Genomic DNA, 72,089 nt, shown 5'->3' on the forward strand with positions numbered 1-72,089 from the left:
CAGGGTTGCCTTTGTGAAGACTCTGCACAAGGTGACTCATGGTCATTTTCTGGGAAAGCAGGGATGGATCTGGCCAGAGTCCATCATCCTGCTCACTGTTTAATTAAAGCTTGCTTTAAATTTGACGCAAAAATTGTGATAGTGCTCTTCTTCTCATCCAGTGGGATTAACACCAGATACGGTTTTACAAGAGAGATTACGTGTGACGACGAGCTATGTTCTTCAGCCTGTGCATGTCCATCTGACTACAAAGCTTAAATTGTGCTGTACATTAAGTTCAAAGAACAGCAGGGCTAGGCAAGAGCTAGCAATTGTTGGCCTGCATTAGTTACTTTATGGTGCTGGTCAAAGAATGCCAATTAAAAACACTTAGAGCTGGGCTGGAGAGATGGCTCAGCGGTTAAGAACACTGACTGCTCTTCCGAAGGTCCTGAGTTCAAATTCTGGCAACCACATAGTGGCTCACAACAATCTGTAATAGGATGCCCTCTTCTGGTGTGTCTGAAGACAGCAACAGTGTACTCATACATAAAATAAATAAATCAATCTTTAAACTGGGCGTGGTGGCACACGCCTTTAATCCCAGCACTCGGGAGGCAGAGGCAGGCGGATTTCTGAGTTTGAGGCCAGCCTGGTCTACAAAGTGAGTGCCAAGACAGCCAAGGCTCACAGAGAAACCCTGTCTCAAAAAACCAAAAAAAGAAAAACAAAACAAAACAAAAAACACTTAGAAAGAATGCAGTGAAAACTGGCTGCCATCTGCTGGTGGAACATTTGAGTGACTATAGGTCTGTCTTAACGTCCTTAGGGCTCCAGCATTCCTGATAGAAGGATCTACACTTTTGGCTACTGCTGGCACTCAGCCCCATCCAGATTCATCAATATTTGTTACATTAAGAAATCAGCTAATGAATCTAAGTACAGTGGTGTGCTGCTTTAATTCCAGCTCCTGAGGAAGCTGAGGCAAGAGAGCACTGCTTGAGCCAGCCATAAAAACAAAGTGAGAATTCATTTCAAGGAAAACGAAAATCTTAATAAACAACTAAATTAATGGGAATCAATTGCACTGTAAGCAACCCTGCGTGCGCCCCTCCAGAGTACACATTCTGGGGTTCCTCGCGGCTGTGGGTTTTTTCACCTACTTCCACAGCCTGATTGACAATGGTAAATGCATTTTATAGTAAAACCAGAAGATGGCAATAGAGCAACATAAATTTAAACACCAGCAGCTTTTGTGTAGTTTCATGTAGCCTTTGTCCTTCAATACATGGCTAGAAACTGGCTCTCCAACCTTTTGTCTCCCAATTCCCATAAAGATCTTATTGTACAAATGGGCTGAGGCACAGACTGTCCTTAAAAGAAAACAGACCCCACCCCCCCAAACCAGAACAGGCCAATAACAAAATTCCACACAGCATCAGCTTGCTGTGTGAAGATGAATATAATGAAACCTTTCTCAATTGGGCGAATTTGTGTTTTAAGAATTTTGTGAGAATACCAAAAGGAAGTGTGTGGGGGTAGGGGGTGGGAATGTCCAGAGCAAGCCCAAAAGCAATCTGTGGTCATATTTTTGCCCCCGTTTTCTGATGTGTGAAGTCCCAGTATGGTTAAGTACTGAGGTTTGTGGAAAGCTTCCGGGTCAATGTTATCTTCCATTTATAGTCTGTGTGCGCACAAGCAAACTCTTTTTCTCTGACATTCAATTTCCTCTTCTGTGATAAAAAGGAGTAATAATAATAATGCCCATTATCTCGTGGTGATGTCAGAAGGATTAGATGAAAGGGTACATTTAACTCTCTGACGGTAATAGGAAGCTAAAACAAATTCGGGCTTGCCATCACATTTGCATGAAAGAAGCTTGCTTTGTGCTAGTTTTTAATTGAATACCCATCATTGGATTGTATCCATCCTCCCACCCCCACCCCCGCCTTTAGTTTCCTGTTAAGTATGTAGCTGAAGCAAAATGAAAGAGGCATAAAAATGTCCACGGGCAGGCTACAAGTGCATATCTTCAGTGCGAGTTAAGTAACAATGGCGTTTTGTCTGAACTAAGAGAGTATGGTGTTCTCGCTAGTGTTTCTTCTGGGTCCAAAAGGAACACTTTTATTAGTAACACTACATTCAATCAATCTCTTTTAATCAAATTACCAAACACATGCCTGTCTGTTTTCCCCTCATTGTTGATGTGATTAGAGTTTCATAGAGCAGGCCTATGTAAAGTGGTGTTACTTGGTCTTATCTGTGACGGTGATAGTAGCAAGCACGTCAATAAATCAAGGCTCTGCTCACTCCTCCTGTGGTGTCAATATTCTGCAGGACTGCGACTGTTTTCACTCTGAAGCTTTCCTTTCGAATCTGCACATGGTAAAAGGCTTCACTGAAGTTGGTAGAAGGGCTCCAACCCATTGAGAACTAGTGTTTACGATCGCATAAGTTTGTGAGCCTGTGAGGAGAAGCCCCCAAACTAACAAGCGCTTTCATACAGGTCAAAGCTGAACAGTAGGGCACACAATTATTACCTCTTGCCATCGTCTTTCCTGGCACCCCACTTCCTGTCACGCTGACAGTTTTGCTGTCTTTGGAAGGGAGGCAGAGCCAGTAACTGAAGAAAGTGCGTTCCCTTTAAATAGTCAAGTTCTACCAAGGCAGAGAAGGCAGTGGTTCTCATCTCTGGCTGCACATTAGCAGCACTCGGGGCTTTAAAGAATGTCAAAGCCAAGGTCTCACTCCAGGTCTCGTAAATCAGGATTTCTGAGCTCAGATCCGTAACTCAATTTATAATGTTTCCTAGGTGGATCTGGTGTTCTCAGGGTCGAGCCCGCCAGAGCTCCGTGTATGGAGGTTGGCATTTTAGCCCGGTCTTGGGTGATATTTTTATGACGCCCCTGTCCTGGTTTCTCAAGCTCCCTTCCCATGCTTTATATTCTCCTCGCTATTCTCACGGTGCCTTTCAGCACACCAGCCACCGACTACACAGAATCTAGTTCATCGTAAGGGATTTCCTTGGCTTCGTGTCTCTGTCCTCATTACTTACAGGTCTGGCTTTCTCTCCTTAACTCAAAGATCGAGGGACCTTTTCTTCCCCACATCAAACCTGCTGCTGCTTTCAGGACAGTGGCTTCTCCATTATCCCTCCCCCTCACCCCCTCACCCAAGATAAGCAACTCAGACTCAGCAACTTTTGAGCATCCACCCTGGGCCAGGTGGAAGGCACAAAAAGGAAAATGCGCTAGAATCCGGTCAAGTGAGAAACGAACACCGACCCGATTAGACCGTGGTGTGAACTGAGCAGCAAGGGATGTATGTGATGAACACAGAGAGCGCAAAACAAAGGCTGGTGCCAATTTTTCGGTACTTACCACTTCATCTGCTGAGAAAAATGTCACTCTGCATAGTCTAAATGGCAATCCATTTTCCCCCAATTTTAAAATTAATTGCCCTTTTAGTTTCTTTTCATTCAATGATGTTTCCTGAAGGAGTAACTTACATTTTGTGCCTCCTCAGGTTTCTCTTACTTTTTTTTTTTTAACCTTTCCTCCATTTTGGCATCTGTTCCCACTTTAATGTTATTTAGGTACCATCTTGAAGATCTCACCCAGTGACCTCTCCATCTAGACAATCAGTCTCAGTGAAGACTGTAAGCCCGATTAGCCACTCCAGCTCATCCCAACAGTGACAGAGCAGCGCCATCACTGGAAAATACCTCCAGTGCAAAGTACTTGTGTGTTTGACACAGGCTTTTATTCCACTGCCCTGGCTATTCTTCAGCTCCTGACAATTCTCCTGTCTCAGGATAAGTATAGGTTAAAACATATACATATATATGTTTTATGTATGATCATAGATGAATACATTTTGTGAATGTCCCAGTTCTGTTTGCTGGTTATACTTACTTGCATGCCCCCAACAATTTAATTCATCCCAAATTATTCATTTATTTCACTTATTCTCCTAAATGAAACCATTTATGTCTCTCTCTCTCTCTCTCTCTCTCTCTCTCTCTCTCTGTGTGTGTCTGTGTGTGTGTGTGTAGGGAGGTACACGCATATGGAAAGGAAGAACAGGACATTGGACGTCTTCCTCTTGGTTAACATCTTACTACCTTGAGATAAGATCTCTTCCAAGAGCCAGAAGCTTGCTGTGTGGGCTAGGCTGACTGGTTGGAAGCACTGGCTCATGTAGCATGTTGCCTAGCTCTCTGGGCTCTCTGGAGTGGAGGGCCAGTATTGTAAATGGATTCACCTCCCCTCCAGACCTGATATTCATGTACATTTGACATTTGTGAAACAGACAGCCACTTTCTTATGGAAATCAATGTTCTCAGGGAACACTAAATGTTGATTCAGAAGATGACATGAACTCTAAAAGAAGGGATTGAGAAATTCTGTGTTCGTTTTTATTGTACAGTGCGTTTTCCCTTAAGAAACTCACAGTGGTCTGTTTTGCTACCCATCATCATGATATTAATCAGAGATGAAATATTTATAAGGTAATCAGTATTATCCTTGTGAAGTATAGATTTTATTTTTAACTAGAAGAAAGTTCAATAGAATCCTCTAATCAATGTAGTATAGGCTGTATTGAACTAACTAGACTAGAAACTTGGTGTAAGAGTAAGAATAGTTTTTAGCTATTTATGCTCTCTGAACATAATTATCTGTCTATAGGAACATTCGTTCTTCAGGCAGTCACAATATAATATCCAACCAAAATAGTTGTCTCTCCTAAAAATGAGTCATGATTTCTTTCAAATGAACATGAGGGTTTGGAGTTACATGGATTCACTTTCAAATGCTATCCTCAAAGAATGATGGCTACAATTGAATTAGTTTAATTTTTAGTTTATTTTATATATGCATGCATACGCCTCTGTGAATGTATTCCGTGTGTGAGGGTGTTTTTGGAATCCACAATAGGGAGTTGGATTCACTAGAGCATGAGTTATAAGAGGTTGTGAGCTATCTGACATGGGATCTGAAAATCAGGCTCAGGTCCTCTGTAAGACATTACAATAGACAGCACGACCAAACCTCAGCAACGATATGTTCTTAACCACCGAGTCATTCCTCCAGCACCTCCATGTGTATTTCACAGCACAATTGAATGTGCATAGTTTGAACTTATATAGAATCATCTGAGTAGGAAAAAAAGGAAATTCGGTACAATTTTATTTTTATTGCATATTTTAAAAAGAACACTATAGAAATAGAAAGCAAACTGGGAATTTTGGGGGATGGGTAGGTATGGCATACGTAAGCAATGAGAGTAAATCTCAGGAGTATGAGATAGTTTTAGAGTCGGAGTGTGGCGACAGTTACGTGAAACTATATATGTGAAAAACTGCATGAGACACACATGCACACCCCCGCACATACAGGAATCCATGTGTAATTGGCTAACCTTTGTGAACTTTGTGCCAATGTCAACATCCTGGAGTAGTCTTACACAATATGTCAACATTGGATGAAGCAAGAGGAAAAATTCATGACTTCCCTGTACATTGACTGGTAGCTTATTTTGAATCTACAAAAAGTTTCAAAACGTGTCAGTTATCCCAAGGAATTTGAATAGATATGAAGAATGGATGCACATCTAACACAGTAGCTTTAGCCAGCTTGGTTTTTTTTTCTCAAGAGTAATGGCCTCTGCTCAGTTATTTTACAACAACTAAACATCTCTCTCCTAGAAGAATGTATATCCTTCTATTTGGTAACTATCTATAAGATACTTGAGCAAAAATAGCTAGAGCTGGTTCTGGGAGGAGAAAAACCAAACCCTGAGGTTTTGAAATCTAGGACCAGGACTTCATGCAAGAATGTTCCCTAATGATTGACTACTTCTGTTTAAACTCTTTGTAGGATCCTGGAGTGGAGACATGAATATTCGACAGACCCTGCTCACATCCTTACAGCTGTTAGAAATGGATGACGGAATCCAGATTTAATGTCCATTGCTCTTCCCAGATATGTCATGAGGTTCTGCAATAAACCCATGCACAAACTAATTCCCAAAAGTGGGAGAGAGAGAGAGAGAGAGAGAGAGAGAGAGAGAGAGAGAGAGAGAGACAGAGACAGAGAGACAGAGAGAGACAGAGAGAGACAGAGAGAGACAGAGAGAAAGACACACGCACAGATAGAGAGACAAAGACAGAAATATATCTATGTTTTATGTTTGTTTTCCTTTTTTGAGACAGGGTTTCCATACACAGCAGAATTGAGGATTCTGGCAAGCCTCAATCCTGCAGTAACCCTCCTGACCCTGACTCTCAAACACTGGGATTGCAGGCACATGACAGCAAGTATGTATTTTGATTTATGCATTTTACAAATAATCCTTCCATTTCTGACAGTATCCACATAGACAGACATTTTATCATGTTTCCTAGCTGCTTCTGGATACTGGGTGATGATGGTGGTTTCCTTTAGAGTTTCTGTAATATCTTTATAATAGAATGGACAGAATTTATTTTTTTAAATAAGTTTTAATTTTTTATGTGTATGGATGTTGTAAAACTGCATGTATGTCTGTGTGCCATGTGGGTTCTAGTGTATCAGTCCTTGGGACCAGAGTTACAGTTTGTTGCATGGGTGCTGGGTCTTGAACTCAGGTTCTCTGGAAGAACAACAAGTGCTCTTAGATACTGGAGTCCTGGCCCTGACCCTGGTTCTTGGTTCTTGGAACCATGGTGCAAAAGATGATTCTGATCACAACATACAAATTGGTGAATTGTCCTATGATTTAGCTCTTCTAAAGCTTCACTAAAGGAACACGTGTTCTCTAAGCTGCCTGTAGCATGATTGTACAAACCAGGAACAGATACCTCGCTTGGACAGATGCAGCCCCTAAAGTACATGTCTAAGTGTTGGGGCAAGGGGGTGACACCTCTGTAGGAAGATAAACGCCTCCTCTTTTCCAGGAGATGGATCCTCTGGTTTAGCTAGCCTAACTTTGGCTCACAGCCTTTCCTCCAGTCTTCATCTGTAACGAGCATCCTTATTGCACCTATCTGGGCAAGGTTCAAAAGTCACACTCTAGAACAAATTTCACTCCAACTGTAAAACGTTAGCCATGCAGCAGCCTTGTGGAGGAACTCCAAGCAAGAACGTGTCCAAAGCTATAACCATATCACTCCTAGGCATTTTAGGTTGTGTGTGGCTCATACTTTTAATCTTAGCACTCAGTAGACTAAGTCAGAAGGACAGCCTTAAGTTTGAGAACAGCGTGAGTGAAGTAATAGAGTACTATTCTGTCACAGCAAAATAGCACAACAACAACCCCACCACAGTGCTGACCAATTAAGAAGTTTTAATGAATCTGGAGTGCCAAAGAGAGTGTTTGTCAGACATCACTGAGTATTAGCAATTGCTCACTACAAGCCATGGGTGTCCAAATGATGTTCCGGTATGAATGGATACCAATGGAAAATGACAAGGATGAGACAAATTTGATGATAGCAAAGTCACACCAAATCAAGTTGTATAAATGTCTGCTGAGTAAGGCACCAGCAATGCTTAGTAGGAAAGTGGTAAATGGGCCTTCATGGGACAGCCCTATGCTTGCTCAGATGTACTTGATGCTGGCAGCATCCTATGTAGGAACCAGGGGGTCTTGCCAGGCCACACAACATTGGTGAAATATTTGGCTTTTTGTTATCCTCAGCCTATCTGTTCCCACAGTTTGCAAAATCTGAAATGGCTCAGGTTACCCAAATAAAATAATGAGTTAAATACTGCTTTATGCAACCTATATTGAATAGTTTGTTTGAAGTCCAACTTTAAAAGGACTTTAGAGGAAAAGCATGCTCTGTTGACATTCTTCTAGGAAAGTTATAATTATTTTATAGGCGAGAAAATTCAATAGCCCTTTGCTGCTTTTGGGCAAGCCGCACTCAAATTATCTCACTATAAAATTTTAATATAAGAAAGAAGACACCCCATAAATAACATTAATGGAAAGCAAGCTGGCTGAATAGGTGCAAATTGACAAGGAGGCTGTGGGTGTGGGGGTCGATGCATAGGTAATGTACAAATAATAGATTTGAGAATTTGACTGGTCAAATGCAATGAATAAGAAAATGACTTTGGGGGAGGTGAGAAAGCCACGTCGGGAAACTTCTCTAGATATTTGATTTAATAATTAGACTTGCAGATGGATGATACACTGCAGGAAAAAAGGCAGGGAGAAGGCTGCTCAGCCATCATAATCTTTCAGGAAAGAGAAAAGGCAACAAAATTTTATTCTTCAAATGACTGTATTGGAGTGATCAGGACTTGATGGCACAGGGGCAGAGAAACAGTTTATTTTTTAGGCTTGTAACCTTTCCTGGTATGTTTCTGTTGAGTATCTTTTATCCTAGATAAAGCCCTACCTCGCATCAAATCAATTGTCTAGCTGTTTTATCCAACTTAAACATAACAACAACAAAAAAGAACTCTCTTACTCATTTCAGCTAAAACAAAGATGTGTTTTTAGTGATTGCAATGTGTCATTCTGGGGGCTGATGAGGTGACTCAATTGTAAAGTGGCAGCCACACAAGCATGTGCATGAGAGTTCAGATTTGTGGCCCCATTTAAACCCCAGACATAGCCATACATGTCTGTAACTTCAGCCAAGGGAGAGGTATGGAGACTGGTGGATTCCCCCGAGATCTCTGGCTCACTAGTCTAGTCAAGTGTTAATCTCTAGGTTGAAAGAGAGACCTCGCAGGGCAGTGGTGGTGTACTCCTTTAATCCCAGCACTTGGGGAGGCAGAGACAGGTGGATTTCTGAGTTCGAGGCCAGCCTGGTCTACAGAGTGAGTTCCAGGACAGCCAAGGCTATACAGAGAAACCCTGTCTCGAAAACCAAAAAAAAAAAAAAAAAGAAAGAAAGAAAGAAAGAGAGACCCCCATCTCAAAAAGATAAGATGGAGAGTAATAGGAGAGGACTCTGATTTGTCAACCTCTGGCCTCCACACGCACAAGTACAAACAGCCCCGCCCCCTAACCCCTAACCCCCTCCCCACCCCCACATACCCTCACCCTCCACATACCTACCCCCCACCACACACAAACACCCCCCCCCCCCACACACACACACAGAGAGAGAGAGAGAGAGAGAGAGAGAGAGAGAGAGAGAGAGAGAGAGAGAGAATTTTATTAAGTGTAAGGACACCAAACCAAACACAACCTTGTTTCAATCCATTCTAACTTACTCCTGCATAGCACACATCTAGTAAGAACTGGGCTCAGTCTTTCCAGGACCCCAGAGCTACTTTCTCTGACCTTTGATGGCCAGGTCTTGGGGATGGGGTAGAAAGAGAATTTAAAACAAACAAACAAACAAACAAACAAACAAAAAACCTCGCTTTCATTGTCTGTCATGGGATGTTGGAGTTTGGATTCTCTCGGTCTGTGGAGGGTATCCATTTGATGCTAATGGACCAGAACTTCTGACTTATTTCTGAACCTTATATCTGGCTTTCCAGGTACATGCTACAGAACTCTTCTCTGTTTGGGCCTTTGAGCACCTCCAGATGTGGCCTGGACTCAGATTCATAGATAGTATTCTTTGTATATCCTCTTGAGGCAAAACTTTACTCGCTTGTACTTAGAGGGGGAAGGCACAGTTTCTTTCCATGTAATTGTGTTCTTCCTCATGTGGCCTAAGGAGTACTTGCAGGAATAGCTTTTAAACATCCAGGCTTCTTTGAAAGCACGAAGGAGACATTAGTTTCCTGATCTCAGTTACACTTTCAAGTACTGTGTCACCACTTCAATGTAAATGGACCAGTGTGCATAAGGGCCCAACAACTTCTCCATTCCTCAACACACACTTGTCTAGAAAGCAGAGGATTACTACCGGCGTCTTGGTTTCACCAAGCCCTGCATTAGTGTTCTGAAGCCACACTCTGAAACATGGAATTCTTCTCATGTTGTGGACAAAAAGTAAACATATTGAGTACTTTTTAGATCAAAGTGATCAAATAGTTGGCCAAGTCAACTTAAGAGGAGATTTACTTTGACTCACAGTTGCAGAGGGGTCAGCCCATGGTTGCTTGGCTCTATACACTTGGTGGAAGAAAGTCAAATGAAGGGCATGTTGGTATTCATCTGGCTTGCTTCTTTCTCCTTTTAATTCTGAAGTCAGGAGCCCATGGAACCGTGCTGTTGCTTTTGGTGTGGATCTTTCCCATGAGTTAATCTTCCCTGGAAGTGTCCCTCTAGGCACCACCAATCCTGTACTTGCTTCTAAATCTAATCAAGTAGACAATAGGATCCAATTATGATAGTAAGTAGGATATGTCTGGAAGTCTGCCTCTCTAACAACAGGAAGCCAATGAAGTAGATCAGGCTCATGCTGATAAATCAACTAAAATCCTCACTGTGTTTATTTAATCTCATTCATCTGGTGGCAGAAAAGACTTCTATGTCCCCTCCAAATCTGTTCGTTGGCCTCTTCTGCCTTGTGTAATGGCAGGGAAGTCTCAGGTACAAAGGCTCAAATATCCTATTTCTCTTGCTTTTAGGCTTCTGCTGTAAGATGAAAAATGAAAGAAGATGGGTTTGCCTCCTTACCTTTGAGATGTCGGGTATAAATGGCCTCCTAGGATTGCCAGCCTCTGGACGTTTTACCTCTTACTGGTTTTCTCTCTCTGTATGTATATGTATGGGTCATACATATCGGTATAATTGCTTCATTACTGTCTCTTAAGTGATTCCATTGGTTTTCCCTCTGCAAACTGACACAAGCTAGGAATTACATACATTAGCACTAATCTAGAGGTCTGATGGACATCTATGAAAGCTAACTTTGTGTCACTGGTTGGAGTACAATAATCAGTTATTGAGCTAAATGATATGCCAGATGTTTCTATAAAGATTTAGTAGATGAGAATAACAATTGTGAACACTTGACTTTATTAAGACAGATGTACATCCATAATGTATGTGACTATCATCTAGTTAGTTGAAAGCCTTTTGTACAAAAATGGGTTGCCCTAAGAAAAAGGAATTAGAGACAGTAGTGTAGAGTTTCTGCCTCCCCAAGACAGTGAGAAGAGCACCCCAATGTTGCCAGCTGTGTAGCCTGAGTTCTTTTCAGAGACCTCCACTCAAGTGAGGCTGGATCCTGACTGACACTACATAAAAGATTTTCACCATCAGTTGATAGAGACAAAGTTGGAGGTTAATTAAGGAAATATTTTTAACATGGACTAAAGAGTTTGCTTGTGTGTGTATGAGAAATAGACAGTGAGACTTAAGCAATAGTATATATTGAAGAGTGAGAAGTTTCTCAAGAAGAAGTTCCCATCAATGGCTGTGTCTTAATACTCTCTCTTCACACACACAAACATACATAATCACACACAATACACACACACACACACACACACACACACACACACACACACACACACACACATTCTCACATCCTGACTTCATTTTAATTACATTTGCATTGTGGTTTTGATACCTGCCTTGTGAATGTGGAAAAAATCCTGGAATCCTGAAAAGAAGATCCTGCCCAGCATGATTTAGAAGGACAAAAAGTCACTTTACTCACCTCATAAATATTTTGAAAAAGTTCTTTGAAGGTCCCAAACACAGAACCCAACACCCAGCAGTATGCTAAAACAGGAGTGTGTGTGTATGCTCTTGTGGCTCTTGAGGTTCACTGCTTAAGAGATAAAATCTTATAAAGCCCCAAAGATTAAGTGACACTATTTTGTATACTTATTTTTATCTAAAGAGATATTCTTTAGTACATGAGATTATGGGTGGCTTATGAGGCACTTTGTAGTGCTTACAAGTGATAAAATAAAAGCAGTTCAAACGAGGTCAGGGAAATCTAAATATATATGGGTCACAGAAGGTCAAGACTGTTTGCTTGTAAACATGGCTTGTATTCTTGTTTATAAGCTTTTTCTTAGTAAAAGGGCTGTAGATTTTTGTAAGCTCTTTGGAAATTCTTGGCAGGTACTTGTTTTATTTTGAAACAATTTTCAAATTCAATAGGGTCACCCTGAGCTTGTGATGCTCCTGCTTCAGCCTTAGAAGTTCTATGACAATAAGCGACAACAAACTTAGCTTCATGATGAGACTTTGATTAGGTCTTAGGTATCAAGGGCTCCTTTAATTATATTTTTTTTATGTGCTTTTACTTTTTATGTCTTGATCTTGATTCATGCCTCTGTTTTACTTGTATCTGAAACCCCCAAATATACTATGTAGTTGCTTCATTTGCTCTAGAGGACTCTGGCAATATATTGAGCTGCCTCTACAGCACCGGAATGCCATCTGATATGGCTATGGAATAGGAGGAGAGGAGAAGGCAGTTCTATTTACTACTTCACAAAGATATAAGCAATAGAAGGAAACCAATCCTCCAGGACAATTAGTGTGGTTAAGAAGGAAGAGCAGATATTAGACCATGAAAATGAATGTCCTCTGTAGAGATGGCCTCAACTAGAAGTTCCATCTTTAGCTTAGAGAGTGTGTTACTATCTAGTCACAATATAGACTCTGTTACTATCTAGTCACAATATAGACTCTGTTGTCATACAATAGAAGCAGAAGCATGTCCTGCAAACAACTCTAACAAAGGCTAGGCTCTCACCTCCATTCTGTCTTTAAGAAACTTGGATGAGTAATTAAACTCAGGGCTGAAATCAACTAAGTAGAAACAAAATGAACTATACAAAGAATCAATCAAATCAGGAGCTGGTTTTTTGATAAAATCAAGAAGATAGATAAACCCTTAGCCAGACTAACTAGAGGGAACAAGGACAGTATCTTAATTAACAAAATCAGAAATAAAAAGGGAAACATAACAACAGAACCTGAGGAAATCCAAAACATCATCAGATCCTACTACAAAAGGCTATACTCAACAAAACTGGAAAACCTGGATGAAATGGACAATTTTCTAGACAGATACCAGGTACAAAAGTTAAATCAGGATCAGATTAATGATCTAAACTGCCCCATATCCCCTAAAGAAATAGAAGCAGTCATTAATATTCTCCCAACCAAAAAAAGCCCAGGACCAGATGGGTTTAATACAGAGTTCTATCAGACCTTCAAAGAAGGTCTAATTTCAATTCTCCTCAAACTATTTCACAAAATAGAAACAGAAGGTACTCTATCCAATTCATTCTATGAAGCCACAATTACTCTGATACCTAAACCACACAAAGACCCAACAAAGAAAGAGAACTCCAGACCAATTTCCCTTATGAATATTGATGCAAAAATACTCAATAAAATTCTTGCTAACAGAATCCAAGAACACATCAAAAGGATCATCCATCAAGATCAAGTAGGCTTCATCACAGAGATGCAGGGATGGTTTAATATATGGAAATTCATCAATGTAATCCACTATATAAACAAAGTCAAAGACAAATCCACATGATCATCTCTTTAGATGCTGAGAAAGCATTTGACAAAATCCAATACCAGTTCATGATAAAAGTCTTGGAAAGATCAGGAATTCAAGACCCATACCTAAACATAATAAAAGCAATATACAGCAAACCAGTAGCTACCATGAAGGTTAATGGAGAGAAGCTGGAAGCAATACCACTAAAATCAGGGACTAGACAAGCAGCTCACATTTTCTTTACCTATTCAATATAGTACTTGAAGTCCTAGCCAGAGCAATTAGACAACAAAAGGAGATCAAGGGATACAAATTAGAAAGGAAGAAGTCAAAATATCACTCTTTACAGATGATATGATAGTATATATAAGTGACCCTAAAAATTCCACCAGAGAACTCCTAAACCTGATAAACAGCTTCAGTGCAGTAGCTGGATATAAAATTATCTCAAACAAATCAGTGGCCTTTGTGTACAAAAAGGATAAACAGGCTGAGAAAGAAATCAGGGAAACAAAACCCTTCACAATAGTCACAAATAATATAAATTACCTTGGTGTGACTCTAACTAATGAAGTGAAAGTCTGTATGATAAGAACTTCAAGTTTCTGAAGAAATAAATTGAAGAAGATCTCAGAAGATGGAAAGATCTCCCATGCTCATGGATTGGCCGGATTAATATAGTAAAAATGGCTATCCTGCCAAATGCAGTCTACAAATTCAATGCAATCCCCATCAAAATCCCAACAATTCTTCAGAGTTAGAAAAGGAATAACAAAAAACCTAGGATAGCAAAAACTATTCTGAACAATAAAAGAATATCTGGTAGAATCACCCTCCCCAACCTCAAGCTGTACTACAGAGCAATTGTGATAAAAACTGCATGGTACTGGTACAGAGACAGACAGGTAGATCAATGGAATAGAATTGAAGACCCAGAAATGAACCCACACACCCACGGTCACTTGATCTTTAACAAGAGAGCTAAAACCATCCAATGGACAAAAGACAGCCTTTTCAACAAATGGTGCTGGCACAACTTGCAGTTATCATGTAGAAGAATGCAAATAGATCCACTCTTATCTCCTTGTACAAAGCTCAAGTCTAAGTCAAGGAACTCCACATAAAACCAGAGACACTGAAACTTATAGAGGAGAATGTGGGGGAAAGCCTCAAAGATATGGGCACAGGGGAAAAAATCCTGAACAGAACAGCAATGGCTTGTGATGTAAGATAGAGAATCACCAAATGGGACCTCATAAAATCACAAAGCTTCTATAAGGCAAAAGACACTGTCAATAAGACAACAAGGACATCAACAGATTGAGAAAGGATCTTTACCAATCCTAAATCCAATTGGGAACTGTGATGGTTTGTATATCCTTGGACCAGGGAGTGGCACCATCTGAAGGTGTGGCCTTGTTGGAATAGGTGTGACCTGGTTGGAATGGGTGTGTCACTGTGGGTGTGGGTATAAGATCCTCACCCTAGTTGCCTGGAAGTCAGTCTTCCACTAGCAGCCTTTGGATGAAGACATAGAACTCTCAGATCCTCCTGTGCCATGCCTGGATACTGCCATGCTCCCACCTTGATGATAATGGACTGACCCTCTGAACCTGTAAGCCAGCCCCAATTAAATGTTTTGTTTTTTTTATAAGACTTGCCTTGGTCATAGTGTCTGTTCACAGCAGTAAAACCCTAACTAATACAGGAACTAATATCCAATATATACAAATCCTCAAGAAGCTGGACTCCAGAAAATCAAATAACCCTATTAAAAATGGGGTACAGAGCTAAACAAAGAATTCTAAACTGAGCAATACTGAATGGCTGAGAAGCATTTGAAAAAATGTTCAACATCCTTGATCATCAGGGAAATGCAAATCAAAACAATCCTGAGATTCCACCTCATACCAGTCAGAACTGCTAAGATCAAAAATTCAGTTGACAGCAGATGCTGGTGAGAATGTGGAGAAAGAGGGACATGCCTCCATTGTTGGTGGGATTGCAAGCTGGTACAACCACTCTGGAAATCAGTCTGGTGGTTCCTCAGAAAATTAGACATAGTACTACTGGAAGATCCAGGAATTCCTCTCCTGGGCATACACACCCAGAAAAGGTTCCAACTTGTAATAAGGATACATGCTCCACTATGTTCATAGCAGCCTTATTTATAATAGCCAGAAGCTGGAAAGAATCCAGATGTCCCTCAACAGAGCAATGGATACAGAAAATGTGGTAAATTTACACAATGGAGTACCACTCAGCAGTTAAAAACAATGAATTTATGAAATTCTTAGGCAAATGGTTGGATCTGGAGGGTATCATCCTGAGTGAGTTAACCCAATCACAAAAGAACACACATGATATGCACTCACTGATAAGTAGATATAGCCCAGAAACTTAGTATACCCAAGATACAATTTGCAAAACACATGAAACTCAAGAAGAAGGAAGACCAAAGTGTGGATACTTCGTTCCTTCTTAGAATGGGGAACAAAATACCCATAGAAGGAGTTACAGAGACAAAGTTTGCAGTAGAGCCTGAAGGAACAACCATCCAGAGACTGCCCCACTTGGGGGATCCACCCCATAAACAACCACCAAACCTAGTTGCTAGGCAGATGCCAACAAGAGCCTGCAGACAAGAGCCTGATATAGTTGTCTCCTGTGAGGCTCTGCCAGTGCCTGGCAAATACAGAAGTGGATGCTCACATTCATCCATTGGACAGAGCACAAGGTCCCCAATGAAGGAGCCAGAGAAATATCCACAGAGCTGAAGGAAGCTCCGTAGGAGGAACATCAATATTAACTAACGAGTATCCCCAGAGCTCCTTGGAACTATATCACCAATCAAAGAAAACAAATGGTGGAACTTGTGGCTCTAGCTATATATGTAGCAGAGGATGGCCTATTTGGTCATCAATGGGAAGAAAGGCCCTTGGTTCTGTGAAGGCTCTATGCCCCAGTATAGGGGAATGCCTGGACCAGGAGTGGGAGTGGGTGGGTTGGGGAACAGGGGGAGGGGGAGGTGATAGGGGATTTTCAGAGGGGAAACTAGGAAAGGGGATAACATTTGAAATGTAAATAAAGAAAATATCTAACAAAGAAAGAAAGAAAGAAAGAAAGAAAGAAAGAAAGGAAGGGAGAGAGAGAGAGAGAGAGAGAGAGAGAGAGAGAGAGAGAGAGAGAGAGAGAGAGAGAGAGAAAGATGAGTCTCTTAACCCAGTCTTCCATTGTCTGCCAATCTGCAATAGCAGGCAGAGACAGACCTGTAGTCCTAGAACTAGAGATGCTAAGATAGGGATGTCCTGAGTTTGAGACAAGTTGGGCTGCATAGTGAAATCCTGATTAAACGAATGAACAAACAAACAAACAAACACACAAGTCAATGGAGACTAGAGGGAGGGAGTAAGGACTGAAAAGAAAAAGACAACTAGACAACACTGTAACCTGACTCCAGCCAGTGCTGAATTTGAAGCTGGTTTATTTTTCTCCAGTCTGCTTTTATACCTTTCTAGGCACATACAAAGTCCTAAGGCATAAACAAAGTAGTTAAGGAACAGACAAAGCATAAACAAAGGTCCCCTGATTACTGTATTCAGGATCTTAACAAGACCCATCAAGATACTAACAGCACATTCCTCAGCTGTATTCATCTTGAGCCTACTTCCTTGTCCTAGCCCAATGTCAAATTCTTGCCAAATTCCTAGAAGCAGCCCCCAAAGCTCTCCACAACTACTTTTTTTTAAAACTCCATGTAGGCATTTTGGTGTATGTTCATGACTATGATAACCTTTGTGGCACCCATAAGACAGTGTTCCATTACATGAAAACAAGGAGGGGTATGAGAATGGGAGGAAGACACCTGAAGAAGAGGAAGGGCTTAGCAGGACTGGGAGGAGTGAGAGAGGGTTGGGTAGACTGAGCTTACTCACAGTGTATTGTGTACACATATAATATTGTCAAAACTTAAAACCGGAGCTGAACTTGCACACAAACCCCATGAGGAGATGCTTAACACCAGATGCTCGAGGGGCTGGGCTGAACTAGTTTAAGACTAGTATGTGCTGCTTTTGGAAATAGGAAAAGTCAGTTGCCAGCTTGTCTGGTTTTAGAATTTAGTAGATGTTCCCTGTTCCCAAGGGACCCACTTTTACCAATTATGAGCAAATAATTCAGAAATTTCCAAAGACTACACACAGAAAACAAGACTACATTGCCTTATAGCAATGACGTCAACACCACCTGCAGATGGATGCTCCTTGCAGGTTCCCTTTGCCTATCTTCTGTCTCCTCTCTCTTTCCCCTTTCCGCTTTGCATGCCCCCGCCCCCAGTGCATTCCTATCATGTGAACTAATTTTCATACCTCTGTATCAGTATTACACAAAATAAGCAAATAACCAAACAATAATAAATAAACCCAAAAGTAAATTATACCTACCATCCTAGACAAGCAATATGATGACTTTGTCGTTAGATTCTGTATTATATACACATCATGTTAAAGTGTTTTTTTAAAGTGTGTATAATGCTCTACCCCTCATAACTCTACTAAATGTATTAAATATTCTGTTATCTCATTACATAGCACATGTCCAGTATAGCTAAAAGGATGGGAAGATCAGAAGCTAGAATTTAAGTCCTTCACTTATTGGTCTTTCTCTCACTTCCAGGAAAATGCACCGAGCTAGAAAAATCTTCCTGTCAGAGAGGGTCTCCAGTTATAAATTATTTAACAGCCATCCTGCTTTAAAATAACACAATTATATGAGAACCACCAAATGCATTTGGTGTATATAATCAGAACTTGGAAAGTGAGAAGAGTGTCAGTAATTAAACACAATTGGGTTTCTTTCCTCGGAGGAAGTGAACTTTTGTACTAATTTTTGAAACATATTAATCTCACTCTGTCCTTTACTTCAAAGGTTTGAGTCATTGCATACATAGAGAAAAGGAGGCAGAGAATGAGGAGGGAGAGATCAGGTAGGGATGTGGAGAGAGGAGGGACAGGGCAGCTGAATGCCCTCTGTTCATTCTTCAAGTTTCCTTCACATGTCAAAGCCATGGGGTTACCAGAGATCAACTAGGGTGGACTGTTCTCATCGCTTTTCTAGACACCCACTAGCACAAGATGATGACTGTTAAATGATTCTCTCCAGAATGACACATACATGCCCACACGCGATGCACACACAATGGCTGAACCAAAACTTGAGACAAAAGAATATTAAATTATCATTGATCATCCAGCTAACAGCTAAGACTTCGCTAGATAACGTCAAAGCAGGCTTACTCAGCCCATGCACAAAGCCATTGTTGAAAGGGCCATATTATCTCTGTTTTTATAGGAAAGGAAGCCGAATTCAGCAAAATTAATTGTCTTGCCTATAATCTTGTATTTAAATCTTTCTATCTCGCTAGCTCTAATTCTTTTTACCACCACACATTATGCAAAGAGGAAAACAAATTCGATTAACTTCCCTGAGTGCTTTGTAAAACAAATGAACGATCATTAATGTATAGCTATATATTCCATCTCATTACAGAAAGGATGGAGAGGTTTATCAAGGCAAATAGGGAATTCAAACAGTGTAGGTTAAGAGAATTCAAGGAAGCTCCATCCGGGGAAAGGATGCATGGAGGTTTCATTTCAACTCATGTCACTCAGAGTGTGATAAAGGGACAGGTAAGAGCTGAAGTTAGAGTTCATGTGGTCATTATTACCTCACGGGGAATCTTCTCACTACTATTATGTTTCAACAATACCTCACAATTTTGACCTTTTTCAACTAGTACAATAAAAAAAATTTTTTTTTTGAGGTTTAGGCAACTTCCCTTTTCCTCTGATTTTAGCAAACTTAGTACATGATATGCTAACTCATCCATCTAAGGCCATGTGAATTTCAAGGGATATTAAGCCTGTTTCTGACCTGGTTATACATTTTCTGCTGAAATACTATTTGGTAGAAAATGCTGGACGTCAGGAAACCTTATGATCCATTTTATCATCTTTTTTTCTTTTATTTGATCCAGGAAGTTGATTTTCATGGGTGGTAAATAAAGTTTATATCTAGAAAGATGAAATCATGAAGCCTGTCAGTATGCTTATTACAATTTATACCACCAAACAGGTTTGCTGTGACTACCAATAAAAGTACTTTCAGTAGGGAAGTTGGGAATAAAAGTAGAAAGATTAAAAAGGATATAGAGAAATAAAAATGTATATAATGTGTGTGGGACAGTTTGAAGAAAATATTTTAGATGTATTCTCAGCTTCCCGACTGCCAAAGGAAAGACAAATGTGGAGGCTCTACGTAAGCAAAGACTTCCATCTTGCTTTACTACTGTCATGGATAGTGTGCCCGTCATATAACAGCCTCCAAAATAGGCAAAGAAACCCGGGACTTCCTACTATTTTAAATAATGAAAGAAATGGAGGAATACCCCCAATGAAGGAAAACCCACCCTCCTTGCAAAATCCTACGCGGCAGTCTTGAAGCTCTGTGAGGAGACTGTGGTGCTCCCCAGTGTCTGGCTCGCTGCCCAAGCTAGTCTTGGATTCCCAGACTACAGGAAACAACACATGCATTTTGTAGCACAAACTTCCATTGTGTTTTATTTGCTAAAATGAATGCAGTTTGAAATTGAATTATTGATCCGAATCTAAGCAGTGTCTGAGAGTCACTAAGTTTATTAGATTAAATAGTGATAGATTTTGTTTCCTCTGTGGAAGTCTGAGAATTCAAGACTAGCTTGGACAGCAAGCAGGACATTGTCTCAGAGAAAACAATTGAGTGTGATGGTATACAGAGCTAAGCTTGAGAAACCAGAGGTAGGAGGACTGTAAATTCAAGGTCAGCCTGGGATACATATTGATATTCTGTCTTCCTGGTCTCTCTCTCTCTCTCTCTCTCTCTCTCTCTCTCTCTCTCTCTCTCTCTCTTTTAAATTTAGCACCAACCATATGTCAGGTATTACTCTGCATTCCAGGGATATAGAAATGGGGTGATATAAACAAATAACACAAATATAATAATAGTTACAGGGTTGTAGACATGTTGTAGATATAGGGACTTAAGTAAGAAAGGCCAAGAGGGGAAGTGGATGACAATAAGATATAAAATGATCCCCTGAAGAGGAACTTCTATAATGTTTTCAAAGAACTATGATTATAATAACTATAGTCTCATTTATTTAATACTTACAATTGGTCTTAGTTTTGGTGTCTATTGATGCGATAAAACACCATGTCCAAAAATCACCTTGGAGAGGAAAGGGTTTATTAGGCTTGTATTTCCATATTGCTCTTCACCATTCAAGGAAGTCAGGACAGAAACTCAAACAATGCAGGATTTTTCAGGAGCTGATGCAGAGGCTATGAAGGGATACTGCTTACTGACTTGCTCTTCATGGCTTCCTCAGCCTGACTCCTTATAGAATCCAGCACCACCAGCTCAGGGATGTCACCACCCACAATGGCCCAGGCCCTCCCACTTGGATCACTAACTAAGAAAATGTCTTACAGTAGGATCTTATGGAAGTATTTTCTCAGTTGAGGCTCCCTCTTCCTAGGTAACTCTAGTTTGTATATGAAGTCAATACAAGACCAGCCACACACAATTCAAGCGCTCCACTTATGATGTCTCATTTGGTTCCCACCACAGGGTTTTGAGAGTATCTACCTATGGCACCATCAAGGTTATCATCTGGAATATGAGAGAGCACATTGGATCTCAAGTGTGCCCCTACACACCTTTCAGCATGGTTGGAAGGAAGAATAAGTAAAAAGAAATACCAGGAATCGCCAGGATCTACCTTTTGAATCCGATCTGTTAGCTCCTGGTGGATTCTGGGAGGGTGTGGTCAGTCACTGAACTTAGTTGTGTATCTGCAGTTAGCTCTGAAGCCCAAATTCATGTGTATTTCCCTGGTTAAATTCAGCAGATCTCAAAACAAAATGAACAGAAATGAATTGAGAAAAAGATTTGTAGAAAGGAAGGGCTGTTAGAGAGGAGTGATAAAAGGTAGGAGAGGATGAGCATGGATAGTATTAATCAATTAGAGGTATGGAGTTATTTAAAAGCTAATTAAATTGAAAAAATTCCTGTAGCTCATGGAACAACATTGTGGCAATAGGTATTTGGCTTAGCTTTGGTCAATTAAAACATAAAATATCCTTTAAAAAGAAATATCAGGAAATAAGAAAGACTTTAAAATTTTCCAAAGGATGTATGTACTTCAACATAAATCCCCTAAGCAAGGAGAATTACTAAGTGTTTAAACCCGAGTGACATGGCTGTCTTGATGTATAGAATGGTAAAATTAGAAATATTAGGTGTATGAGTTGTGACTTGGACATTGTTTCTGAAATCTGAGAACCAATGATGGCAGACCACATGAAGGTGAAAATGGAGAGAGATGCTTACAGGTGGGGCCATTGGGCTTCAGTGGAATTGGTGTGGAAAGGGAGAGGCACATAATGAGTAGGAGTCTCAAGCTGGTCTGGGCTAGAGGATAGATACAGGGTCAGGAATGAAACAAAACAGAAGAACTTATTTGCTGATGTCATAATTGCTTTCCTTGGGGACAGATGGAAAGTGGCCTGCACAGTGATGTGCAGAAGCCATTTTGGATAGGTTGAAGATGGCTTGGTTTTGTGTTACAGAGAAATATCTGTTTGGGTAAAGGCAGATCTGGGTGTCACTGGCCCTAAGCTGAGTTTGTGAAGTCCAATAATGAGAGTCTGTACATGGAGAAGCAAAGAAGCAGAGGACAAAATCCATGGGCCATACTAGGAGAAATGACAGATACAGCAAACAAAGATGGAGCAACTCAGGAACAGAGTCAGAGTGTTCCCCCGAGAGGCCAGGGAAATGACAAAGGGCCAGGCTGGTGAATGTCTAAAGTGCTTGAGAACTGGGAGTTTACCTTTCAATTGAGTCATGCATCCTTTTCAAGAAAGCCATTGCATAATCTGTCTAGAAAAAAGACTAATAATCAAAGTTTCTCATTTGCTGAATAATTGGGTGTAGATAGAGCAGAATACTCTCCTGAGAGACATAATCGTGAGAAGTGAAGAAAACTGGACAACAGTGAAATTATTCATCTTTAAGGATCCTACTCAATTTAACCAAAATTATGTTCATCATTATATATTAATATTTGCTATCCATAAAAGAATAGGTAATAAGAAGTCCTTGGAAGTTAAAATCTAGGATAATGCATGCTTTGCTAGGTTAGAATGGACTCCTGTGGGAGACTAGAAGATAGCAAGACAGATCATCGTCTGTGAAAGGACTTCAGAACACAGCTGTGGTGGGAAAGCTGAGCTGGCATTGGCCAGATAAAGAAGCCATAAAATGGAGAAGGTTCTTTGAAGGGAAAGAGAACCACGTACACATTTCCAGAAGGAAGCAACTTCAGAGTGTAAGTGGATCTGTAGGGAATTCAGTTTGGTCCACATAGTGGAGGGGTGGAGGGTTAGAGCAATGAGGGATGAGGCTCAGTGCATATCCAGTGATGTTCAGAGAATTTTCCAAGCAGTTTGGAGTGTGTTGGTCTCCTCTTGGAAGTGACAGAACCTTTGAAGTGCTCAGAACTAGAAAGTGATGCCATTTAGAAAGTGGCTCTGGTTGACTGTTGTGGATGTCTTAGAAGGAGAGCAATAGAATGAGGGGGAAAAAAAAAAAGAAGAAGCTATCAGTACACTGAACCAAGCATTAAGAGCTCATAGCTGAGGCAACAAAAACATTGACAGTGAAATGTCAAAAGTTGGAGTTACTTTTTAAAAATTGCTAGAGAGATATATGAGTTAATGGTTGATGAATTGGGAGACCTAGGCCAGAGGTTAGATTAAAATGAGTATATAGTACACACACACACACACACACACACACACACACACACACACACACACACACACCTCTCCAAAGCAGTTTGGAGAAAGTATGTGCTCTGATTTTGATACTTAATTTTGTGATGACTTTGAGATGTAAGTGGCACAGACCAGGAAGCTGTTACTTATGCTATCTTGAAGCACGTGGGAGGAGTTGTGCAAAATCTAAGGATTTGGGAGGCAGGCATACATAGATAATAACTTAATTCACTACAAGAGTTGGGGTCACCAAGGGAGAATGCATGCGGTAAAAGAGGGCAGAGGACAGGCTCTTGAACATAAGATTACATCATAAGATTTAAGAGATGAATAGAGAAAGCAGATCGACCAAAGAGATTTAGAGACAGAAGGAAGATTTAGGAGAAAAAGGAAAAGTATAGTATCGCAGATGTAGAAGGCAAGAGATTAAGCATTTCAAAGTCAGTGGGTAGATAGCACTTCATGATACAGAGAGGATAGCACTACATGATACAGAGTGGATAGCACTACAAGATACAGAGGTGTAAAATGGGGACTAAATAGGACCTAATTTTCTCGATTGCTTTGGCCAAGGTGTTGTAGGTTTTATCTTCATAATTTTTTTCAGTATGAATAAATAAATCTCTTGATGTTTGACTTTAGTGTTTACACAGGTTATATAAAATATACTTAACCCAGTATCATGGCACCTTCTTATCATCAGCTCAGAGGCTAGCACTACAGAAAGCAAGAAGAGTGCATATGAGTTTGCCACATGCCTAGTAACTGACACTCTAATTAATTTTGTATCATATGGCAATCCTTTTAAAGTCCATTTAACAGAAGATGAACCTGCAAAGGTCATGTAAAGCCCGCATGGTTGCACAGCTAAGAAGAGCAACAGGAGTATCGGACCTGAGCCTGACTCCCAAGCACTTGCTCACTAGGAAATGCTTTGATTGTGCAGACAAAAGTCTAATAGGTGAGAGGCAGAAAAACCAACAGAAGTTAGTGTAGATTTCCCATTTGGAATTTTCCCCCCTGAATTGTAGTTTAACGTTGAAAAATGTTTTAGATTTATTTATTTAATGTGTATGTGTGTTTTGCCTGTATGTGTGTATGTATGTATATATGTGTACCACATTTGTGCTCAGTGTCTATGGATGCCAGAAGAGGGAGTTGATTCCCTGGAACTATAGTTACGGGTTATAGTGAGCAGTCATCTGGATTCTGGGAATTGAACGCTGGTCCTCTGAAAGTACAATGGGTACCCTTAACCGGAATGAACTCTCGAGCCCTTGAATTAGAGTTCAAACTGAGCCTCACCAGTTACCAGCACATTACCCATTTCAGTTGTAATGTTGATAGATTTATTTTCAAAGGTTAAAAAAAAGCAAATAAAAACCCTTCAAATATATTTTTATTTATGATATCTTATACACATGTATATATACACACAAGTGTAATGTAGTGTGTGAGGCCTGTTTCTGTGCTTGCATGCATGTGTGTGCATATGTGGAGGCCAGAAGTCAACCTCAGATGTTGTTCTACAGGCATTGTCTATCTAGCTTTTTGAGTCAGGGTCTGTCACTAGCCTGGAGCTCACCAGATAGGCTCATCTTGTCTGCACACCTCCCCAAGTCTCTAACTAAATGTGTTCATGGCCAGTTTCTTTTGTGTGTGTTCTGGGGATCATTTCACTGACAGAACTATCTCCCCCAGGCCCACATATGTATTCTCTATTGCACTACCACACATAAGCAATTACCCACTTTTCTACTAATTGTAATGTATGTACTTCCATCCTATATAAAAATATCAAGAGATGAGTTGATTTTCTCTGTAACAGATTGGAGAAAGACAAAAGGAAAGGAGTTACTGTTGTTATTATAAGGAAAATTACTTTGTAATTACTGAACATAGAATTGCAATTATTATTTTTTGTTTGTTGAAATGAAGTAGGACTCCATTCCCGAGCAATGTTAAGACTGGTTCCTAAAAATGTTATATTCAGAAAACCCACCTTACAGATGAGACCACAGGGGGAATCACATAGTATGAATTTATATACTTGGTTGTGGACCAAACTAAGAAGCTATCAAGTGACATGTACCTTCTGTCTCCTGAAAAATATGACATCGTAAGAAGGCCAAAGTGGAATTTTTTGACTTGGCAATCTGTCCCTATATCCTAGAGACTTCCTTCTCTTCAGTTCTTGTCTTCAGACCACCGTGGACTGCAGGAGTCCCCTGCGTGAGTAACACCCACTATTTAGACAAAGTAACACTGGAAGGTATCGGCCACCTCTTGATCTCATGGTTATGTTCACCACTGCAGCTCTTCCTATAGGAGGATGGACCTGCAAAGACTCCTGTCCTTGGAAAGCTTGGGGACACTTAGGCAAGGGCAATCTGGCTCCTAGGTACCTCGAGTGGCCTAATATAGAGTACATGCTGAATTCCTGAATATACTTCTTGGATCTGAGGGATGCTGGTGGGAAGTGAGGCTGGAGTGGGCATTCTAAACTGAAGTCTAAGGCATGGGCCACATTTTGCCTGACCTATGAGGTGACTTTGGCTAATTACACTGTTAGGAGATAAAGTCCAAGAGAAAAATTAGGTAAGACTTTTCCTTATCAAATACTAATGATATGTAAGAACACCTATCTTGTATGAAGCTTCTGGAAGGCTTTGCCACACTGTCTTGTAAGCCATCACGTACCCCACACCATGACTTTCTTAGCTTGGGACTTACTTACTTATTGCTTACCAAACTGCAAATTGAAATCATTGCGTAAAGTATTTATTCTCCATCGCCCCAAGTTTAGTTCCCTTGGCAACTGTAGACTGTTTAGGTTTTTAATCTGGACTTGAGGTAGGTACTTACTGATCTTTGTTTGGGTATTATAGACATTGCCGGACGATATCTATAGATTCATGTTCTTATTTAAACTTAGGAAGACAGTCTTTCTTCATTCTACTAAATTTAAAGCTGTATTCGTCATGACTGAAAAAGCTGTTTACCACTGCTGAGGAAGACTAGCATCTGATGACAGGTTAGAGCGAGGGGTATTATTGGCTTTTTCCATTTGATGTTTCTTGAGAAATATTACCCAAAAGCTTTAAGATACAATTTAATTTTCCAGTTAAACAATAATTATTTATTTCTAAGGAGGAATAAATTTTTATGTGCTTATGCTTCAAATGTAATTTTGAGACCAAAAAAAAAAAAAAAAGAAAGATCAACATATAATGTGTTTTGTGACCAAGGTAACTTGAAGATGGTTTAAAAACAAACTTGAAAATATTTGCTTATGCAGCACAGGCTTTTTAAAAGTTATTTTTAAAAGCTGAGGAATTAGGCACCTGTTGTTTCGCCAGCTGGTGGGGATTTTTAAAAGTGACTACCACTCTTCTGCCTGCAGCTCCATTTTTGCACCTGCTGTTACTTGAGTTATGGACGCTTCACACATGGTAATTTAAGAAGGTTAGGTCCCATGACAGTGTGCTGAAGTTATCCCATGGGGCGGGTTAAAGCACCATTGTAAAATCTTGAGAGGAAAGCATTCTACATAAGGCTCAAAACTAACAATTTTACCACATAGACATAATGCTTTTCTAGCTTGAAAAAAAATGTAAAGAAATGTACACCACAGATCAAAAAAAAAAAAAAAGAGTCCTTTTTAATTAAACTATATGTAGCAATCATTTTCTGTACACCGACCTTTATGTGTTTGGAAATACTTTTTTTGAGAGAGAGAAGGAGGAAGAGAGAGAGGGAGAGAGAGAGAGAGAGAGAGAGAGAGAGAGAGAGAGAGAGAGAGAGAGAGAGTTTCTTTGTGTAATGACTATCCTGGAACTCTTTCTGTAGACCAGGGTAGCCTCAAACTCAGAGATACATCTGCCTCTGCCTTTCAAGTGCTCTGGGGTTAAAGGCATGCACTACCACACCGAAGCTTGAAAACATGATTTAAGTTTTAACAATTGTCAATTTTATATGTGAAGCTTTCACATTTAAAAAAAAAACAGTTCAATTCTCTCATGTAATAACTAAAAATAAGTGTGTATCGAGACCCTTGCTGTTCAGTATGATAGTCATGAGGAACGTGTAGCCATTAAATAAAATCTTACATTAAAATGAAATACACTTAGAAATTCAATTCACTAGGGACATTCTCAGTGGCATGGGTCTGTGTTCCCCATAAAGGGAAGCGCAGGCGCAGATTCCCATTCTTCTAGAAACTTCTCCGTGGTGGTATGCCCTCAGAGGCATTTCTGGTTCTTGGTTTTAGGTAAACTTGGCTTTAAAAGCTCATGAGGTCATAGTTCACTTTCCTCAAACATGTGATTGCCATGGCCCAGCTTAGCCACAAAAGTCCAGATCAGTGACAAGAGTGCAAGTAACTTTTGAAAGACAGGAGGAGCTTGTTGACATAAGCTGCCAACAGACCTTCCCAGGAGGTACACGTAGGCAGGAACTTCTGAGAGGGTTTATAAAATCCTCCTTGTTACTGTTATCTCTTCAGGGAGGTAGGGACAAGCACACAGCACTGACATTACTTCCTTTCAGAGTCTTCTGTGGAAAGGTGTATGTGATACATCGAGGATATAAAGTTTATTTTGTGAACTTTTACACTTAGTTTTTGTGAGGAGCTAAGCGGAGATGTGGACACCTGTGCATGGAAAGTGGAAGAGGTCAGAGAGGAGACGCACAACAATCTACCGAATCCTGAGCTCCTGAGCAATAATTCCTTCAACATGCAGAGCCTGCCTGCCTGCCTGCCTGCCTTCCTTCCTTCCTTCCTTCCTTCCTTCCTTCCTTCCTTCCTTCCTTCCTCCCCCCCCCTTTCTTTCTTAAGCGACAGCTATGAGGTCACAGTGGCTCTTATTTTTGAAGTCATCAGAGACAAATGTCAAATGCATCTTCATGTCTCTAATAATCCTGAATTTTTCTTCAACGAAATAGAATGATCTATAAATAATAATTTACATAAATTTGAAGGACCCAATTTTACCTTTACCTTACCATAGTTTATTAAAATGCCCTGACTCCTATCTGAATTTCCATGGTTCTCTGTTTAACTTTTTCATTAATATATAATTCTTTATTATTCCATCTGTTATTGCTTTATAGATGGAAATGACATTATTTTTTTCTTTTTGTGTTTATTATTTATTCATTTGATTGTCTTGATTTGTGTGCATATGTAGGGAGAAGGGAGTGGCATGCATATTGTGATCAGAGGACAAGTGTGGAAATCTCTTCTTTTCTTTCACCATGTACATCCCGGGGATAGAATGAAGGTCTCCAGGCTTGGTAGCACATGCCTTTATCCACAAAGCATTCTTATCAGGCTCTGCAGTGGTATACATACTCATCAATTTTTTAAAAGTATTTTCCATAAGAATTAAATTCTCCTTTTTTTTTTTGTTTTTGTTTTTTTTTTTTTTTTTTGTTTTTTTCGAGACAGGGTTTTTCTGTGTAGCCCTGGCTGTCCTGGAACTCACTCTGTAGACCAGGCTGGCCTCGAACTCAGATATCTGCCTGCCTCTGCCTCCCGAGTGCTGGGATTAAAGGTGTGCGCCACCACGCCCGGCAGAATTAAATTCTTAAAAACTATTTTCATAAAACAAAAAAGTAAGACACGACACAATTTGAGTATTTCAGACTGACCAAATTTATTGATGTCGTATTTTAAGAATGTTGTGGACCCAAGTAGATGATAACGGTGGTGTGTGGACTTGAGATTATCAACTGTAGACATGTTTGTCATGAAAACTCAAGGCTTATAAAAATTCAGGGAATCCTTCCATCTAGAATGGTCTAGATTGTTTGATCTTCTGCGTGGTGGTAAGCTGGTATTGACAGTTAGCCATAGGTGTTCTTGAACTGGCCAGTCTTCCCCAACATTGCGTGCTGCGGGGTGGGGGTGAGGGAATGGAAACAAGTTAGATGTTAATAGCATATCTTTGGAAAGAACACTCTAGACAAAACAATGAGCCAACATTCTCAAGGCAAATGACATTCTTGCTTTAAAAGCCCAATTGCTGTCACTTGAATTTGAACTGTTACAACATAGTTTGTTAGAAAAGTAATTGTTAAAAGCTAATGTTGTTATTTAAAGAACTTAGGACAATATTTTCAGTAGCGTTATATGAAAACTAAATTAACTAGTCTCTTGTTAGTTAAAATTCTACTGTTTAATTATGGTAGAGTTTAAAAAAATAGGAGGACATATTCTGGTTAATATAAATAACTTGCGGTTAGGAGCCAACACTGTATCTAAAGCATAGGCTATGAAGTTGTTGGTTTTTTTTTTTAAACAAAATATCACCCAAGCCTTACATATCAAAGAGAGGATAGATGTCTACCTTGAAAACTCCGTTTAGACAGACATGATGTGTTTGACAAAAGCTGTTGGACAATATACACAGGTAAGAGTTAGAAAAAGTCAAATTGAATAAAAAGTTGAGATTTAAATTTATTTTCCTGATGACTGCCTATTTGTTCCAACAATATTATTAGAGCTAATTGTATATAATATATTTATAACAACAACCAAATAGGAGTTGTTTATGGGTAAAAGGTGCAATTTAATTAATGTTTCTAGTGGAGACTGTCTGGCATGACTGAATGCCTCTATTCTTTCCTCTTTTCATCCCTTCTCCTTTCCTGTCCTCTTTTTATAGTGCTTTATATAAACTTGGAACATTGTAAGTACATATTTTCATTAAAGCTGACAACATAGATTTATTGAAACGTAGCTGGTCTTTTTTAGTGTAGAAGCTAAAGTTTATTGGAAATATTTACATTTTCAAATAATATTAAGCAGCTTTATTTTAAATATTTAAGTTGTGTATATATTGCTTTCATGTGCTTTGTCTGAACCTGCTATAAACTGGTAGGGGGCGGTAAACACTGGCTACCATAAGATGGTATTCTCCCACCACCTCTCTGTCTCTCACCCTCACCCACCCCTGTGGTTATGTGTCCATCAGTGTTTTCTTTTCTCCCTCTTTCCTTCTGGCCCCCTTCCCTCCCCTGGGCTTCCCCTCTTTCAGCTTCCTAGATTACAAATGTATGCTACCACATCTGCTATGAAGTGATTCTTTATGTAAATAAGACTACTAGCCGGATGAGAACTAAGTTAGTTCCAGTCTTGCTGTGAACAGTTTGATCATCAATAAGTAACTAAATCTCTTGGACCTCCAGTTTCTTCTGATTTTTGTACTTGACTCTAATTTAAGCCCTACCTGTCTTTCAGGGATATTGTGGATAAACTAAGAGAAAACATAAGGAAACACAGGTTAAACTGTAAGAGACCACATGGGATTTCCAAAATTAATTCTGCATATCTGCCTGGGTCCTCAGGCAGCATCTCAGAATGAGGCAATTTATTTATAATAAGTCATATATGTCAATAGAGAAGAGTAAAATAAAGTTGAAAATGAAACTCTCCTTAATGAGGTGAGGCTGGCTGTACCTTCATAGTTGATGCAGCCATTGGAGTCCTCCTGGCCTGCCAGCAATGCTTCTACCTCTTCCTCCTTCATCTTCTCTCCTGGGGAAGCAAAACACTCGAGGTTTAGCAATAAGATAGAAACAGAATATTTTCAAATTCCCACCATAAGCGATCAGCCATGGGCTTCTTGAAACATTATTACTTCACCCCAAAACAAACTCACTGTCACAGAGGCCAACAGACATAGTCACTGACTCTTATTTTTTCCATTTTTTCCTCTGTAGCCTTTCCCCTGACTATTCTGATTATGACATGATTTTTCTGTCATAACCTTTCCTGGACGATCTCTCCTACTGAGCCCATTGAAATGAAACCCTTACCCAGAGTGGCGAGGACATGGCGGAGTTCAGCACCCATGACGGTGCCATTGCCCTCCTTGTCGAAGACACGCAGACCCTCAACGAAATCTTCATAACCTCCCTGGTCCTTGTTGTTGGAGATAGCTTGCATCATGGGCAGAAACTGTTCAAACTCGATTTTCTTAGCATTCATCTCTGGAAGAGAATTGTGGTTTGCAGAGTTAGTAACCCCTGTAAAATACCACCTCTGAGTTATAAACCAAATATTCATTTAAAACCTTCCCCTAACTTAAATTTCAGTGGATAAACTACTAATCTGACAAAACACAGGATAACAGACAAGAGCCTGAGTTCTGCAGTTCCAGTAGCAAGCTTTATCCTTAGCTTAGCATTCACAACTTTGTTAGCCACTTTCTTTCTGTTCATGATGAGTTTTTAAAGATAAGCTGACTCGTCCCGAGTGGCCTTCAACTTGCCCTGGAACTGAGACTGACTGAATTTCTGAGCCTTCAGTGTCTACTTTGAAAGTGGTGAGATTAAAAGTGGGTACCCCCAAATGTGGCTCAGCTCCTTTTTTCTCTTTAAATTATTTTATTGTACACATATGTGTATGGTCCTGAATGTATGAATGTGGACCACAGGTTCACTGGTACCTGCCGAGGGTGAGTTGGACGTTAGCTCCCTTGGAACTGCAGTTACTGGTTGGATGCCATCTGATGTGCATGCTAGGGACATGACCTGAGTCCTCTGCAGTAAGTACGTTTGACTTGCTGAGCTTTCTCTCCAGCTCCTCAGCTTGGCTCAATTTTACTCCTTCTTTGTACACTGTATTCTCAATTTCAAGATAGAAACACTTTAAAGTATCACTGTGAGATTTAATAAACCTAGTGCTCGAAAATCTTGTTAAAATGGTTTGGACAAAGCTATCAGTTAATAAATTTTATTAGTACTATGATTTACTATATTCCATAAGCACCAGTGAAGCAATATATAACTTCCCATAATCATACAAATACAGTAAAACCCTTACTGAATCTTAATTACATATGCCCCCTATGCCTGAGCTTTTGCTGAGCCTCTGACTCCTTGAGTAAATTTGAAGTAATTTTTAAAAAGAAGCCCATGAGAAAAGAGTGTGTGTCAAATATTGTGATATTCTCACTCTTTTCTAATTACCAGCCAGAGACTGTATATAGATATCATATTATATATATCATATATATATGTATATGTATATATGATATATATGTGTATGTGTGTATCTGTGTCTGTATACATATATGTATGTATTTGTGCATATATATATGTGTGTGTATATGTGTATATGTATATATACTCACATTTACACATGCATATATGGATGAAATTATATAAATAGGGAAATAAAAACTTCCCTCTTCTTTCACAGAAGGAATCTAGCACACTGGGTTATAGAAAGATTGCATTTGGGTGTTGAGTCAATGAGCACTTACCTAATGACTTTGTCACTGAGGGATGCTTCTAAGTGAGATGACGACCACATGAACATGAGGTTTACACTGCGTCCTCACACCACCACCCTCTCTTACCATCTTTCTGCATGATTACATTGCTCATGTCTTCAGAAAGACAGGCTGACCCATATAGAGGCAAGCTTTTGAAATCTATCTTACTTACTCTCTTTGTTTCTTTGTTTCTTTGTTTCTCTCTCTCTCTCTCTCTCTCTCTCTCCAGTACGTGAAGGAATAATCACCAGTACGTACTTAGTCATCATGAAAAGCACAAGATCATTTGCTCACCCCCTCATTTTTTTCCCTAAATGTAAAGACAAACAGCCCAAATTTCTACTTGAAGAAACTTCCATTTTGTGTCTTGTCTTTTTTGTTTAGAGTCACATTTTCCAGTAGTTATTATACTTTGCCTTGAGCCATTGGGATTAAAAGCAATTTCCTCGTTCCGGCTCATGGCTGGGTTTCCATATGGAGTGAGTGACTTCTGTAATTCCCCTCAATGTGCCTCACTGACTCTTGGTCCAGGATTTACCTGGGGAGACACAATGCAGGGTTCACTTTAAGGTTTTCAAGGTTTTATATAAATAATTGATTGGAAATACAAAATACTGTCAATTCTTAATTAAGATGGCTGAGTTCCTTTCAAATGGTCACTGAAGCAAAGCCAAAGTACATTGGATAAGGAGGTCAGAAGGTGTGTTTCAGAGCACTGTGGCTTTCTTCTCACTGCTGTTCATCAAGGAATTGGTGTTCTCCAGAAGGACACTATTATGATTGTTCACTGCTGTAAACAAAATGTGTTTTTATAGAAAATGTGTTGTATTTTAGCTATATGCAATGTCTTTGTCAAAATGAGGAATTGTCAGACCCAGGGGATCAGGAATTCTGCTGTGAGACTGTGCCTCCTAGAAACGAAAGAGACTCTGCACCTATAACACGGCAACAACATGGCCTCCTAACAGAACCTGACCATGGACAGGATTAGACATGATAGCATGGACGCAGGAAATCTAAGAGGACCTCACTTCTAGACAAAGAACTACAGGCAACTAAGGAATGATGAGAGAAGGAGATCTCATCTTTCCCAGGAATGATTCCCTTACTTGATTACTCAACATCAAGTGGTTAGCCATGATACCACACAAGCAACACTAGGCAGACTCAAAAGGTTGTGTTTATATATTTATACACATAGGTAAAAATAACAATAAAAGAAAAAGAGCCCATGAATTTGAGAGGGAATAAGGGGTAGGCATGGGAAGGGTTGGAAGGAAGGGACAAGGGAGGAGATTGAGGAAAGAAGGAGGTGATGTTATTATATCTGAATTAAAATTAAACCAAGTTTTACAAATATTCTTTTGCCTTTGAAGGTATGAGCTCTGAAAAAGAACGTGTGCTAGTCTATGCCCTGTCTGCTTAGCCCTGGGCTCCGATTTGATGCTGGGGAGGATGCTCTCGTCTTTACTTGCCCTCTCTTCTCCAGTGTAATGTTTTTTATCACACTTCCAGCTTTTTTCTTTTTTGAATGGAAACAAGCAGAGGTTTTCCATCGATGAGGAGAGAACCATCAGGAACAACTGAGCTCTATTGCGTGGGAGTCCCTCCCCGAGTTCCACTGACCTTACAGAAACCTACCTTCATTGCTAGGGTTCCCAAGAACCTTCTTGACCTCTGCATTGGTGGGATTGGTGCCCAGAGCCCGGAGGACGTCTCCCACCTGACTTAAGGTGATCTTGCATTCACCTGTTCTGTCAAACAGGAGAAATGCCTCCTTGAAGTCTGCAAGAAACACAAGGTGTTCAGGCACTGGTGGGCACCGGCTTTTTAGTTCCAGAGACCTTCTAATTAACCCCAGGTCCTTCACAGATTCAGTTCAAACTCTTCTCTGTTTTACAATTTTCAACAACCACTCAAGCTGTCTCCGTCTATCACACAGTCACTGGAAAACCCTTTTGATTTTTCTGTGGGGATTGTTTTAAAGCAGCACTTCTAGTTTTAAGTCAGACTATTATTAATGTGGAATTAGTTTTTAATTATGATCATTGGAGCTCCCGGTTATAATGGTTCATATTTCCTTTGCCTCTGTGGGCAGTAGGAGTCACTTGAAATATTCTGATGCCTTGAGAAAGATTAGGAGTCTCCAAATGGTCCTTCTATTAATTGGCAATGCTAATAAAATGTCAAGAAAGCAAATTTCCAGCTGGGGCTATTGTATGTGAGTTTAATCTAAACTTACTACATTTGGAGAAACATCTTCTTTTGGGGATCAAGCTTTATAGGCTGTCTTCTCAAGTAGTTTCCTCCAGAAATAGCTATTATTATTATTATTATTATTAAAGTTGGAAGTGTGAGATATGACTGTAAGTTTTACAATGCCATTTAACCACCTCAGTATCTGATTCTAGGAGGCTCTTATAATTGATTCAGAGGGAAAATGATTTTTAGGTCAATTGTTCTGATATGTTCATTTAACTCTGATTTAGCCCCAGAATAACCCATATGACCTAAACATGTTTATAATTTAAAAACATATGTTAAAATTAACATTTAATGAAGATGATTATAGATTGCCATGCAGTTGTAAGAAAATAATGCAGACATTACATTTTCTCCTCTGTCTAGTTTTCTCCAGTGTAGCACTCTGCAGAGTCCCAGCATGTTACTGAACTTGGGATATTTACAGACAGACTGGGCTGTTTTACTCATTTCCACAAATATGTGTGTTTCTTAAAAGTATATCTAGAAGTGCCCTTTCTCATTATGACTTATCTGCTGGGTACTTTATGTCCTTTAATTCCATTTTGATCACACTACTTCACCTTCACACAATTATCACTATAATAATTCAGAAATATGTAGCAAGCAGACTGGAATGAGGGCTACAAATGCATATGGGAACCAATAAGGCATTTTAATGGAAATATCTAAACTTAACTAAATGAAAAATTCTAGAAAACCTGAGAGTCAAGGTGGTGATTTACTGGAGTTAACACTAACAACAACGTAACAATTGGTGAATAAAGTCTCAGAACTGGAACCATTCTTTGTAGGCTAGGGGTGGTCTTCAACAAAATGTGCTGTCAGAAAAGATTACTCTGTCTGATATCCTGTCTTACTATCCCGGTGCTTTTTAATCTAAGATCAGGCTGATCATGGATACACAATAAGCTTTAGGCCATGTTATCATTCTTTATTAGATCCTGGGCAATCTCACCAGAATCTGCCCCAATCTGGAAAAAAAAAAAATGCTTGTGCCTTGTGGTTTCATGAGTCACATGCTATTTTTCGTCTTTCCAAAGGTCACGTGGAACTGAAGTCCTCCTGCTTCTGGCTTCAGACGCCAGGCATGGTGCTCCGAGAACTTGCAGTTGCCTAGCTCAGATGCTGGTGTAGGGATGGGATTTTTATGGCTGTAATGGAATCTCTCTGACATTATCTTTTGATAACTTAAAGGCAGAGGCTGGAGAAGTAATTTTTTTAATCCTAGACTTTTAGCCCAAGGCTTAGCTACTCTCTTCAAGGTTCCAGAACACAGACTGGTAAACTCCTTCCCTGGCTGGATATATAAACCACATTTGATTAGGTTCTCACCACACCCTGTTGTTTATGTATTGTTTGTGGTCTTTGCTGAACCTCAAGTACAAAGTGGAGTTGTCTCCACAGACAACAGTGCAAGCAAAACTTAACAGTTTTTCCTATTTAACCTCTAAGAATGCATCATGTGATCTTTTGCCCAGAACCACAGTGATTCTGAAGTATTTGGTGATGAAATTATTCTCCACCTGCCCTCTAATGGTGGTTTTGAACACAAATATAAGTGGTGAGCTTTAAGATTCAGACTTTAGCATTTATAATTTAAAAATTAATGTTTAAGTAGGCACATGTAGCTGGTGGTCGTGCTAACAGACAGCACAAGACCTAAACCTTCAAATTGTTGTAATTATCTTTGCCTTTCCCTCCCTTTCCTTCAATCCAGATAGAACGGTATGAACAATGTTCTTCATCCACTAAGCAAGGAAACAAATTCAAGTGGTCTTGATTTATTCTGAAAGCATAGAATTTCCACTTAGTTTGATTAGTTTACATTTGTTTTTCTGACACAAAGCAAAAAACAAAAACAAAACCAGGTCAATATACCAATGTTTATTCAATTCGGGGGCTTAAACCTGTTTTCAGTATTGGGTGATGGATCTCGTACTCCACACTTTAAGTACATTTGTCTCACCAAGAGTTTTTGAATTGTTCGTTGTTTGGTTCAGCAATAGTTTGGCAGTCATAGAGGCATTATAAATTAGAATGGGAGAGGACTGGGAGGCAGGGCTGATGATGTAGCTACATCATTCATTAAAAGTATTTTTAAACAAATTAGAATCATCATTTCCTTAAGACAAATCTTTCATAGCATACGTTTACATGATCTTGAATTGTAAGTCATCCAATCACCTAAATTATTGGTTCTCAACCTGTAAGTTGAATGACCCTTTCCCAGAGTCATGTATCAGACATCCTGCATATCAGATATTTACACTGCGATTCACAACAGTAACAAAATTACAGTTATGAAATAGCAACAGGAATAATTTTATGGTTGGGATCAGCACACAAAGACCCAATGAAAGGGTTGCAGCCTTAGCAAGGCTGAGAACCATTGATCTAAACTGTCTCCATGAGTCCATCAACCATGCTATAGGGATCAGTAACCTGTACTACAGCAAATAATCTCTTGTCCTAAACTGGAACCCAGATAACATCATATGTAACATGATCCTGAAGGAGACTGATCAATGTGGAAAACTTTAGGTAGAGAACTGTTAGTAATAACTCATAATTATTTGCTATAATACAGTATACATTATTATGACCAAATCACCTGACTTATATAACATCACATAATGAAACTGTTTCTATCTCTCCTTTCTACAAACAAATTTTGCTTAGTTCATCCACATTGTGTGATGACTTCACCCTAAAAGATTTCTCCTTAAACTCCCCAATCCAATAATTGAGCTTGCTCGGGATATTTGGCCCTGTTGATTCTAAATACATACAGGAGAAAAAAAAATTTTTTTTAAATTGAGACTCACTGATAGTACCTGTTCCTGAAAGAACTTTCTAGTTAGTTTGAATTCATATGAATGATGATGCTATTACTAATCCTTTGATCATTGAGGAAGAAAGCACTTTCACCTCCCCAGCCATCTGTCCTGTATCTCTTAGAGAAATGCTGGACCAGGCCCTTTCTCCATCTATGAATTCACTTCCATCCTACAATCCCATTTCCACAGAAATTGGGTGGATTTGACAATTAAGGCAGTTTTTATTATCAGTTTCATTTTTCAAATTGCACACTTCAGTCTTATCGAATCTCTCTCTAGGGTTTTAATTAGTAAATTAGTTTTCTAAAACCTAGATCCTTTTGTGACTATATCATATACGATCTTTCCCTATTGTATCAAATTCATCTTATTTGGAAATCAGTGGCTATAAGGACTTATTAAAGCTCTATTTTTAATTTCCTTAAAGCTTTGATTACTGACTCTAACCAAGGGCTTCAGTTATACAGGGTTATATTTAGAGTGATTGAAAGCAATTTATATTTAGAGTAGCAGCACCAGTGTGGATAATTAGACAGCACTTAGCTCATCCCAAGGGACTTGGTTTTCTCACTTGTCACCTCTGAGTCCGCACATATAAACGGCTACAGCTTTTAAACTTACCCTCCTGTTGCTCCTTAGAGAACTCGATCTGTTAGAAAGAAATTAATCATAAAGAATATTTTAACCAGAAATAAGCGTCCTGATTTATGAGCATGTCCAGCTCATTCCCTGAGTTCTCTTCAGAATGAGCTCCAGAAGTCAGCCCACTTATTCTGAGTACAGGCATGGCATAGACACGAACAGTCTGAGCCACAAAGGAACATGCTGTGGAGTTAGGGAAATTTCAAAGACAGGCAGAGCTCTTCCTAGGGAAGAGCTGCTCAGTCACTTACCGGCAATCTGGTCAGCACTGAAGGACTGTGGTGGCAAGAGAGAGAGAGAAAGAGAGGACTTTCAAATGCATTGACAGAAAGAGTGCTCTTTCCTCTGAGGCCTTTAGGGAACCAGGTAGGTACAATGGCACAGGAAGAGTGTGTGAGGGCAATTCTGAACCTAGGAGCATAAAATCTATTGCAAAAGATAACTTGGAAATCCTTTCTCTATATCTTAACCATGTAAAATATTAAAAAATGCTAAACAGAACACTTCCTAGAAAATGCCATAGCTGTCTATATTTAGCATATGCCAGATAAGGTATATATTTAAAACTGCAAATAAAATTACATATAAAAACCACCCTTTAAAAGTCTTTCTGTCTAATTAACGTATTTGATACTAGTATATGACAATGAAGAATCAGATGCAGTTTTCTTAACTTTAGCTACCGGTTATCACTGAATTCTATTTTAAAGCAACACTATAGTTGTACTTTTATCCCCCTTCTAAATTTAGATGAATCTTGCATGATATAGCAAAAGCTGGTGAAGCACAAACGCCTGTTCTGAGAAAAAAGATGAATTTTTCCATCTGGTGCAACAGTTCCAAGTAATTTCTTCTATCTTCAACCTAGCTCATGGAAACCAATAGTAGGTTCCAAAAACCTTGTGCTAAATAGATTCTGTCCTCCATCCTATTCCTTGTCTGCCTGGCTGCTCCTGTTGCCTAACTGTCTCCTCCTATAAATGACATATCGTTGTTGTCTTGTAGGACCCACCATGATGGAGTTCTAGGCTGCGAAACAGCAGTGGAGCTGGAGGATAAACTGAAGGCAGCTCTGATCCCTGAGTGGAGTCTTAACCTCTCTGTGGCTTCCTTTTATTTCTGGGCAAACTGACCTCATATCTAGCATCAGATTTCACAGGGCAGTTGCCACTCCTCCTGGAGGAGTTCTTTAGCTTTCTTAGGGCAAAGGGAAAGAGAGACATGTACCCTGGGGCTATTTTTAGGAAACCAGCATCTAGACGTGAACAGCCCTGGTGAGACTGAAGCCTGTCAGTACTTTTATGGTCTTTATCTCTGAGATGTTCCCTGCAACTGTCCTTCTTAAGACATTCCATTGCTCGTGGAAAACTTGGGATTCATCTAGGGCTCGGGCTTCTGATATGTAATTATGGACCTTGCAAGTGTCTAGTCAGCAAGACTGGGTATTAATGGAACTTCATGGATGAGACTGGGTTGAGGTTTGAAATAGTAACTGTTATAGAAAGAACACTCTCCAATTCTTGGCCCCTTATGGTAAAGTTCTGAGGTCTTGAAAAGGCATTGAGTGCTCTGGGTGTTTCTTAGGATACAGCCACATGGCAACCTGATCGGGTTCCCAAATCACCATTAAAGAATAGTCTTTATAATCAGTATTAGCAGGAGTATAACCTAAGCTTTAAAAAAAGAGAATGGTTTGGCGTCTCCCTTTCCATCTCCCCCCTTCATCTCTTAGCATTTTGCTTGAAGACATCCTTCCTCTCCCATTTTCTTTACAGAGAATGACTATTTGTATATTTTTATTTCTGAAATTCTTAGCAAGCAAGGAAACTGACACATCCATTTTGTATCTTGTTGTTGTTGTTGTTGCTAAGTTCTTACTAAAACCAAGCTTCCCTGTCCAACACTTTATGGCGCAGTCTACAGACCAAGAATAAAATAACCTAAAGTAAGGCTCATGGAGTGCAAAATAGTACTTCAACATTTTAAAGGTGTTTAAGGGAATTGCAGGCAATGGGCTTTTATAGCAGCTTATCTGAAAATGGGAAAAGCTGGCATGGCTTTGGGGGAAAGATCAGTTTTAGAGTGTTCACTGGAGTTCAGACATGGGGGTTATCATTCTCGACACACTTCCCCTAGCTCAAAGGAATAAAGAAGATGTGAGGTGAATTGTGACTTCTGCATGTGTCCTTAAGGAAGTTACTCATAAAAAGCAGGAAGTGTGTCTTGCTCGGTATTTTCAACTTATGCTCTTACCGTTCTAGAGAAATGAACAGCTAAGAATGCACCACCTCTTAAAAATACATAATTACGTGGACATATGAAAATATTACAATACTAGTTGCTATTTTGTGTGATTATTAGGTGCTAATCACAATATTAAAAGTATATATCACTTTTGCCCCACAGTTTAAAATTGTGAAAAATATCTCCTAGGACCTTGATTCTCTAAATGACAAATGATAATATAATTTTTTTAAGGTAGTAGCACCTAAGTAAATGTGTTTTCATGTTTTTAACATGATTGAAAATATGATATTTTTAAAGGTTATTGGGGAATGATAGTTAACAGAAAGATTAGAAATGCTTTGAGTCATTACAGTGAAATTTTGTAATTGGTATTTGTGGTATTAGATTTGATGAAATTGTATCTATGTATTTGTAACCCTAAATCTGAATTGCCTAATCATTATTGAGAGCTAGCATATATCTTTAGTGAAGCTAGTAACTGTAAATACTCCATTGAGGTTGCCCCATTGTACATAATGATACTCTTCATATTACATCTTTTTTTTTCAGATGGAAAGATGTGGTGGCCTTGCATACATAGGAAACATGATAAATTTGTATAAAAACTTGTGAAAAAACTACAAAGTGAGCACCAAACTCTAATTTACTTGTGAATAAGCTATTTTTCTACTTAGATGAATTAAGGTTTGTTGTTACTATTAAAATAGGAGCCATAAAGTGCTAAGAAACTGTTAAACTACTTCATCCTAGTATTTCTCTAAATCTTTAACATATCAACAATAAAAGCTTTGCTTTTTCTTTACCTATTGAAAATCAAAATATAAGCGTAAACATACCAGTTGACACAAGAAATAATAAACTATAGCTAATCCAGAGAGGAAATTAAACTTTAAATGTTAGATCTATGCTATGTGCTCAAAAATACAGGAGAGAAACCACTCATCTCCCATCCACTGTTAGAACGGCAAACCCCTGTCTTGCTTCTCCTCCTTGTTAAATAGCAATATCGTCAGCTCTTTGAGCAAATGTGTGATCTGATTACACAGCCATTTGGTTAGGGTCTCGGTTAGAGATCATCATTTGGTGTGTCTCAAATCTTTTCTGCCTGGCATGCAACCACTCTTCTCTCCTCTTGTCACATTAGACATTCTTCTCAGCCTTTGTCAGAAACCCTCTTATCCAAAGAATTCTTTCTTCCCTGTACTGGACCTGGCTTTTTTTTCCCACCGCAAGACAGTCAGCCTAACTGCTTGTCCTGCTGGGAAGCCCAGGCCAATGCTGAAAGCCCATAGTTTGTTTCTGATGTGGATCTGGATGTGTTCTAACACTGCATCTCTCCCTAGAGCACCGACTTTGCATTGTACTTGGGTTTGTGTCTGTCACAGCTCTATTGAACTTTTCATTTATTAAAGCCACTAGACTCTTAATACTCTATGCTCCCTGTGCATTTGGGGTGGTCTGGCTGTAGACCCAAGTTCCTCTTTCAAACATAAGTTCTCCTCTAGAGTATAATATTCCATGAGGACAGAAACTTTATCTGTTCTTTTATGAAGTTTACATTCCAGAAAAAAAAATGTATGTTCTTTATCAGTACAGCATCTTCAGCACCTAGAACTGCCCAACACATAGTAGGCATGCTCACTTAAAATTCTTTAATATTTATACCTCTAGCATTTCACTTTAGATTTTATACAAATGCTTATAGTCCAGAATTCTAATTTGTCAATCTTCAGTTTCTTTTTAAAGACGTCTTTATTATCTTAGCCCATGTCTTTGTCTTCCCTGGCTGATAAAAGGCCACATTTCACATTTGTTATAGCTCATCCATTCACATTTGGAGCTGAGTTTAGGTACATAGCAGTCTCAAAGATCCCTGTTACTAAGAAGAATTCTTACTGCAGGGATAGACTTCTCTGCTTTGAGAATTGCCTTTCTCCTAGTGACTGTGAAGTTTGGTTCACTGACTGAAGATAAATTTTCTGGCTCCTAGATGGAATTACTTTATAGGACAAAGTATTACAATGCACTTAAAGAAAATAGAGAACTAATTTATGTTAAATTTTAGTATCTTAGAAGAAGCCATGTCATTAAAGAGCATGTGGGAAGTGGATGGTGTTGAATACTAAGGGAAATGTCCTAGGGAGGAGCCTGCACCACAATGATCAAAGCGCTCCTCATTTCAGGGGGATGCACGCATGCCAGTGACTGGAGCTAAGAAAAGAAGCTGCTGTCACCAGAGCCACTTTCCAGCCAAGAGAACATTGTTGGGTATTCTCTGCCTTCTTCCCTGGCAGAGAGACCAGAGTTAGACACATATCAACCTTTATGGAAATAATTAAACTAATTTATCTTACAGGGTTTTTAGCATCTACCATAAAAGGCCATTAGAAATAATATTTGAAACCACTAGAATGGTGTGCTTCATAATACCTTAAGCCTTAATGTCTCTTAAGGTCAATGGAAAGAACCTTTGAGCTCATCAAAGAAGTATTTAGGATTCTTATTAAAATATTATAGATCATTATAAAATATTATAGAAATGAGGGAAACTAGAGCAATGAGGACATGTTATAAGAGCTATTAGATGGTTGGGTACATTGGTCTGAAATGAGACTGGCCTGATACAGCCATGTTCAGCAGGCATGGACTGGTCATCTGAATTCTGTCACCTAAGCACAAAACTGTGCAATTAAAAATAGCTCAGTTCAGATCTGTAGGAAGTACTAGAGACCTAAGTGAATTTTAATACGAGTTACAAAATGTGATCCAAGTCTGCTCCTTTCCAGTTTTCTCTCCCGTGTCTTCCTAATTAATAATTGAGAAAAAATTTTACAATTTCTTACGCTGGACATTTTCTTTGTACATTTATTTATTTACATGTGATTTCTTAAAAATTAAAATGCATTTCCTCCACTTTTTAATTTTCATAATGTAAATACTTAAAATATTGTAGCTAAGAAATTATGATTTTTCTGGAATAGAAATTATTCTTGGGACAGCCATGATAAATGAATACTAATTATTCTTCTAGAGAGTGATGGTATACATAGACCTTAGAATGGAAATCTTACTCTAGCTATCAGGACAAACCATGTGTCTTTTAGTTTAAATAACTTCTCTAGATTATTTTTCCTCAATACATAATAATACTTTAATGATTTTTTTGGTTGCTTATGGGTTTAATATGGTTTGAATGTTCCATCCTTTAGGTAGTAGGACCTACCACAACTTACTCTATGGGAAAGGACAGGCTATCTGAAAACTCAATTGATATGTCGTACTCATTGCAATAAAGATAGTTTTATCAAAATGTAATTTCACAGCAGCATGTTCAAGTCGACTGGATTTTTATGAGCTGGAGATAATACACTGTTGGGCGCGCACAGTAGCTAAGAAACAGCTCACTCCCAAGGACAGAAGGAAAAGTGTTCCAAGAGAAACCTTTCCTCCTAGCTTCAAGTCACTATTATCAGTTTCTGACTAGAACAATTGGACTTATCACCCACATGATTTAAAATTTAACTAGCATATTCTGAAAGCCACTGATACTTTTATACGGCGGGTTTTGCTGTCGGGATTCTGGTTGGGCGCAAAAACTGAAGTGGTAGCATTGATGAAGAAGTAAAGTAGGTGACATCCTATCTTCATACAAAAGGCCGCTCAGTTGGAAGAGAAGAATGTGCAGTCTCAGCAGACTAAATATAACCCTTCCCACAATTCCCACCCGTCAGGTGGTGCTTAAGGCTGGGCAATTATGGAATGACTTCTACAGACAACTTGCCAGGGGTTTCATTTGCAGAACTGAAATGTCAAGGGCTAAATCCAGCTCTGTCACTTTATGGTCTCCTCGTCTTGCACAGATTTAATTATCTTTAGATGAAAAGCAGTTTTCACATTTTAGTCGGTAAAGTTGTGTCTTTCTTTGCAAACTGTGTGATACTTTGCAAAGACCCTGTTCAGTTACATACACTTCAAAATGTCGCGATGGGGAGAGTTCCAGGCTTTGCCCCTCAACGTTTCTCCATTCCATTTCAGCTGCTGTGTTCTCCCACAGTATAGACAATGTAACAGACAAAAGACATTACTGATGCTGAACCATGGGGAAATATGTTTTTTATTTCTTCCCTAAGATCAATCATGTTCACTTTCTTTCTTTTCTTTTCTCTTCTTTTCCTTTCTTTTCTTTTCTTTTTTTTTTTTATTATAGATTGACAGTACATATTTGTCTCATGCTTTCCCCCCAAAGGATGTTAATGTTAATATTTAACCACATTATATATGTGACATTTCATTTCTGCTTATTACTTCAAAGAATGCTAGTCAAATTAAATAGGGGCCTCTTCTCAGAAGATTAGCTGGATGTTGGCAGATTTAAAGATTAGATTTGGTTTGTCTGAGTGTTTAATAGGACAAAACCACAATTGACTTGAGATTCAACATGCCATTAACACGTGGACGTATTTTTCTATCCATTTCGGTTTATAACTTTTTACAGGAAGTTGGGACAAAGTGAATAAGACTTTGAAGTGCTTACAGTTTCATCCTCTGGCTATAAAAATACAAGGAGTCACTCTCCAACAGCAGGTGTTAGGGAGGGTAAGGGAAACTGTGAAAAACAAGACCGCTCAGAACAGCTAAGGTCAAAGTCTTGCAGAACAGCTCTGCAGTGGCTCTTTTCCTCCCTCTCCTGGCCGTCACGGGACTGTGCCGTGTAATAAAAACAAAAGAATCAGACAAAATACAGCTAAGTCCTGCACGGAAAACACATCCTTGTATGTTCCAACTAAGAAGACTGCAGCTTATTTTTTAGAAACCAGAGGTAGCTGAATGCTTACCACGACTGACTATAGATTTACCCTGCTGGATAAGTCTTACCTTCGCCATGTAACTGGTTCTTTGATGGTGGACCTCGTGTGGGTTCCATTTCCTCCTTGGATCAACGAACTTACTCATTAAATGGAACATTTAAGTCTTTTCCAAGTCTGTGGCCAGTTACTGTTTGGTGATTTATTACTTGGTAGTGTTTCTGTCAATGCATTTCTTTACTATTACTGATTTTTGTAAATTGCCTGCAGTATCACCTCAGGAATGACCGGATTGTGGCACTAATACAATGCAAATTAGAATTTAAGCCACACATTTCAACATGTGACAGAAGTCCCCACCTCACAGCAATCCTGGCTTATCAGCCAACATACATGCACCATGCAAAAATATTTACTTACATATTAAAGTTCTTTTAAAACCCAGACACGTGGCTATCTTACTTATTTCCGCTCACCACTCTGTTTGGTTGCTAACATCCATCCCTTTATTTGCACCCACTGTCATAATGGTGGTTTTAATTCCCGTGTGATCCTGGGAGGCAGTGGTGTTCTAGTCCTAGGAATTTTGTGTGTGTGTGTGCTGGAAATACCATCTCTCTAAAGGCAAAGAGTGCTGAGAACTACCTGAAGCACTAATGCAAATTTTCAAATGTCAGGGCGACTTGGTGAAAAACACTCACAAAAATGTCGATGGGTGTAGGACATCTGGTAAGCGTTTGCTCAGAGACCCTCAAAGGTTTTATGTCAGGAAGAACTGGAGAAACATTCTAAATAAATAGCTAACAAACCAGGGAGTCAGATTGGGGAAGCACATTCAAGCAAACGAATCAAAAATATCCAAGATTGGTCAGAGTTCATGGAGAATTGAGTATGTAGCTATTAAATGTGGTATATGTTACATTGGACCAGGGTCTTAGTTGAGAAAAATATTGAGGAATGAATTTAATTACTGCTGTGTCTTATATATAATTAAACTTAAGCATTACCCACAGTGTAAAGGATAGTTAGATGTCTAATTTTACAGGATACATCAAATAAATCTTATAATCCAATTAAGTTTTGTTCTTTATAGAGTTTTCAGAAAGTTAATGAATATGTATATAGATATGTTCATTTTCTCTGCTTGAAGAAAGTTTATAACTGACATGAGGAAATCCATCTAGAAGCATCAAGAGATTAAAAGCATCATGATAGGAAATGCCATAATATACTTTCTAATTAGCCCTGTTACCTACTGGAATGAAATGAAACATTATAAAGCTCTCACATTGCATTATATTCTTGGGCTTTGCTGAAACATTTCCAAATGTGTACTGATTCCATATGGATGAGGCAAAATCATTGAAGGAATTTACATTCCTTTACATGAATGAGTCTGCTTTGATTCCTCCATTTCTACCTCCTTCTCTCTCTCTCTCTCTCTCTCTCTCTCTCTCTCTCTCTCTCTCTCTGTGTGTGTGTGTGTGTGTTCCTCCTTAAAATCTATTCCAATGAAAAGCTGAGAGTGGAGCATGCTTCATTCGTACAACTTCGAAGTCTTCCTTAGCGTTTCTTGCTCGTACCAGCATCGATTTAACGTGGGTGGGGGTGGGTAAAGCAGTGTCTTGACACAGAGGAACATGCCACTTCTCTGCTGGCTGGAAAAGGTAACTGTCTTCATTTCTGGATTGAAACACTGATATTAAAGGAAGTGTATTTACTTACTTTCCGATACATGATTTCTCTGGGTAGAAAAATTAAAGCCTGCTTTCATTAGTGGTATACTCCTGCGTTTTCCTTCCTTCCTTCCTTCCTTCCTTCCTTCCTTCCTTCCTTCCTTCCTTCCTTCCTTCCTTCCTTCCTTCTTTCTTTCCTTCCTTCCTTCCTTTCAGAAGCTCATCCCAGAACCACAGGGATGACACTGTCATATAAATCACAATAAATACGTGAGAGAATGGCTTTGACACTCACTTACGGTTCTAAAGCCATTGAAGAGTGGAGCACTAGAGAATTGGGAGGTACTGTGGGAGCTGTAATCACACTTGCACGCTGTGCAGTCAGCGTCCACCTATAGAGAAGGCAACTACGGCTGCCGAGGATGAAGATTTGGGTTCTTGTTAAGGAACTAACTATATGCATCTTGTCCTCAAAATAAAAAACAACAACAAAAAACATTTTCAGAAGATCCAACATGCATTTTCCCTAAATGGACATTCATTAATGATGCTACATCTTAGGACCAAGTTTTTTCAAATATAACTTCAGGTTCAGATAAAGATTAAACATGTGTGATATTCTTGTATGTTGGAAGCACGTTTCATTTCATATGCAGCTGGTGTGTTATAAAAAGTATGACCATATTTGATTTCATCACATAAATCCAAGCGTGCTCTGACTCAATGTTATTTTAGAGATTTAAAAAAAAAGTTCCCCGATTATATTCAGATAGTCAGTGGAATGTTTGTGTGTAGGCCAGCATGGTTGCTCTCTGATGCAGCGTTAAGCCTGAAACTTCAGATGCACTACATACAGGAGCCTTGGCTTGGACGGAAGGATCACCTCATGAGCACTTTGACTCTACCTTTCCGTATAAGGCAGGGTTCCCTAGATGAAGATTTTCAACCTGCTACGAGGACCAATCTGAGCCCAGCTGACAAGAAGAAGGTGCACTGATGACCTCAGCACCGCCACGAGGTGACAGGGACATGCATGCATGCGTCATTTTCCCAAGCAGGTCATCTTCTCTGAAACTGAAATCTTGGTTCATAGCAAACTCTCCACACAAAAATCATTCACAGTCTCCTTAGTTCAAAATCAAGATGCAAAAGGCTCATCACAGATCAACAGCTATAAAAATGACAGGTATATATATATATATATATATATATATATATATATAAATTATATATATAATTTGGTTTAAAAGAAACTTAAAATTCTGAAATAAATGCTGTATATAAATAAACAGGATAATAGTTATAGTCACTGAAGCACTTGAGTGCATGATTGTCTGCACTGAGATCTCAATGTATGAAATTTTATTAAGTGAATTTGAAGAGGGAATTAGCTTGAATTGCAAAAAGAATTTTTTTTTTCAGATGAAGTAAAACAGCTGTCAAATAGATGTGTCCAAGACAACTGGGTTATCAGTCAGCTGTCCAAACAAGCACAAGCTAAGCCTTTTTTTTTTTTTTTTTAAATGATGTCGTTTTATAGTCAGGGATCCAATTTCCAAGGAGATTTTATTTAGTATACTCTTTCGACATTTGTAACTGCAAAACCTTTAGATTTGTATGTCCCCCACCCCCTAAATTGTACTTTGGCAAATTAGGGGAAAATGGAAAACAGAATCAGCAAAGATTGAACAGGAAAGGAGCTAACAGAAACCTCCATGTAGTATTCTCTCTTAATATCGTCACTGGGATTGTATGCTCCAGCCCATGTTATTAAGCAGGATTCCCAGCTTTTAAAACACACGGGTTCACTGAGAAATGCCTTTCCTTTCAGTGAAAAGTAAATTCTCCACAAATTCCTTGAGTTCTTTAGCGTTGGTTTCAGTGACCAAAACGATTCACCTGTTTAAGTTACCTTAATAGCAGACAGATCGATTTTTTCTTCCTTAGGTTTAGCTGGGGCAGGGGCCGGGGCCGGGGCTGGGGCAGGCGCAGCAGCGGGCTTCTTCACGTCTTTCTTTGGTGCCATTTTGATTAAAAGGATGGGTTAACAAAAGAAGGATCTTCTCCAGAAGAACCTGTCAGAGTGACACTTGGAAGAGCAGTGTGACTCGCTTGACCCGCAGCCCAGCGTCTGGAGGGTGGACCCAGAGTGTTAAATGGTATAAGGGCATGCATATATATTTCCCTTAGTGCCTAATAGAACCTTGACACACGCGGCTGGATTGGACGGTTTGCCTGTCCAGGGGGGTGGCATTCCGGCTCAGACTATAAATGGAATCTAAAGGGTCAGGGCTTCCTCAAGTTTTTTGACCGCCTCTTGCTTTTTTTTTTTTTCCCTCCACCCCTATCTGTAAAGGAGAAAGAAGCATGACAAAGCCAGTCATGGTTGGTTTGGTGACAGCTGACAGACGTACCTTTTTCTTAGTAGAATTACAGTTCTGTTGAAGCTGTAAGTCTTCTTTTTCTTTTTTCCCCTTCCTAAGAAACTTTACCGGATTCAATTTCAACTTGGAATTTTGGCTGAGGCCATCACCAACTTTCACCCAGCTTCTTCATCGCTCATGCCCCTCCCTCCTTGGCCATGGTTTGCAAGAAAATGTTGGTCAGCAAAGAGGTCACTGGTAGTGGTTAAAAATAAAAAGCAGACGTATAAGGAAAGTCCACCAAGTCTTAAAGTGGTTTCCTTTCTAGGGAGTACAGTCTGTGTCTCTCCTTGCCTCCCTCTCCCTATGTCTGTGTCTTAATTTGAAATTATTTCCTATAACTTGATTTTCTGTACAATTTAATGAAGGATGGTGAATTAGTTTTCAGTTGAAGACTGCAATTAGCCCATTGCCTTCTAAATGACATGAAATAGAATTATTTGTCTCCTTAATCTTATATCCATGCGAGAGGAACAAATACATTTTTTTAGGGAAATAAATTTGAAAAAAGACTTAATTATCAATACTGTGCATGTTTTGCTGGCAATTTGATATTTGCTTTTTTTTATTTTTGTCCTTGGTTTCTAGTTTGCAAGGTTAGATTCAGATTAAGTAATATATGAAAACCAAAACTGGGTGTATTAATGCATAGCTTTAATCTGAGTACCTGGGACAGAGACAGATAGCGCTCTGTGAGTTCAAGGCCAGTCTGGTCTACACAGTGAGTTTCAAGACAGCCTGAGCTATCTAGTGAGACCCTCTCTTGAAAACAAGCAAAAAAGCAATTCATAAAAACCAATGGGTATGGGGCTGGTGAGATGGCTCAGCGGTTAAGAGCGCCGACTGCTCTTCCAAAGGTCCTGAGTTCGAATCCCAACAACCACATGGTGGCTCACAACCATCTGTAACGGTGTTTAAAGACAGCTACAGTGTACTTACATATAAGAAAGAAAGAAAGAAAGAAAGAAAGAAAGAAAGAAAGAAAGAAAGAAAGAAAGACAACCAAACAAAAACTAATGGGTATAACTTTCTAAGTGACAAATCCAAGCAGAGAGGGTACTGCAATTATAGGATTGTCCAGTGTCACTCTCACGTTTGTTGCTCAGCTTGACATTTAATTAATGAGCATTTACATTTTATTATGACCATTAACTATCATATATAATTACTCACCATCATCATGATTGTATGTGTGTCTGTATGCATGTGTGTTTGTGCAATGCACGTTTGTGGGTGCAGCTTGCATGTAGATGTCAGAGGACAAACAACCTTGTGGAATTGAGGCTCTTCTACCACATTAATGTGGATTCTGAGTGTGGAATTCAGGTCGTCATGCTTGCACGACAGACACTAACCACTGAACAATCTCACCAGCCCTGTAAGTATTTACCAGGAAAGCAAAACAGTAGTTAGTTGGGAGTTTTAAGTGAACCTATTTACATGCAATATATGAATACATGATGTAGGCACATACATGTATGTAAATGCGTGTGTAAATACATTCTAATTATTACATGTAGTTGTGGCTAAAGACAGCAGTTTGTTGTGGGCTGATAAAAGTCTTCCCTATACTTTGTAACTAACAGATATTAAGACTCATAATATCAGGCCAGGCAGTGGAGGCACCCACCTTTCAGAAGCTAGCAGCAGTTGAGTCTTTGCAAGTTCAAGGCTAGCCTAGAGAGAGTTCCATTACATTTAGAGCTACAAACAAACAAACAAACAAACAGAAAACACAACAACAAAATAAAGCAAAACAAAACATCTCTCATACTTAGGTAACATCAAGAATTCTGCTGTTAATAACTGATCTACCACTAATTTGTCTCCTCAGCTCATTCATTGGATTGAATTACTGAATTATCTCACCAACACACATTCAGGAAAAGCTTTATTTTTTCTTCAGTTCTAGAATTGCTTGTGCATGATAGGCAAGCCCTCTACCACTGAACTACAGCTCAGGACAAACACTTTTTAAAAAATCACTCTAAATTAAATTATTTTTAAATTGGTACAAACAAACAAACAAAAACATGTATATGAATGAAGAACCCGGTATTGTTAAACACATCTATTTCTTAAATGTTCATCACTTCCTTATGCTGAAAATATTCAAAGTCCTCGTTTTAGTTTTGAGAGGTCTGAATGTTCCATCACTATCTGTGGTTGTCCTACTGTGTACCCACACACTAGGGCTTCTGACCTCTGTGCCTCCCAACTCCTAAGCTTCTGCATTCAAGTTTAATAAGATCCTCTCTCTGTCTCTGTCACTGTCTCTGGCCTTCTCTGTGTCTCTGTCTGCCTGCCTGCCTGCCTGCCTGTCTGTCTGTCTGTGTGTTTTTGAGACCAGACCTTGCCATGTAGCTTAGGCTAGCATTAAATTGCAATGATCTACTTGCTTTGATTCCTAAGTGCTGGAATAATAATCATATCTGAGTACTTAGCTCAGATCAACATATTTTATTTTTTAATACATAATTTATTTTTATTTATATTCATTGGTGCTTTGCCTGCATGTATGTCTGCTGTGAAGGTGTCAGAAGCCCTGGAACTGGAGTTACAATTAGATGTGAGCTGCCATGTGGGTGTTGGGAACCGAACTTGGGTCCTCTGTAAGAGCAGTGATCTATAACTGCTGAGCCATGTCTCCAGACCTAAGTTCAACTTATTTTGTATTCTTCTGTGAGACTACTCAGTGCTTGTCTTTCTGGCTTAAGAAGAGTATTTTAACAGTTCTTTTGTAGATGTGTGCTACTTACCACAGACTCTTGCATCACCTAAATTTAGACGTTGATACTCTTTTCTTACATGTAAGACAGTCACAAGGATCTAAAATTCTTTTTATTAAATTTATTTATTCACTTTACATCCCAATATCAGCCCCCCTGTCCTCTTTCAGCACTCCCTTATGCAGATCTTCCCCCATTCCTCCTTCTCCTTCTCCTTTGAGTCAAGTCACTGGGGGATTAAGTACATCTTCTTCCACTGAGGCCAGACAAGGCTGTCCATTTAGGGGATTCACAGGCAGGCAGGCAGGCAGGCAACAGATTCAGGGACAGCCCTGTTGTTGGGGTACCTGCATGAAGACCAAGCTGCTCATCTCCTACATATGTGCAGGGCCTGTACCCCCTCTTTTGGTGGTGGTTCAGTTTCTAAGAGCCCTTAAGGGTTCAGATTAGTTGACTCTGTTGGTCTTCCTGTGGAGTTCCTGTTCCGTTTGAGTCCCCCAATCCTTCCCTCAACTCTTCCGTAAGACTTCCCCAGCTCCATCTAATGCTTGGCTGTGGGTCTCTGCATCTCTTTCCATTGGCTGCTGGGTAGGACCTCTCAGAGGACAGTTATGCTAAGCTCCTGTCTGCAAGTGTATCACAGAGTATCACTAATAGTGTCAAAAACTGGTTCTTGCTTGTGACACGGCTCTCAATTTGAGCCAGCCATTTATTGACCATGGCCTCCTTCTCTGCTCTATCTTTGTCCCTGCACATCTTCTAGGCAGGATACGTTTGGGTTGAAGGTTTTGTGGGTAGGTTGGTGTCCTCTGTATCCCTCCACTAGGAGTCCTACCTGGCTACAGGAAGTATCCACTTCAGGATCCATATGCCCCACTGCTAGGAGTCTCAGCCAGAGTTGCCCCCAGCCCCGCCCTCCTGCACCCCTGCCCCAGACACCCTGTAGCTTCTCCCATCTCAGGTCTTTGGCACATCCTAGAGACTGCCCCCTTCCAATTTCTGGGGAATTTGATTTTTTTTCTAATTTAAATATATGGCTTCTAAATAATTATGATATGGTACAAATAATGTTGTTTATGCTATAATTACCACTTTTCTAAATAGCATAGAACTGCCCACTGGTTTGTTTTCCTTTGGGATTTTCTGCAGTAAATATGTTCTTTTAATTATGTTATCTATTAACAGTTTATAATAACTCTTTGTTTTTCAAAAAGCCCTTAAAATCTTGAAAGGGTTCATGGGCAAGCTTCACCTTTTTTTTTAAATAGGAATTCATGGTTTTATATATATATATATATATATATATATATATATATATATATATATATATATATTTATTTATTAGATTTATTTATTTATTATACATAAGCATACTGTAGCTGTCTTCAGACACTCCAGAAGAGGGCGCCAGATCTCGTTACAGATGGTTGTGAGCCACCATGTGGTTGCTGGGATTTGAACTCTGGACCTTCGGAAGAGCAGTCGGGTGCTCTTACCCACTGAGCCATCTTACCAGCCCAAGCTTCACCTTTTTCAAGAAAAAAAAAAAAGATTATGTTTATATTCAAGTGAAGAACAGAAACAACAAATAAGTCTTTGTTTTGTTAACTCATCTAAACGGTTTGACATTAGTAACGGCAACAAATAATGACAGTTTCTAAACTAAAATCTTGAATGCACAAAATTGGAAATAGGGAGATCTTATTTTCATACTAAACAAAGGGTTTTGGGTGCTATACATTAAGTCCTTTTGTTACCAAATATATATCACAGATTTGTGGATTCATAGAGAATAATGTGTGGGTGTGAGTTTTTCTTCTTGAAATCATAGGTAAAGAGTTCCTCTTATAAACTGAAGGATATGTATCGTCATTCCTTCACTGTTTTATTAAGCTTGCCCATGTATCTGGGGTATTCCTTGACTACCCCAACCCCATCGCCCAGTTTAATTCAGAAGAGAACATGTATCAGACCCAAATCAAGGGCTAGTCTACAAATATCTGATAGGAACACCTTTAAGTCATCAGTGTTACCAAAAGTAAAGGAAGTGTGAGAAACTGACAGCCAGAGAGACATAAGGGAATTAGATGAAGACAGCTGATGTATCTCATTCAGCATGCTGGGGTAAAGGAGACATTAGTTTAAAAGCGATTGTACCAACACTGACTTGTTAACAGTAACACACATAGTACAAAGTGCTTTGCTGATAACCACTCACAGTGCCGGTGAGATGGCTCAGTGGTTAGTATTTGCCCTGCAAGCCTGATGACCTGGGTTCCAACCCTAGAATCCAAGTTAAGGAGGAACAAGAGAACAAACTCCAACAACTTATCCTCTGACATCTGCATGCAAGCTATGCCCACATATGTGCATCACACGCACACAGACACACACACACACACACAGGGATACATTATAGTAACACAAGGCACAGCTGGGCTGTGATGAAGTCAAGCAGACATGTATGCTCAAAACCCCAAAGGGAACCTACTAATATAAAGTATTCTGACTGGAGGAAATAATAAGATACAAGGGAACCCTCTAGATTTTATTCTTAACTCTTGTCTTAATTTATCCCCAAATAAAATGTGTGTGTGTGTGTGTGTGCACGAGTGTGTATGTGTGTGCGCGAGTGTGTATGGGACAATTCAGCCTAAAAGTTAATGAACACAGGAAGGGAGAGAGAACGGAAGATGTACATAATTTCCTTCTTACTTGGTAACTTTTCTTTGCATATTTGATTAGGTGTGATGTACATTTTAAGAACAGTTCTATTAGACCAATGTATGTTTGTCATCTAGTTATTAATAGTCACACACAGAAAGCACTTATGGAAAAATAATTTAGAGGCCTTTAGAAATTATGATGCTGGTTTAATTTAATATGGTAATCAGAATTAGACTGGAATCTCTCTATTGACCCATGTACGGGGCTATGTGACACCGACTTGTGAAGGGGGAAGGGGCAACAGCTGAGGATTCATGCTCTCAGTAGCAGCTGATGGACTGCCCAAATCTTCCAACTGTTCCTTATGTGTAACTGCACCATTTGCTGAGGATTTTTTTAGCTGCTTACTAAAGCTCAGGAGAATGACAGAAGACAGCAAAGGCACCGTGGCTTACCACATGGTTAAGCTCTGCCACATGCGAATCCTTTTCTAATGTGGTTCAGACAGAATACTGGTCTTCTGTTTGAAACTCTTGGGCTTAGGTCTTGAAGCAACCAGTGTTTTCCTTGATTTCTCTGGCTTATATAACAGCCTTGCACACATGGCTACTCACCATGTATGACAATAGCTGTAACATATATACTGCTCATGGTTTTAAGTTTGTCATATAGTATGCACCAGTAACGTGGTATTATAATCAAGTAATAGTAGGTGAATCAATTGGAGTTCATTCCTGTCCTCTTGGAAACCTGAAAAAAAAAAAACCATTGGAGAGAGGATAACTATGAGGTTCTGATAACACAGACTTAGAAAGACTGACTTCTTGTCAATAAAGGTAACTCTGAGTCCACCAAGGCTGGTTTAGACAGCCGCCAGTTCCAGCTGGTAGCCATGATGGCAGATCATGCTGATCTAGGGAAGTTTGTGAGACCTCAGAGAGCATGTATGCTGTGTTTTAAGCAGCAGAAAGCCATCACCAAGCAAATGGAGGAGTTGGTGGCCAAAGACGTGAAACTGAAGACATAGCTGGGCCATGATGAAGTGAGACTGGAGTTTGTGCTCAAACCCAACAAGGTTATAAGAGACTACATTGCATGGAGAATGGCAGTTATGGAGATGATGATGTTTGATGCCATCATCTGCTGCTTCAAATGCCATGGAGAGCAGGTGATGCCAAGCATATTTATGACTTGAAGGATCAACTGCTACCTCTTGTTTATGACCTAACTGTCCCTCTGCTCCATATTTGGCAATGAATAACTATTAAGCCCTATCACATATCTGAGGTATATTGCTAGGTTAACCCAACTATGATCCAAGGTCATTATAGTGAGTTCTGCTTTTGTAATTTTGACATTGCTGGCTAGTTCTTCTCTCTGATCCAGGACTCAAAATGTCAGAAGGAAAATATGCACGATCTGGGGTTCACTTCAGATAGGCAACTCCCTGGTCAAGGTAAAGGATCTGTGCATCCTAGATAGGGCATTTGCCATCTGTGGTATTCCTGATAGCAAGTTCTGTATCATATCTGTTCTCTAGTGGACAAGCTGGGTAAGATATCCTGGGAGGAAGGGAAGAATGGGATGGTGGAAGAAAAAATGGGATGGTAGAAGAAAGGCCTTGCACCTGAAGCAGCCAGCAGCATTGGGTACTATGTTCTGTAGCATCATGGGGTGTCCTAAACTGTTTCCAAATAAGCAGACCTTTGAGGGCTTGGAAGACCTAAAGTTGTTATTTGAGTACCTCACTCTGTTTGACATTGATGACAAACTCTCCTTTGACCTGAGCCTTCCTTAAGGGTTTGACTACATACTCTACTGGGATCATTGAGGTAGTGTTGCTAAAGACCCCAACCCAGGCAGAGAACAAGCCTTTAGGTGTGGACAGTATGATGATATAGCTGCTGGAGTACATAACAATGGGCTAGAAGACTTGGTTGACCCCAGAGGATGCAGGGTATGATGGACAAGGCTCATCTTTGGAGTTGGGGTGGTTTTCTCCATTATTGAACAAAAACTAGAGGCTTTGGAACAACCTGTGGTCTCAACCTGTGGGTCACAGCCCCTTTGAGGGTTGAACGACCCTTTCACAAGGGGTGCATATCAGATATCATGCCTATCAGATATTTACATTGCAATTCATAACAGTAGCCAAAGTACAGTTAAGAAGTAGCAATGAAAATAATTTTATGCTTTGGGGTTGCCACAGCATGAGGAGTTGTATTAAAGGGTTGCAGCATTAGGAAGGTTGAGAATCACTGCTTTGGAAGAAAGGGTATGGATCACAGAGACAAGGTGCTTCTGGTATCTGGACAGAGTAAGTAAGTATCTTCTTCAAGAGTGGGACTATTTAAGGAGTAAAGTCTTGAAGCAGAACTGTTGCTACTAGTCCTTTATACATTCTGGGAGCAAAGGTGTTGTTGGCTATAGAAATACTAGGTGTGGTGGTTTGAATAAGAAATGTTCCCCATTGCCTTGAATTTTAGAACACTTGGTCAAATTAATTTACATGTCTGATCTGTCTGCAGATGACAATTCCCATTTGGATCGAATCTATGTGAAAATCATGTCTTCTTATTGACTTTTTCCTGTAAATAGAGATCATGATTCAGAACATCCTAAGCTCTACTGGGCAAAATTTGTTAAACCACACACTATTCCAATCTCTATTTGTCTGCTCAGGAATAAGATCACATCTGTGATTGATCCAGATAATGATTATGTAGTTTGCACAGCCCAAGCTCAAAGCCACAGTGAGTGTTGAAGGGTTGAGTTGTTCCATATTAGAATATTGCCTAGGGAGAGCTGGATTGTTACTAAGTTTTGGTGTGATGGCTGGCAATTGTTTTTTACTTCAAGGAGACTTAATATAAAGCTAGATAAATGGAGAGGGTAATATCTAATGTCTGTTTTTTACTGAAAAATTCTATAGTGCTTTTAAAAAGTAGTTTCATTATTAACAGTCACCCATTGAAAGTGAATGCATTCTACCTCTTCCAATGCTCTAACAACTCCCAGGCAGGTATCATTTCCACCTTACAGACCAAAAAACTCAAGATACTCAAAACAGTACTGTCTTAGTCAGGGTTTCTATTCCTGCACAAACATCATGACCAAGAAGCAACTTGGGGAGGAAAGGGTTTATTCGGCTTACACTTCCATGCTGCTGTTCATCACCAAAGGAAGTCAGGACTGGAACTCAAGAAGGTCAGGGAGCAGGAGCTGATGCAGAGGCCATGGAGGGACATTCTTTACTGGCTTGCCTCCTCTGGCTTGCTCAGCCTACTCTCTTATAAAACCCAAGACTACCAGCCCAGGGATGATCCCACCCACAAGGGCCTTTCCCCCTTGATCACTAATTGAGAAAATGCCTTACAGTTGGATCTCATGGAGGCATTTCCTCAACTGAAGCTCCTTTCTCTGTGATAACTCCAGCTGTGTCAAGTTGACACAAAAATAGCCAGTACAATTGACCCCTTGTCAACTTGACACACAAACACATCACTAGTAAACCTCAACTCTTACATTCTTATTCATCCCCAAGATCTAAATAACTTTAAAAGTCCCACAGTCTTTACATATTCTTAAATTTTCAATCTCTTTAAAATGTCCATCTCTTTTAAAATCCAAAGTCTCTTTACAATTAAAGGTCTCTTAACTGTGGGCTCCACTAAAACAGTGTCTTCCTTCAAGAGGGTGTTGCGGCCTGCCCGCAGTCCACAACACGAACGGTTCAACTGAGAATGGCAGTTCGAGCTGAAAAGAGAGGAATCTAGACGGGGCGGAAGAATGAATGGAGCTAAGACAAGATCCTGATCAAAGCTCAATTTTACTATTTCCAGACACTCAGTTATAAAGGAAGGGGGAGGGAACCCAATATCCCGCCAAGTAACTCAGGGTCCAGTAGCAGGACGAACACGTGTGTGCCTCCAGGCAGCAAATGCAGGGTCCAGCAGTAGGCGTGGCAGGACGAATGAGCAGGAAGCTCCACCCTTGAGCAAGCAGGTTCCAGGCTGGGGGAAGGGAGGCCACAAGAGGGAAAATATCAGGGCACAGTCACAATCAAAGCAAAAATCAATCTCCAACTGTCCAACGTCTGGGATCCAACTCACGATCTTCTGGGCTCCTCCAAGGGCTTGGGTCACTTCTCCAGCCATGCCCTTTGTAGCACACACGTCGTCCTCTGGGCTCCAGATGCCTGTACTCCACTGCTGCTGCTGCTCTTGGTGGTCATCTCATGGTACTGGCATCTCCAAAACACTGCATGACCCCTTCAGTCCTGGGCCTTCAATTACAACTGAGGCTGCACCTTCACCAATGGCCTTCCATGGCCTCTCACAGTGCCGAGCCTCAGCTTCTCTGCATGACCCCTTCATGCCTTCAAAACCAGTAACACCTGGGTGACCCTTACACATTACCAAGTCCCGCTGCAGAAGGAGTACAACCTTGCCTATCTCTGGAACACAGTCTCTTTGTGCTTTCAGAAAACACTTCCCAGAAGATGTCACCTTAACGATGCTGGTCTCTTCTTAATCACCGCTAATTTCTTAGCTCCAGCTAACCAGCATCAATAGTCCCAGTAATGCAAAGTTTTTGCTTTGGTAGTTCTGGTATCTTGTTAATCACAGCTGATTCTTCAGCCCCAGCTAACCAGAACCACAGAATCTTCACAACCAAAGTAACAATGGCCCTGAAAAGAGTCTTTAATTTTCCCTCTGAAATTTCACAAACCAGGCCTCCATCTTCTGCACTGTTCTCAACATTATCTTCCAAGCTCCTACACAACATCTAACAGAGCTCTTAACAACAAATGGGTCTTCAAGCCCAAAGTTCCAAAGTCCTTCCACAGTCCTCCCCAAAACATGGTCAGGTTGTCACAGGAATACCCCACTCTGCTGGTACCAATTTGTCTTAGGGTTTCTATTCCTGCACAAACATCATGACCAAGAAGCAACTTGGGGAGGAAAGGGTTTATTCGGCTTACACTTCCATGCTGCTGTTCATCACCAAAGGAAGTCAGGACTGGAACTCAAGAAGGTCAGGGAGCAGGAGCTGATGCAGAGGCCATGGAGGGACGTTCTTTACTGGCTTGCCTCCTTTGGCTTGCTCAGCCTACTCTCTTATAAAACCCAAGACTACCAGCCCAGGGATGATCCCACCCACAAGGGGCCTTTCCCCCTTGATCACTAATTGAGAAAATGCCTTACAGTTGGATCTCATGGAGGCATTTCCTCAACTGAAGCTCCTTTCTCTGTGATAACTCCAGCTGTGTCAAGTTGACACAAAAATAGCCAGTACACAGTACTTTAGATACATACAGGAAAACAGTCAAAATTAGAAATAGAACCCATTTTCACTGCAATCCAAACCCTACGCTTTTAAATATTGCTTCCTATTGGCCAAAGGGATGTAATTGTGTGTGAAAATGTATGGGTATGATATGTTACTTATTCACTTATAATAGAATAGAATAACATGTTATCAGAATGGTACAGGTATTCAGTGGGTAAAAGCATTTCCTGCCAAGCATTATGATCCAAGAGATTGATCCTTCTATCCCATACAATAGAGAGAAGCCACCAACAAGTTGTTCTCTGACCTCTAGGTAAGTGTATATCCACATACACAATTTATATTAAAAAAACATGTCAGCTTATACATGATTAATAGGTTATCTTTCAGAGGAAATGGGGCTCAGGGAAGAAAAGGACTTATGGGATACTATGAGTATAAAGGGCAGGGGAGACCTTGGGTGTATTTGGAACCAGGATCTGGAAGAGCACACAATGACCAAATGATATATGCCAGACACTCATCATCCAGATAACATCATACATGTGATCAGTCACTGAAGAAATACTCACATGGAACTTAAAAAAAAAAAAAAAAACTCCAAACGATGGCCAACAAGGCTGAGCTTTCTCCATCCTCCACCTCTGTCTAAGCTCCCATTGCTCTCTCTGTTGGTCATGCTGCATTTGTCCTTACCTTTCCATCCAGACCTGCTGCTGCTGTACCTGGGATATTCTCCTGTGTACTGTAAATGTCAATTTTACTTCCTCAGATGAAGTAATGAGATGAGAGATGTACTAAAGCTATGTAAATATATGGCTTGGACTGAGCCCAGAGCATTTCTTTCTCTGTATTAACTCTTCCTAGACTTAAGCCTGGAAGCTTCTAGCCTCAATAAAAATGTAATCTTCCAAGTTGACTGATTGAATCTGACTTTTCTTGGCTTCTGACTGAATTGCTCTGCCTGGCCTCAAACTAACTCTGGCAACCTATTCTATTTTTCTGGCTCCTTCTCTTTCTCTGGGTAGTTTTGCCTTCACTTGTGGTTAGCTTGTTCTCTCTGTTACCTATCTATGTAAAACTTCCATAGACTCCCACCACCCACCACATACCATTTTTCTTTCTTACTGCTTTTAAGAAGCCTCTCTTCTGCTCTTCTCCTGAGAGTTGGGAGTATCCTATCTCTGACTCATTCTGTCAAATCTTTCTCTGGTTCATCACTTTGTCTGCCCCTCAACTTAGACATCACTTTCAAACATGATTTCTTCTATAAACTAACCTTATTTTCATTTTTAGGGATTAAAGATATATAATAATGGTGTATCTGTATTTTAGCCAGAGCATACTCTAATCAAGGGTGTGTCTGCATTCTGGCTGGATCATATCTTTGGATATGATCCCATGCTAGAGCAGCCATGTTGGTGGGTTAAAATTCCTCTACCTGTGGTCCCTTGGTAGCTGCCATCTCAGATCATTTAGATTTTAATCCATATGTGACATCTTTAGATAGATTTTTATCTTAATTTAAGCATTCTCCCAGTGTGTCATTTTTAGTACAGGAATTGTACTTATGGTTTTTATAATTTTCAGTGTTTTATCTATTTGTTTCCTGATAAATTTAGGAAATTGGTTCTATGGTACCTGGAACTCCTCTGTCAGGTCTCTGTGGGATCTCTAGTTCCCAACATATAATGATGTCAAAGCAGCTATTTTTATTTCTTCTATAAAGTAGATAAACAAATGTTACAGGATTCAGCATTTATTATAGTTAAACTGCTTGGGACATGTGCCACTTTCCAAATTTCAGCACTTAGAAGAATTGGAATATCTAGCCCAGAGGCTTTTGATGAATATATAATCAACTATTAGAACCCAGTCTTCAGCCTTATTTACAGAAGGAAACTGATTTACCTCCCAGAAAGAGAAAAGGGAGGCTTAAAAGTAATTTCAGTTACACAGTCTCACTATAAAGAGAACAGTCTTTAGCTGCTCTTAACAGAGACCAACAATGGTGAGTGAAAGGGTGTTCAGTTAAAAATAAAACGTATTAGCTGAGGAATGAAGATCTACCCAAAGTGTTCTGAAATGTCAAATATTTCTGTTTAAGAATAGGTGGGTGCTTAACCATTGACTTGATAAAGAATTGGATGGGTTAATACATACAGGTTTGTGTGTTTTGTTTTTTATTTGCACGGCTTTTATCACTAAGTCTTTAAGCAATGTTGTTTTTTTAACACTCAATAAATTCAATCCCTGGGTAAATTGGAGAAGGGTGTTATTTTTCTCCTTTTGCTCTTACAGTTACCTTGTTAAGGGTCATGCCACATCCAGGGCATAGATCCCATCTGACTGGGACGGGTGCTGAGGAATGCTATCTTGTGGAGGAGATCGTAAGCCCTGTGGTACTGGAGTCAGCCTGATTCTTGGCATGATCCGCTGCTGCTTTTCTTGGAGGCGGGGTGTAGTATTTCTTAAGGAAGGACATTCATAGTGATTAAAATTGCTCAGAGCTTGCTTCATTGTGTAATTCTGGTACTGTAGTATGTAATTCTGGCAAGAAGGGAGTAAGAAAGGGACAGAAAATCCCAGACAGTGGCATGGAAGGGCACATAGTATCCTTGGGTGCCACATCAAGAGAGGGGACTGTGGCAATAAGAGGGTCCCAATTGGTCAGACTCTTGGACAGTAGTCCTTGGTTATCACATCCTACTAAGGAGACTGAAGAGCACACATTCCGAGGACAGTGCCTGCCCGTGAACTTGCTATTATTCCATATTTTTAGACAAGTTCTAAGAACCAACTGCCAAATGGAGCTTTTGAAAGTGAGATTGTTCTTCTGAAAATTAGACTGAAAAATATCCCCCAGAACAAAAAGATGACAACATATTAAACATACATCTACTCTAAAAACCAACAATTCCATTTTTAGGTTTATGTATGTTCTACAAAATATGCACATAGATGCATATAAATGTATATACACACCCATGGCAACATTATTCAGTGTAGTATATAACTGAACCCCATCAAAATGTCCACCTGGAGTAGTATGTATGGATAATGCATGGCATATTCATATAGTGGGATACTCTATGGTAATGGAGAAATGACAAGCAGCTGAGACAATGTAGGACAGTGGCACATAGTGTTGAGTTAAACATTCATAAACCCCAACAGATCCTGAATGATTCTATTTGCATAAAATTGAAAACCAATGAAAAGTTATAGAGGAATTTTAACTCAGCAATATGGCTACTCTGGCTGGAATACAGACTTTCCTTTGATCTCAGGAGACAGAGGCAAGCAGATATCTGAGTTCAAGACCAGCCTGGTTCAGAGCAAGTTCCAGGTACAGAAAAGTTTGGGTCCAGCTGTGGTTGTATGAGCCTTTAATCCCAGTATGCAGGAGTCAGTACAGTCAGTCAGTGCTGTTGAGTCAGTGAGTTGAGAGGCAGTATAGTGGAGATGAGTTTGTGGCAGTGCAGTTGGTGGAGTTCAGAGGTAGTTTTACAGAGACAGGTTGCAGAGAGACAAGATAGACATCGATGAAGAAAGAATGAGCCAGAGAATGAGAAGAAACCAGAAGATTAGAATAGATTGCCAGACTTAGTTCAAGGCCAAGCAGAACAATTCAGTGAGAAGCTAAGAGAAGTCAGATTGAACAAGTCAGCTTGGAGAGGAGTTTGGGCCAGAACAGCTGAGCTGAATCAACTATCCAGAGTTTAGAAAGAGCTAGAAAGGATGAGCTTATTCAGCAGTAAGCTTCTGAGATGACAATTACAACAGGTAAATAAAAGTTACTTTTACAAGAAGTAACTGATGACCTTAGAAGACAGGAAGGAAAGAAGGATGGATATAATGAAAGGAAATAAAACTTAAGACCTGTGATTCATGTAATGTATATCAAATAGCCCAAAGAGTTGTTTGTGAGCTTTGAAACCTGGGGCTGAGAACAGCAGAACAGGCCAGGACATGCCTGGGCAGGCCCGTTGTTAAATGTCCTGACTGGCCTGGTGCCTCCCTATCTCCCGCCCTTCTGACAGTCTGTTGATGTTTAAATGGACCAATCATGTGAAACCACGCCAATTCCTCCCCCAGCCCCACCCCTTTTCTATAAAAGTCCCTAGCTTCCAAGCCTCAGGGTCGAAACCACTGTCTCCTGTGTGAGATATGTTTCGAACCGGAGCTCCGCCATTATGGCTCCACCATGTGGTCAACACCTCTGTCTCCTGAGGGAGATATGTATTGGCCCGGAGCTCTGTCATTAAACTACCTCATGCTTTTACATCAAGATGGTCATTTGTTCGTGATTCTTGGGTGCATGCTGAACGGGAATTGAGTGGGGGTTTCCCCACTAGGTTCTTTCAATACAAATTAGGGTTAGGATTAGGGTTGAGGTATGAAGGTGCTTTTAGGGACTGGTAGTGATACTCCACTTAGTGATAATTCATCAGGCCTTATCCCTAAGAACTTAGCACATTTCCCAAATGTTATAATATAGTTTAGTAAAATGTTCAGTAAATTTAAGAAGTAATGCTTCCTTCAGAGGTAAACAAGACCATGAATGGAATCAGTAGGGATCCCGGGTAGGGGGCAGGGGAGGGGCATGGCATTGTTTCCAGCTTGCATGGGAACTTCAGAGAGCATGAGTGTGACTGTCTTCATTTTGAGAACAAACACATGTGTAGGGATGTGTAGCACGAGAATGGAACGTTTGAATTTTCTTGTCGTCAAAGAGTTTTCTAAATCTGGCCCAGGAAAGTTCCCATGTCTCTCTTCATGACTTCAGGAGTTCTTGCTATGGGAATTTTCTGGAACTGTTATGTCCCGATTCTGCTGGAAACCCAGGAGAGCTCAAGGAATGTAAAGCCTGCTGCAATTTTGCATAAGAGTCCTTTATTATGAGTCTCGACCCAGATCACAAAACTTCCCACAGCGTAGGTGAGGAGTGTGACCACGAGCTTGGGTGTTTTGGCACTTATATACAGCATAGTTAGAAATTCTTCGAATGCTTAGGGTAAAGGGGAGGGAAGGCAGGTGAGGTAAGTCATCATTCAGACAGGATACCATTTGGTAGGATGGAATCTCAAGGCTGGGGTGGTGGTGGTGGAGATTCTTCCAACCTAAAGATTATCTTCTATGGGGCTATCAGGAACTAGTTTTATGGCCAGCCGTAACTGTCTGTGACTTCTGATTACCTTTCTTCTAATATTTAAACGTGGGACCCTAATCTCCTTTTTCCAAGGACAGGCACCAGCTGCACCTGGGAAGAGCCCAGCCAGTTATCAGGGAGAGTGCTAGTCTCCACTAGCACTACTGCTAGTCCACTGGAGCTGGGAAGTTTTGTCATTTGTCTCACTAAAGCTGGCACCCATGGCTCCTTGAGTCCTGTCAGAGTGGCCAGGGAGTGGGGAAAGAATCTCCGAATTTGCTATGGGGAGGTGTGTGTGTGTGTGTGTGTGTGTGTGTGTGTGTGTGTGTGTGTGTGTAGCAGGGGTGAAAGCTCAGAGGCAAGCTGCCTGTGCGTGCCCCACTGTGCTTGTTGTGGGAGAGAGCCTAGGGGGAAGGGAAAGTGCAGAAGCAAGCCACTTGTGCACATGGCCTCAGTTCTTGTGTCAGGGAAGGGAATGGCACAGAGGGTGCCAATGTGGCTGTAAACCTGGCACCTGGATTTAAAACACATGAAACACCTATGACCTTGAATTTGGAACTACAGCTTGAGGTCAAGCTCCTTAGCTGGCCTTGTACAATTTTTTTGGGTTTGTTTTGTTTTTAAATTAAAAAACTTTGGGCTCTTCTGACAGGAAGTTGAGACTTCGAAGACCAGGAAGAAGGCAAAGTGGAACGGCAAAGTCCTTTTTTCAGCTGTTAATGAGACCTGTGTAGTCAAGAGTAAATATGCACATTGATTCTTGTCAATTGAGATTCTTTACAGTGGGAAAACACCCTCTACCATGGAGGTGAGTCCCCTGGGAATGCTTCATGTTGCACTTCTTCAAATGAACAGACAACGCCTCTTCCACGGTGTGTCTTCTCAATACAAACATCCCAAGTTTGTATTGAGATTCTCCTTGGTGTCCTTTGTCAGTTAGGACCCTTGTAGCTCCAATGCTCTTCACCCGTGCGTCTCAGCTTGCAACATGCATTCTCTCCCAATCCCCTTTCCTTGGGATGTATAAGGGAAGAATTGGATTGCTGTTTGTTGAAATGGACTGTGTATTTCACAAGTCCCATTTCAATAATCTTCTAGAAAAAGCAATGCTGAATTTGGCATTGAAAAGGGCAATACAACATGACTAAATAAATAGCAGGCAGTCCCTCAGCACCTGCTGGGCTGCAGTGTTACAATGTGATTTCTGGGCCTTACATTTCCTCTCTTTTCTAAAGCAAACAGAATCTGAAAGGGCTCACACACAGACAGAATTTTAAATCTGAATGCTCAGGAAATGGGGCCTGGGAAATTCTAAAGCTGTGATGCAATCCCTTGAGAAGTGGAAACTTTCCAACTATCCCTTCACTCAGTCCAATCACCTTTGGGTTTCCTGCAAATTTCATCTTCTGAGACGCCTGTAAGTTCTTGTACTTTTCAAGGCTAAGCTCTGCCATTACCCAAGTATGGAAACCATCTCCGGGGATGTGGGTCTAAAACAACCATAGGGAAGATGTTCCAGGGCATGGGAAATGAAGAGACTTGGGCTCAGAGTGATCAATTTTCATGTTTGATTTCACTTCATTTTCCCCCCACATTGGAAACTTTTTTTTTGTTGCTGTTGTTGTTGTTCTTTTGTTTTTGTTTTAAAAACACGAAGAAGACAGAAACTATGTGGAGCAAATCTTTTTATATGAGTGGATTTATTTTCATCATGTTTCTTCTCTACTAAGATAGTTTTTCAAGAGAGAATTAAGGAATAAACAAAAGGATTACTCTTGTTCTCTCATGAAGCCGGAGAGCTGACTTTGTGCTGCGACTTACACAAACAATTGCCAGCCTTCAGAAATGCACATTAATTTTAATAGGGGCGAATTAACCATGCTATTAACTTTTACCTTTCCTAAGGTGCAGCCCGTCAGCCTTGAAGCCTACTCAACACAAATTGAATCATTCTTCTTCTTTCACCCATCAGTAGCTTTATCCCTTCTTCTCTGACTTAAAAAAAAGTGCATTTGGTTAGATTTATTCTAACCATTAACTTTAATGTCTAATATACAGAACTGACATTTTCAATTCTGGGTCTATTTTTCTTAGTCAAAATTCATTGCAAAAGCTGTTTTATAAAGGCATTCTGGGAGACTCGATTACCATCACTACATTCACATTTGTTTGTAGAGTGATTCCAGAATTTAAAAGACAGCTATAAACAAATAATACCTACCAAGTTATCATCCTTTAAAAGCCTCAGCAATCCTAAACTTCTGGACTCCAAGTTGGTGGGGGAAGTCCAGTATTTGGTAGCATAAGTATGCTACTTATTATGACTTGTTAGCTAGGCTTTGTCAGATAGAATTTCCATATCACTTTAAGGACATTAAGTTAGGAAGTTTCACCCACGGCTTTGGGGAAGATACCTTTAAGGTATAAAAGCTTTGTAGATCAATTTGGCAATATCTAGTAGAGGTGAAATAATATCTATCTATCTATCTATCTATCTATCTATCTATCTATCTCATAGCCTATCAATTCAAGGCTCAAACTTGAGAACATAAAAATATACATTACAGAAGTTGATAAAAGATTTTGATGTATACAAGGTGAATACACAATGAATAACAGCATAAGCCACTGAAAATGTGAGCCATTGATAAAGCTAATTCAGTGTAATAATTGCAAGGAGCAAAAATGAATAAAAGCATAGTTGAGAGTCAACTGAAAGAGTACAGGTCAAGTAGTCGAAGTATATTTTGTGTGTAAATTTGAATATATAACACATCTTTATATTATTTAATATTAATGTTTCATTCACAGGCATGTCCAACTTAGTAGCCCACAAGCTTCTCATAGACCCCAGGATTGCTATGAATTTGGCCAAACCCAAAGTCATCAACTTCTTTTACATAGTATGAGTTCTTTGGTTTTGTTTTGATACTGCTGTATCACAACACCAGGAGGTTGGACACGTCTAAGTGCATATTAGTATTAATAAAAACAAGATAGATAGTTTCTTTGTATGAGAAATAGAGAAGAGAGAGGGAGGGACTGCGAGAAGGAAGGAGAGAGAGAATGATTAAATGAGGTCTAGAGTAGTAACTAGAAGACTGTGTGTTTATTTGTTTGTTCATTTGACAGGGTCACATTGTCTAGCCCTGGCTGTCCTGGAACTCTTTATATAGACTAGGCTGGCCCTTCAAACTCACAATGATCCAGATCCACCTGCCTCTGCTCCACCCCCACCTCCTACCCCCCCCCCCCCCCCCCCAGTGCTGGGATTAAAAGTAAATGATAGGTTATTTCTTGCCAGTGAAATGAGCCAGTTCAAGCCAGATTAGATTATATTAAAGGTAGATTTATTGGAAAGCTGCTCTAGGGCAAGTTCACTGGCCTCAAGGATTGAGGCCAGGGGAGTCGCCATGGGGAGGGGTGGGGGAGAGGAGAAAGAGAGATAAGATGTGCACACAGAGAGAAGAGAAGAAGGGGTAGGAGGAGAGGGAAGAGGAGGGGTGGAGGAGCCTCTGGGGGAAGGGCAGCTTAGCCCCTAGGCTGGAAAGTTTAGGGTTATGGGTAGGGTATGCCAAGTAGGGACTGAAGGATACTGGGAGAATCCGGAGGTCAGGTCTGCTTTAATAAGTAAAATATGCACTTCAATCCCTTGTCCTGGGTTGAAACCAAACAGTAAAGAGTTTGTGGTGTTTTACTTCTTACGTTAGACATGTATACGTGCATTTGTAGAATTTTTAATAATTTGAAAATATCAATGGAATGCTAATATCTGAGAATTATAATGTGATTGGTCCCTTGCTTGTAAAATATATTTACACTGTGGTTCGAGCCCAGCTTTGTGGTTTTAGAAAGTATCCTGAGACTCAGAAAAGGAGATCCTGCCCAGCTTGATTTGAAAAGGCAAGAAGGTCACTTTAGTCACCTCCTAAATACTCACAAAAAGTCCTTTGAAAATCAAAACTATAGAACTCAACAGCTTGCTTATGACCCTCAGGTATTCTCACTCCAAGCTATCTCTGGAATCTAAGAATCTTTGTCTTGCTAAATAAGCTTCTATTCAAACTGTGTGTGTTTTCAGGGTGAAGTTGGTCCTTGGAAGAGATAAGAGCAGAGGACATGTGGATACCCTGCAATGCTGAGATTTAAAACAAACAGATAAACAACTTTGGGAGACCCTGATATATAACAAAATTGACAAGAGAGAGCCTCAGAGTGTTGTTCAAAATATATTGACTTGAGCTGGGCAGTGGTGGCACATGCCTTTAATCCCAGCACTTGGGAGGCAGAGGCTGGCAAATTTCTGAGTTCGAGGCCAGCCTGGTCTACAGAGTGAGTTCCAGGACAGACAGGGCTACACAGAGAACCCTGTCTCGAAAAACAAACAAACAAACAAACAAACAAACAGACAGACAAACAAACAAACAAAACAATAAAAAGCCCAAAATATATTGATTTGAAATTCATGTGTACCCCTAATCTTCACTGAATCAGCTCCTATGAATTGCAGATAACGGTCATCCAGAGGCACACCCAGAATGAAGAGAAATGGAAAGGCAGGCAGCTACAGCCATGCCCCAGATGTTAAGTATTCATGGCTTTGTGATAGTGAGTACTCTGTAGTGCTTTGGACATAGCAAATGCTTAATGTGAAGTTATTGAGTAAACAGATGTACAAACAGACAGAGAAAGAAAGACTTAAGAGGAAAACTCAGAGGAAGAGTCTTGCTTGTGAGGGATAAAATCAACAGAACAGTGCTCTAAATGTGGAATCCAGAACTCAAGGGTCCCAGGCCTGGTTCTAATTACTCTCCTCTGGCTTGGAAGAATGGAAGAGGCTCATATATGTTTCTTCGTCCTGCTGGATCTCTATAATCATAAACAGGAATGAAGAATGTTTGGTTTGATTTCACTGCTCATTAATTCTCTCCTAGGAAGCTAGATAAGAGCAGCTCTTCCCACACAGCTGGTCCAAGTTCAGAAAGTTCTGTAAATAGACTTCACTACTAAATAGTCAAGGACATTTCAAGATGAGCCGTGTTTCCATTTTTACTTTCTCAGAGATTCCTTAAGTATTGAGGATAGCATTTGATGAATGATAGCTCTGAGACTATTTTTATTTTCCTTAATTGGCTTAGACATGTTCCATGTTCCAGCTCCACGCTGGTATCTGTGCCTCTGCCCTCTGCACTGAACAGGTGTAAGCTTGTTCACTGAAGATTCGCTTTCACGCTTAGCTGAGTCGGTATTATCTTCCCAACATCAATTCTGGGCAATTGTGCACTGATGAAGGGTGTTGATCTCAGGATGCTGACTTCACTTCTGATTGGATTAAGTTCTTCTGAGCCCTCTCCTGGGAAGGATGAGAGCAAGTGCTAGCTTCCTTATCTATCTGCTCAGTCAATATTGAACCAGACTGGCCTCTATTCAACTTGCTGTGTATGGCATTAGAGGAAATATTCCAGCTAACATGGAAGGAGGTCAGACTGAAAACAAAGCACCTAAGTGTGTCAGAAAAATGAGAAACAAAAAGAAAAACTTACGATAAGGGTTGATCTTTTTTTAGATTTTTGAATTAGACCAAATGTCAAGTGTGGGGGTTGAGTAAGAATGGCTCCCAGAGGCTCATATATTAGCATGTTTGCTCATCAGGGATGGGTGCTATTGCGAGGTGTGGCCTTATTGGAGTAGGTGCTGCCTTGCTGGAGGAAGTGTGTCTCTGGGGGTGGGCTTTGAGGTTACTGAAGGTCATGCCAGGCCCAGTGTCTCTTTCTTCCTGATGCCTGCAGATCTAGATAGAACTATCAGCTACTTCTCCAGCATCATGTCTGCCTGCATGCTGCCATGTTTCCACCATGATGACAGTGGACTAAATTCATGGAACTGTAAGCAAGCCCCAGTTAAATGTTTTCTTTTATAAAAGTTGGTCATGGTGTATCTTCACAACAATAGTACACCAACTGACACAGTTAGGATATAAGGTTTCAGCTGCCCAGGTGCAGGCCACACCAGTCAGAAAAAAACAGATGAGAGCTTTCCTGTGGCAATTCCTTGCTCCCTAGATCCTGGATTTGGTTATGAAAAACCAGTTCCACAGGCACAGCACACAGACTCACCCACCATGCTGCCCACTGCTATACCCCTGGCCCTAGCTCAAGTGGATTCCTGCTGCTCAGGTGTAGGCCACAGAAGGTAGACGAATAGGTGAGTGACCCACCTATTGGCAGAACTGTCTCAGTCCCTAAATTCAGTTCTCCAAGACCCATTCCACTACCCTGCCCCCATCCTCTTCCACCACTGCCCCAGTCCCAACTCCTGTAGATCTCTCCTGGTTAGGTGCAGGCCACAGTGTTTAGATGAAACCTCCTGCCAGTGGACTGGCTTCCTAGATTCAGTCTCCATTGATCCATTCCACTGCTTGCTGCCTTCATCCTGCCCCACCACCTTTCCTTTCTGTTGTTTTGCCTCAGGCCCCAATTCTGGTGGACTTTCATTGCCCAGGAACACCAATGGAAGTGGTACAGGCTACCAACAAGTGTAGGTCAAGCAAGCCAGAAAAACAGAGGTGAGCTCAGGCAGAGACTCTCTACTGGATCAGATCCCGAAATGGCACCCAGAAACACAGATTGGGGGCCCTCAGTAGTGGACATCCTCTATTCACTCGGTGCCCCCACCCTCACTTCCCTGCTGATCACCTTATTCTACTCCCCAACTAAAGCAGAGACCCTCTGCTGCACCAAAGGCTAGCTGCCAGAAGTCTAACCTCCAACTCCCTACTGGATCAGAGATCATGCTGGTTGCCAGAAATCCAGGCCACAAAGACCAGAAGACC

At 40.1% G+C, this 72,089-nt stretch overlaps 1 protein-coding gene and 1 pseudogene across 1 annotated transcript; one reads left to right on the plus strand and one right to left on the minus strand.

Annotated features, from left to right (window-relative positions):
• Positions 1–28,885: 28,885 nt before the first annotated feature.
• On the minus strand, positions 28,886–49,020 carry Myl1 (myosin light chain 1). Its single transcript, XM_021165950.3, has 7 exons — positions 48,907–49,020; positions 38,246–38,273; positions 34,164–34,307; positions 31,060–31,233; positions 30,701–30,778; positions 29,589–29,631; positions 28,886–29,133 (listed from the first exon to the last, which is right to left on the minus strand). The coding sequence occupies exons 1-6, from the start codon at positions 49,018–49,020 to the stop codon at positions 29,603–29,605; spliced, it is 567 nt and encodes a 188-aa protein (XP_021021609.1). The 3' UTR covers positions 28,886–29,133; positions 29,589–29,602.
• A 6,685-nt stretch (positions 49,021–55,705) lies between these two features.
• LOC110295373 (histidine--tRNA ligase, cytoplasmic pseudogene) lies at positions 55,706–56,776 on the plus strand (annotated as a pseudogene).
• The last annotated feature ends 15,313 nt before the right edge of the window (positions 56,777–72,089 follow it).

The sequence above is a fragment of the Mus caroli genome, unplaced genomic scaffold, assembly GCF_978045245.1.
Source record: "Mus caroli unplaced genomic scaffold, Mus_caroli_1 scaffold_1, whole genome shotgun sequence".
NCBI lineage: Eukaryota > Metazoa > Chordata > Mammalia > Rodentia > Muridae > Mus > Mus caroli.

Coding starts and splice junctions, on each gene's coding strand:
- Myl1 (XM_021165950.3), bottom strand. CDS start 49,020: ATGGCACCAAAGAAAGACGTGAAGAAGCCCGCTGCTGCGCCTGCCCCA. Junction 34,308..38,245: donor CTCTAAGGAGCAACAGGAGG/GTAAGTTTAAAA, acceptor TGTTTCTTGCAG/ACTTCAAGGAGGCATTTCTC. Junction 29,632..30,700: donor TGGCTGCATCAACTATGAAG/GTACAGCCAGCC, acceptor ATTGTCCAACAG/CTTTTGTCAAACACATCATG.